The 72,089-nt window shown below is 40.8% G+C and overlaps 2 protein-coding genes, 1 long non-coding RNA gene and 1 pseudogene across 5 annotated transcripts; 1 reads left to right on the forward strand and 3 right to left on the reverse strand.

Annotated features, from left to right (window-relative positions):
• Nucleotides 1-4,157: 4,157 nt before the first annotated feature.
• On the reverse strand, nucleotides 4,158-41,661 carry LOC137944141 (uncharacterized). Of its 3 annotated transcripts, none has more exons than XR_011110790.1 (4): nucleotides 41,364-41,661; nucleotides 31,715-31,781; nucleotides 29,831-29,909; nucleotides 4,158-4,456 (listed from the first exon to the last, which is right to left on the reverse strand). It is a non-coding gene; the product is annotated as an uncharacterized lncRNA (long non-coding RNA). The 3 variants fall into 3 exon arrangements; XR_011110789.1 differs by lacking the exon at nucleotides 4,158-4,456 and adding an exon at nucleotides 29,673-29,753; XR_011110788.1 differs by lacking the exon at nucleotides 4,158-4,456 and having other exon boundaries at nucleotides 29,673-29,909.
• LOC137944443 (endochitinase A-like) lies at nucleotides 38,649-41,171 on the reverse strand (annotated as a pseudogene).
• A 3,543-nt stretch (nucleotides 41,662-45,204) lies between the features above and the next one.
• Nucleotides 45,205-45,651, reverse strand: LOC137943668 (uncharacterized mitochondrial protein AtMg00860-like). The gene has a single exon (XM_068789111.1). It carries the CDS (start codon nucleotides 45,649-45,651, stop codon nucleotides 45,205-45,207), a length of 447 nt encoding a protein of 148 aa, XP_068645212.1.
• A 12,585-nt stretch (nucleotides 45,652-58,236) lies between these two features.
• On the forward strand, nucleotides 58,237-60,276 carry LOC137943957 (endochitinase-like). The gene is made up of 4 exons (XM_068789408.1): nucleotides 58,237-58,583; nucleotides 58,931-59,211; nucleotides 59,309-59,459; nucleotides 59,771-60,276. Exons 1-4 carry the CDS (start codon nucleotides 58,297-58,299, stop codon nucleotides 60,129-60,131), a joined length of 1,080 nt encoding a protein of 359 aa, XP_068645509.1. The 5' UTR covers nucleotides 58,237-58,296; the 3' UTR covers nucleotides 60,132-60,276.
• The last annotated feature ends 11,813 nt before the right edge of the window (nucleotides 60,277-72,089 follow it).

Below are 72,089 nucleotides of genomic sequence, written 5' to 3' on the forward strand. Positions count from 1 at the left end.
CGGCCAACGACGACGGCGGGCAACGACGATGGCGACAGGGACGGGCTAGTAGGCAACGGTGACGGCCGGCGACGAAACGAGAGAGGGATGCGGCAACACCGAGAGAGGGTTGCGGCAACACCGAGAGAGGGCTCCGGAACAAGAGAGGGTTGCGGCAACACCGAGAGAGGGTTGTGGACCGAGAGAGGGTTGTGGAAATGAAATGGCAGAGAGGGTGTGCGGCAGAGAGCACTCCGAGAGACAGCCCCGCTCGCCGAGAGAGAGCCCGCGCGAGAGTCATGTAGATGATTCTCAAAATCGGGCTGAAAGCACTTTTCGCCCGTAACTCTTGAGACATGAACTCTTGAGTCATGTATCTTCATGTACATTACATGAATTTCGACGCTCCCTAACGACATCAGGACATGAACTGCATAATGCGCATGAAGATCATGTCCTGAGTCATGTGCACTAACCCCCCCTAAAGGGAGTTAGTCAACTTGAAGTCCGAGATGAAGATCAACCGTATTATACCCTCGACGTCTCTGCTCCCTCTCTTCTCTCGGACTCTCCTCTCCGGCCTCTATCTCTGCTCCCTCTCTTCTCTGGCTTCCGTCTCTCGGTCTTCTCTCGAACTCGCCCACTCTCGGTCTTCCGATTTTCTTCGATTTTGACATTTGGGCATCAATTGCATAATTTCTACTTCGACTGGGCATCGATTTCCCCATTCAGCAAGAGCTCTATTGGCATCGTTGCCGAAGAAGACGATAGCCACTTTTCTCCGTGATCTCCTGTCGAGTTGCCGTTCGGAGAAGACTGCCCTGTGCTGTTCGAAGATGACGACATCTTGCGAAAAAAAACTTTTCTACTCGAGCGCCTCAACCTAGTCCGAGTTAGCTCGGAATACTGCTTAGGCGAGGGGGAGAAGAAGAAGTTGATCTCCCGAACTGTTCGGTGCCGGGAAGAGGAAGACGAAGCACCGTTCACCAATTTTTCCTAAGTTAGGGAAAATTTAATTGAGCACCGAGTTTAATTAACTCATGTTTATAATTAATAAAATAAATGGTTTTAAATTTAATGGAAAAATATTTTTAATTAATAATATGTTAAAATATATAGTGTGTTAAAGTTAGTATTTGATAGAATTTTCCTGTTTGATCATGACTTTTTTATGTTAAAGAATACTATATATTATCAATAAGTTAATAACTTAAATGTATTATATTCGTTTATGTTATTTTTAACGTTATTTATTTATTTTTTATGATTAATCATGTGCACAGTTAATTGACTCGCGTAATTACTATATTAATGTACAATAAACAGTGATCTTTAACTAATATAATATATAATTAAATTAATTAGTACATTAATATATTTTAGTTATACATTAAATTAGTTATTCGTGTAGTAATAATGTTTATTTTACCTAATTTAATGTTTAAGTATTATATTTTAATTAAGTATACTTGATAAACTACTAATTCTCTTATTTTTTGTGTTTTCCTCATTTGGGGGCACTAATACTGGAAATTATTTTCTAGTGGACATAGAACTTGTCCACACTAACACCCATTTTGAAGATGAAGATCATGTAGATGCATGAGATGAAGATGAAGATGAAGATCAAATTTTTGTTTTGTTGACTAACCCCCCTAACACCAAGTCCAAAGATAAAGTTCATGTAGTTGACTAACATGAAGTTCATGTTGGAGATGAAGTAATGTTACCTATTTCATGAGTATATCCGTTATTTGTCCTTGAGATGAAACATGTTTAAGAGAAATAATGCCAACTTGAAAATTTTCTCATATGAAGTGATAATCTACCTCAATATGTTTTGTTCTCTCGTGGAAGACTGGATTTGAAGTTATGTGAATAGCCTGCCTGGCTGTCAGAATAGAGTTCCATAGGGGTTTTTTTGTGGAACCCTAAATCAATGAGAAGAGATTTGATCCATAAAAGTTCACTAACTGCATGGGCCATAGTTCTGTATTTGCTTCAGTACTGGATCTAGAAACCACATTCTATTTTTTCCTCCTCCATGTAACTAAGTTCCCTCCAACTAAGGTACAATACCCAAAGGTAGATTTTTTGTCATCAGGTGATCCAACCCAAGTAGCATCCGCAAATCCTTCAATGTTGAGGTGCACGTGACATTTATATAGAAGGTCCCTTGCCAGGAGTACCCTTGAAGTATTAGAGGATTCTCTCCAGAGTTTTCCAGTGAATAACTTGTAGCTTATGCATGTACTGACTAACCAAACTTATGGCATATGCTAAATCTAGTTTAGTTCATGTATGATATATGATTTTTCCAACAAGTCTCTGATATTTTTCAGCATTCACATCTTCGTTGGAGCTTACACACAACTTGGTGTTAGCATCCACAGGAATATCTATTGGTCAACATCCCATCATCTTTGTGTCTTCAAGTAGATCAAGAACATATTTCCTCTTAGATAAGATGATCTCATGTTTTTCCTAGAAGACCTCCATACCCAAAAAATATTTCAGAAGTCCAAAGTCTTCTATTTTGAATTCCTTGCATATATTAGTTTTTTCTTGTATTCCTTTCGCATCGTTGCCAATTAAGACTATAATATATAATTCACTTCCCTTCGAGGTGTCCTAGACAAATTCAGAATGATTAACTGAGCATCTATGGAACCCAAACCGCAACATAGCTTGGTTAAATTTATCGAACCAAGCCCGAGGAGACTGTTTTAAGCCGTATAGTTATATCTTCAGTTTGCATATCAACTCCCCCTCAACCACAAAACTAGGTGGTTGATGCATATGGATCTCCTCCTTAATATCACCATTTAAAAAGGCATTTTTCACATCGAGTTGATATACTAGCCCAGAAGAATTTATAGCAAGTGATCATAGAATTCATACCAAATTTAACTTGGCCACCGGGGAGAAGGTTTTCTCATAATCAACTCCATAGCACTGAGTGTAGATTTTGGCAACAAGACGGGTTTTAAGATGAGCCATGAAACTTTATCAAAAAATAAAAAATAAAATAAAAAAGATGAGCCATGAAACCATCGGGATTGTGCTTGATGGTAAAAACCCATTTACAGTTAACGAGTTTCTTCGCAGAAGGAAGGGAAACCAAAGTCCATGTTTGATTCTCATATAAAGCATTCATTTCTTCTTCCATTGATGTCTTCCATCCTGAATGTTTCAAAGTCTCCTGATATGACTGTGGGATAGATAAAGAGGCGATGGATGCAAGAAATTGACAAAAAGAAGAAGATAACTGATGGCGAGAAACAAAATTTTATATAGGATGAGAAGTGGAGGGCCTAGTGCAAGTCCTAGCCTCTTTTCGTAGAGCTATGATCAAATTGTGGCCAAAGATGATAGGTGAAGGTGGGCTTACCTAAGAGGGATCCATAAACTCCATAGGTGTGGCATCGTTCGTTGCTTTAGGGGGTTGAAGAAGATCTGCATCAAGTGTCACAACAAGTCTTGGAGTTGTGTGAACCATAGAGAGTCGCGGAGGAACATCTTTGTAAGAAGTGTATCCTAAAAAAGTAATATCCCTAGAGATAAGTAACTTCTGAATAGAGGGATTATAGATGGCATAACATTTTTGGGTATGAGAGTAACCCAAGAAGATACACTTAAGAGATTTAGGATCAAGCTTACTCTTCTCGAGGGATGTGACATGAACAAAATATATGCATCCAAACACTTTCAAGGGAAGAGAGACAATGTCTTCTTCAGGAAATAATAATGAATAAGGGGATTTATGTTTAAGCATTGAGGAAGACAACCAATTAATAAGGAAGCATGCCGTAAGTATAGTATGAGGCCAATAAAAATAAGGCACATTCATAGAATAGAACAAGCCACAGGCTACCTCTAGCATATGTCTATTTTTTCTTTCGGCTACACCATTTTGTTGAGGGGTGTAGACACATGATGTCTGTTGGATAATGCCCTGATCTTGACAAAAGGATAGAAATTCACCAGAGAGGTACTCTTTGGCATTATTGGAACGAAAAACTTGGATGTTTTTACCAAACTAAGTTTTTACCATGGCATGAAAAAAAAAAGGAAAAAATCTTAGATTTGTCCTTAAACAAAAACAACCATGTGACTCGAGTAAAATCATCCACAAAAGTGTCAAAATACTTAACTAATAAAATATTCGAGACACTCAATGGTCCTCCTACATCAGGGTGAATTAAAGAAAAGGGAGCAACACTTTTAATTTCAGCTTGAGGAGAGTATGTGGTCATCTAGTATTTGATTAATTGACATACTTCACAATTTAAATCAGATAATTTTTTAAAAAAGGAAATAATTGTTGAAGTGATTCAACTGACACATATCCGAACCGGTTGTGTCATAATGTTGCCTCTGTTTGAGAAGTGGAAACTACAGTCATCGGAGACAAGTCCAAGTAATAAAGGCTCACATGTTCTTGGCCTCCACCAATCACTTGCTTCGTTGTTAGATTCTGAAAAACACAAGAAGAAGGTGAGTGTTATGGACTCCATAGCATCACGAGTTATCCATAGGCATAGGAATTAAATTATGTCAATTTACTTTTCATGTAATTTCAATTCGGTTTGCTTTACTTTATTTGGTTTGGTTTACTTTGGGTTGGTTCAGTGTAATGTAGCGTGAACCACTTGACCTAATGGGTCATCTTTGTATTTTCATCCTCAACCCTATTTAGGGGGACGTGAAGGAAAAGAGAGGCAAATATTGAGAAAATTATATTTTACAGGTCTGATTCTCCCTGAGAGGTCAAGGTCAGATTCTCCCTTTGAGGTCCAAGGTTGAGCTTCCTCCAAAGCTCCTTCATTCTAAATTGACTTCCACCATTACTCGTTCAAGAAACAAGGTTTCTCTTCCAACGTCAAGATCATCCATGGAGGGAAGAGAGGAAAGAAGGGTGACTCGATCCATGGCAAGGGAAGAACCTAACATCTTGGTATCAGACAGGTCCACCCTTGGGGATTCCTCTTCCCCTGACGATTTGAGACAGTTAGTGGAAGATAATAGGCAAAGGACAGATAACCAGGCTCATGCCCTGGAAGAGGTGCATCAAACAACCTCTGATTTGCGTGAGGCAATAAAATCAATGGATGTTGTCATCCAAGCTCTCCTCCGGCGACAAGAAGATCATGATACACGAGCCCACCCTCCAGCTGCCTACTCTCCACCGGCCGAAAACCATCCATTCCACCCACCACCTCCCCCACAACCACCAATGCGTCCACACCATTCCCATTTGGGGCCTGCCGTTCAAGGACCAAACACTGTGCCCAGGTATTTAAAACTTGACTTTCCTACGTATGATGGGTCTAAGGACCCTTTGATTTGGTTAGCCAAGTGTGATCAGTTCTTTGACCATCAAAAAACACCTGCGGATGAGAAAGTGTATTTAGCCGCCTACCACATGCTCGATGAAGCGCTTCTATGGTACCACTAATTCCGAAATGACCAAGTGGTTCAGGATTGGGCAACTTTTAAACAGTCTTGCATGATGAGATTTGGTCCTCCTGCTAGTAGCAATCCATTGGGCGAATTAATCAATTACAAACAAACTGGAACACTAGAGGTGTACCAAAAGACCTTCCAGGAAAGGTTAGCACGTGCACACCAGTTTGTTAGCCACACACAGTATGTTCATATTTTTACTACTGGTTTGACAGAAGCTCTACGTTTAGAAGTTGAATTACATGCTCCTACAGATTTAGACCACGCTATGAATTTAGCAAGGGCAATTTAGCACAAGCAGCGTGTTCTAAAAGAGTCACTGGTCCGAAAACCAGCTTGGCCAGGGAGGCACAATGCCTCTGCGCCAAACCTATCCTATGGACCAACAAGATTTAGAGACAGTGCAGCCCCACGCCCAGACGTCTCTAATTCGGCTCCACCTGCTCCTTACTTCAAAAAACTTACTAGACAGGAAATGGACAAAAGAAAGGCCAAAGACCTCTGTTTTAACTGTGATGAATAATATGTCTTTGGGCACCACTGCAAACGATTATTCAGTATATGTCTGTGGGAGGATGGAGAAGAAATACCACCAGAGGAAGAAATTTTGGAAACTGACCAAGAAGGTCCAGAGATTTCCCTTCATGCTATGACAGGTCTACGCAGTGCAAGCACAATGCAGGTTAAAGCCCAATTACATCATTTACAATTACTGGCTTTAGTTGACTCGGGTAGTACACATAATTTCATCAGTCAACAAGCGGCAGAACAACTTGGGTTAGTAGTACAGCAACAGAATGGTATTTCTGTATCAGTAGCAAATGGGGCTAAAATTACTAGTGTAGGCATATCACCAGCCACACACTTTGATATTGAGGGATATGAATTTGTTGCAGATTTTCTGGTGATTCCACTATCAGGATTCGCTTTGGTGCTAGGAATTAAATGGCTACAATTGTTGGGACCAATATTATGGGATTTCCAAGCTTTGACCATGTCTTTTATAGAGGACCAACATCAGATTATATTGCATGGCACACAAGCACCCCTCACCTGTGCACTACAGGTTGCCCAGGTCCAGTCCACCAACACATGTCAGTTATCTCACTTACTTACAGAATTTGAGGATATCTTTCAAGACCCTACTGCCTTACCGCCACTGAGGCACTATGATCACCGTATCCGTTTGAAAACGGGTACCGAGCCGGTAGTGGTACGTCCATATCGTTATCCTCACTTACAGAAGGAAGAGATTGAAAGGCAGTGCCAGCAGATGTTAGCACAGGGTATTATTCAGCCCAGCATGTCTCCTTTTTCTTCACCGGTATTACTAGTCCGCAAGCATGATAAGTCATGGAAGTTCTGTGTGGATTACCGACAACTCAATGCCCATACAATTAAAGATAAATTTTCTATTCCAGTGGTGGACGAGCTGTTAGACGAGCTACATGGAGCTACAATTTTTACTAAACTCGATTTGAAATCTGGCTATCATTAAATCCGAGTTCATCCATCAGATGTGGAGAAAACAGCGTTCCGCACGCATCACAGCCATTTTGAATTCCTCGTAATACCATTTGGTCTGTCAAATGCGCCTTCCACCTTCCAGGCCCTCATGAATGAGGTATTTTCTCCTCTCTTGAGAAAATATGTATTGGTCTTTTTCGACGATATTTTGGTCTATAGCAACAACTGGGAAGAACATCTTTAGCACCTTCACCAGGTATTTTCTCTTATACGTTCACATCATTTGGTTTTAAATTGGTCAAAATGTTCTATGGGCACATCAGAAGTGGCATATTTGGGCCACGTTATTTCAGCATCAGGGGTGAAGGTAGACCAGAGTAAGATACAAGCGGTCACAGATTGGCCTATTCCTACATCTATTACAGCCTTACAAGGATTTTTGGGCCTAGCTGGATATTATAGAAAATTTATTCGTAGCTATGGCCAGCTTGCAGCTCCACTCAACAATCTCCTCAAGAAAAATGCTTTTACCTGGTCAGAGACAGCAGCTCATTCCTTTCAGCAATTGCAAGACACCTTATCATCAACCCCAGTTTTGCAGCTCCCCGACTTTGAGGAGTCCTTTGTAGTGGAATGTGATGCTTCGGGGGGCGGTATTGGCGCAGTGTTGCACCAACAGGGCCACCTGATTGCTTATTTTAGCCATCAACTGGGCCAACACCACCACAAGTTGGCAGCTTATGAGAGGGAATTGATTGGATTGGCGAAAGCTATACAGCATTGGCGCCCTTGTCTTTGGGGACGTTCTTTTTTTATTCGCACTGATCATTGCAGCCTCAAGTATCTTCTTGAGCAACGTCTCACTACTTCACCACAACAACATTGGTTAAGTAAGTTTATGGGGTTTGACTTTTCTATCGAGTATAAACCGGGAAGTTTGAATGTAGGGGCTGATGCCTTATCTCGTCGGGACGTTCCAGAGCCGCAATTAAACGCCATCAGCCAGCCCAGAGCTCTCTTGTTGGATTCTATACAGGACGAGGCACAACAGTACCCGAATATTATCTCCTTATGCCAGGATATCCAGCAGGGCACATCGGCACCACATTGGACGATTCAGGACAATCTCGTCCTCTACAAAAACAGAATTTTTCTCCACCACACATCCCCTCTGATTAACAGCATTTTAGCCTCCTTCCATGACAGTACACATGAGGGCCGACAGAAAACATATTTCCGGATCAGTAGGGAATTTTATTGGAAGGACGTGTACTTTCTACCCCGGCACAGGTATTACAAACTCGTCGTATTAAGGGTGATTGGGATATCTTAGTGCAATGGGCAGATGTTGACCCCAGTGACACGACATGGGAGCCATTAGCGGCGTTTCGCACCCTCTCCCCATACTTTGAGCTTGAGGACAAGCTCTTTCTCCAGGGGGGGGGGGGGGGAGGGGGTGGGCGGGGGGACTCCATAGCATCACGAGTTATCCATAGGCATAGGAATTAAATTATGTCAATTTACTTTTCATGTAATTTCAATTCGGTTTGGTTTACTTTATTTGGTTTGGTTTACTTTGGGTTGGTTCAGTGTAATGTGGCATGAACCACTTGACCTAATGGGTCATCTTTGTATTTTCGTCCTCAACCCTATTTAGGGGGACGTGAAGGAAAAGAAAGGCAAGTATTGAGAAAATTATATTTTACAGGTCTGATTCTCCCTCAGAGGTCAAGGTCGGATTCTCCCTTTGAGGTCCAAGGTTGAGTTTCCTTCAAAGCTCCTTCATTCTAAATTGACTTCCACCATTACTCGTTCAAGAAACAAGGTTTCTCTTCCAACATCAAGATCATCCATGGAGGGAAGAGAGGAAAGAAGGGTGACTCGATTCATGGCAAGGGAAGAACCTAACAGTGAGAAGGTGATGGAACGATTGAAGTGTTTGGTAAGCTAGCTAACAGATAACCAATTTAAATAAAACTTGGTGTAGAATTTAAGATCTCATGAAAGGAACTTTAGATCAACAAGAAAGAAGAAGATGAAGAAGAAGAAGAAGAAGAGAGAAGGAGAAGAGAAGAAGAAGAACATGGAAGAAGAGAGTTTGGATTAAGGGAGAAGAGGGTTGCGTCAAAAAGAAAAATGAGGGTTGGACGAATTTGTGGAAAGAAAGGAGAGTGCTTTAATGCCCTACCTCTTAACCAATATCTTTATTTATAGTTTTACAATACCCTTAGGGCTACAACTTGATAAAATAAAAGACATAAAAGGAACACATTTACACTTCTATGTCATCTTTATGGAAAGTACCATATTTTACACATATGCCACTCCTTTGACGTGTGAGCTTCTTGTCTTGAGCTCGTGGGCTTGAGCCCATCTTCCAACAATCCCCCTCAAGCTGGAGGAGAAAAGACATCATAAATACCCAGCTTGCCACATATAAACAATAGGATTTTAGATGTAACGGGTTAAGTGAGAATATCAGCTACTTGCTCTTGAGATGACACATGTTTGAGAGAGATTATTCCTGCTTGAAACTTCTCCCGTATAAAATGACAATCTACCTCAATATGTTTAGTTCTTTCATGAAAAACTGGATTTGAAGTGATATGAATGGCTGCTTGATTATCACAATGCAGATTCATGGACCCCTTTTTATAAAAACCTAGTTCGGTAAGAAGGGTCCTAATCCATAAAAGTTCACTAACAGTATGGGCCATAGCTCTGTATTTTGCTTCGGCACTAGATCTTGGAACCACATTTTACTTCTTACTTTTCCATGTAACCAAGTTTCCCCCAACTAGAGTACAATATCCTGATGTAAATCTTCTATCATCAGGAGCTCCAGCCCAATCTGCATCTGAGAAGCCTTCTATGTTGAAGTGCCCATGTTTTTTATATAGCAATCCTCTTCCTGGAGCTCCTTTTAGATAACGTAATATTCTCTCTAAAGCCTACCAGTGGGTAATTTGTGGTTTGTGCATGAATTGACTCACCACACATACAACATATGATATGTCTGGCCTAGTTACCGTGAGATAAATCGGTTTTTCCACGAGTCTTTGATATTTGCCAATATCAATATATTCTTCATTTGTGGCACATAATTTTATATTTGTATCCATAGGTGTGTCAACTGGTCTACAACCCTTCATTCCTGTTTCTTCAAGGAAATCCAAGACATATTTCCTTTGAGACAATATTATCCCATGTTTGGATTGAAGAACTTCTATACCCAAAAAATATTAAGCATACCAAGGTCTTTAGTCTTGAATTTCTGACATATCATCTGTTTCACCTCTTGTATGCTCAAAGCATCATCACCGATTAAGATAATATCATCCACGTATACGGCCAATAATATTTTCCCTTTGACCGTATCTTTATAATATACGAAATGATCAACTGAGCACCGATGAAAACCAAACCGTAAGAGTGTTTGACTAAATTTATCAAACCAAGCCCGAGGGGACTGCTTAAGCCCATATAAAGATTTTTTTAACCGGCATACTGACTCCCCCTCAACCACATAACCAGGTGGTTGAACCATATAAATTTCCTCACTGATATCACCATTTAAAAAAGCATTTTTAACATCCAACTGATAGACAGGCCATGAGGAGTTAGCAGCAATAGATAAGATGATGTGTACTGAATTCAATTTTGCAACAGGAGAGAAGATCTCCTCATAATCTATCCCATAGCACTGTGTATAGCCCTTAGCAACCAGTCGAGCTTTAAGACGAGCAACTGATCCATCCGGATTATGTTTCATCGAAAAAACCTATCGACAACCAACCAGTCTTTTACCTTTCGAGAGAGATGTTAAAAACCAAGTTTGGTTTTCGTATAAGGCGTGCATTTCTTCATCCATAGCCGCCTTCCATCCTGGATGTCTCAGGGCCTCCTGATACGACTGCAGAATGGAAGTAGAAGAAAGGGACGCAATAAACTGAAAACATTCGGAAGACAAGCGATAGTAAGACATAAAATTTGAGATAGGATGCAAAATAGTATAGGAGCGATGTTCTTTTCTTAAAAAAATAGGTCGAGTATCAAATTCAGGCCCATACATAGGAGGAGAAGGACTTACCTCGGGTGGATCCAACAACTCCATAGGTGAAGGTAAGACCGGTGCATCAGGGGATGGATCCACTTCAAGATTGAACGTCACAAATAGACAAGGAGTAGTAGAAGGACAAGTCCATCCTGGAGGAGCATCATGGGAGGAGTAAAAGGGAGTGTCCTCAAAGAAAGTCACATCCCTAGAGATAAACATCCTCCGAAGGGTAGGATTGTAATAGACATAAACTTTTTGGGTGCGAGAGTATCACAAAAAAATGCACTTCATAGACCGAGGATCAAGTTTATTTTTATGTAGAGATGTAACATGAACAAAACACTTACATCCAAACACTTTCAAAGGAAGAGAAAAAGGATCTTCACCATTAAATAACACAGAGTAAGGAGTTTTATGATGAAGGACTGATGAAGGTAACCTATTAATGAGAAAACATGTTGTAAGTATAGCATGAGGCCAATAGAAAAAGGGTACCTTCATGGAGTAGAGGAGGCCCCGATCAACTTCAAGAAGATGACGATTCTTCCTTTCAGCAACACCATTTTGTTGAGGAGTATAGGCACATGATGTTTGATGAATAAGCCCATTACTCTCACAAAATGATTTGAAGTCATGAGACATGTATTCCTTAGCATTATCAGATCTAAGGGTTTGAATTTTCTTCCCAAATTGTGTCAAGACCATAGCATGAAATTTTTTAAACAAAGGAAGAATTTCGGAACGCTCTTTAAATAGATATAACCAAGTCACTCGAGTAAAATCATCAACAAAAATGACAAAATATTTAACTTAGGAAATATTTGAGACACATAAAGGGCCCCATACATCAGAATGTATTAGCTCAAACAGAGCAGTACTTGTAGTTGTAAGACGAGGAGAATATGTACTCCTGACATATTTACTTAATTGACAAACCTCACAACTGATATTAGAAAGTCCTTTTAAAGATGGAACCAAAGAACGAAATGAAGGGGTAGACGGATGACCAAGTCGGTTGTGCCAAAGTTGGGCCTCAGATGTAGTGGGCGATAATGCAGCTAATGGTGGAAGAGTGAAGTAGTACAAACCCCCCTTTTCATGGCCGCCACCAATCACCCGCTTCGTAGTGAGATCTTGAAAGACACAAACAAACGGTGAGAAAGTGATAGAACAATTTAATTGTTTGGTAAATTGGCTAACTAAGAGCAAATTTAAAGGAAATTGAGGAACAAACAAAACATCTTGAAGGGGAATAGAAGAAGTAAGAGAGGAGAAACATTTGCCAAGGACCTTGGTTTGGGTACCATTAGCAATAGTAACGAATTTATGAGGATAACAAGGAAATAAGGACTACAACAAGTGTTTGTTACCTGATAGATGTTCGGAGGCCCCGGAGTCGATGATCCAAGAGGAAGAGGAAGAAGAAAAAAGCATACCCGAGGCAATAGTAGTGGCAACAGTAGATGGTGAGGGAATAGATGATTCCATGAAGGACTTCATTTTCTGAAATGCAGTATAGTCCTCAGCCGTAAGAGACATATTCGAATGATGATTCAACCTTATCTTCATTTTTCTCAACATTAACTGAGACTGGGTTAGCTATGGCCCAATCAGACTTGCCATGAAGTTTCTAGTATGATGCCACAAGGTGGTTCTGACGGGCACAATAAGTGCAAAGTTGAGGCTCAGTACAGAAAGAATTATGACCCGTTCTACCACTTTTATTTTCAGCCCCTCTCATAGTTCAACCCGCTCTCATATTTTTGCCCCGTCCTCGGGATGAGGAAGATGTTCCCCGATTGCCAAAGAACATCGCCGATGGAGCATCAATAGGAGAAGGAGGGGATGGATCCGGTATCCTCAGAAATGTAGCACTAATATCATCGAAGGATGGAAGAGCAGAAGAACTTAGAAGTTGAATTTTGGCCACCTCAAGGTATGGTTTAATATTCGATAAGCAAATGGCTGCTGCCAAAGATTCTCTTTGTCATTCTTGAACGGCAATATCAATGGAATATGGCTGAGCTAGTTTCCATTCTTGAAGAAGACCGCGAAACCGTGCCAAAAATTCGTGAATATTATCTCCATGTTTCGTATGCAACATATTTTGTAAGACATCATATATTTTTTGTAATGAAGCAGTGCTTGAGTAAAGCTTGGCACAAGTGTCCCATATGTTCTTGGCGGTTTCCAAGTGGACCACATTGTTAGCTACCTGCTCTTCCATGCTATTAATGAACCAACTTATCACCATGTTATCATCCTTAACCCATTTGTGGTAGGACGCATCTTCTTCATCAATCGGAGGAGGAAAGTTAACAACGTGGCTCAAGAGGTCATGAGTAATAAGAACCCTCCGAATCGATTGTGACCAGCTCATGTAATTGGGGAGACCTCTAAGTGGAATTGTAGTAATATGGAGTGTATCACTCTTATTACTATTGTATCCAATCTCCATGATGAGGCAAGTAAAATATGGAGGTCAAGGGAAAAGGCCTTCTTCAAAGAAAAATTATTCTTATGTAATTTGAAGAACCCGTAGACCAAATCAATCACCAACAAAAGAGAACAAGAACCAATTTATTTCACAAGGGCAATCACCAAATTATCAAAAAATTTGTGCCTTTAGAAAGTAATAATAACATCCAGCCATCACTCAACTTCTCTTGTATTCATAAGAACAAAGAGAAGAAAGTAGATGCAACCGATTAGGCCTTAATCCAAACTCCAACACAAGCGAGCAATAGACAAAAATTTAGAGAAGATTTAACGACAAACCAAGACACTTAGAAGAGATTTATCTTCATCTCATGGGAGAAAATTCAATTGTTGAAGTTAAAAAAAAAAGAACTACAAAGGGTAAATGGCTGTTGGCATTTCATCAAACATATAATGGGCATCCAACAACATAACACAAAGCCATGAGCAACCTAAAGTAGGAGAAGATATAGCAACATGTGCTAGAATTTTACCTTAAATGAGATGGATCCAAATTACATAAAGGTAATTGAATTTCACCCATCAATCTTAATAAGATGCAAACAGCAAATGATTTTGATCACTCTTGTAATTGATTTACAAGGAGTCAAGATTATAACATCAATTTAGTCATAGAAATAAATCTTTACAACATATAAAGATTTATCTTGACTTGATGTGACTCAAAATTCAAGAAGTAAAAAAAAAACAGTAAAAAGGAGTATGTAAATAAGAAAAGGAAACAAAAAAAAAAACGTAAATAAGAAGATGATGAACTTATCTTTATGACTGAACTCCTTTTACAACTTCTTGAACAGATTTCATAATAACTCTATGAAGAGATCCTAAACTCCTTGCTCTGATACCATGTAGAATTTAGGATCTCATGAAAGGAACTTTAGATCAACAAGAAATAAGAAGAAGAAGAGAGAAGGAGAAGAGAAGAAGAAGAACGTAGAAGAAAAGAGTTTGGATTAAGGGAGAAGAGGGTTGCGTCAAAAAGAAAAATGAGGGTTAGACAAATTTGTGGAAAGAGAGGAGAGTGCTTCAATGCCCTACCTCTTAGCCAATGCCTTTATTTATAGTTTTACAATACCCTTAGGGCTACAACTTGATAAAACAAAAGACATAAAAGGAACAAATATTTACACTTTTATGCCATCTTTATGGAAAGTACCATATTTTACACATATGTCACTCCTTTGACGTGTGGGCTTCTTGTCTTGAGCTCATGGGCTTGAGCCCATCTTCCAACACTTGGGAAAAAATAGGACATCAGTAAACGAAAGTGAAGGTGTAGCAGAGGGGTATCCCTTCCCAAGAACTTTGGTTTGGGATCCATCAGCTATGGTAACAAACTTGTATGATAAATACGGAGACATGGAATGTAATAGATTTTTGTTACCTATCAAATGCTCGGAGGCTCCTGAGTCAATGATCCAAGTTGATAAGGAGGAAGTGGCAAAGAGCATACCTAAAGCGATAGTGGCAACAATAGTGGAAAAAGATGCAAGAGAAGATACCATCGTAATCTTCAATCTTTGCAAGAATTCATAATCTATATCGATTATATTGGTTTTGCTTTTGGGTGACTCAAGTTTGTCTTCATTTCCATGAGTATGAACCAAGGCCTGGTTAGCAGTGGCCCAATTTGGCTTTCCATGGAACTTCCAACAGGTTTTCACTAAATGATTTTGTCCTCCACAATGAGTGCAGACCCAATTATCAACCTCGAATAACCAGAGCTATTCCTACTACCTCTTGTTGGGCCTTCTCTGTAATTTCTATCATGCCCTCTGGTGGTAGAGGGTGTACCCCTGTTACCTGAGTACATGGCCAAAGATACCTCAGTGTGAGTGGTAGAAGAATTAGCCACCTCAAGGTATGGTTTGATATTTGATAAAAGGATAGCGGCAACTAAGGTTTCCCATTGCTTTTCTTGAGCTGATATATCTATGGAGTATGGCTAAACAATTTTCTATTCTTGAATCAGCCCTGGACACCATACCAAGAACTCATGTAAGTTATCCTCTTGTTTGGTATTAAACATGTTCTGAATAACATCATACAATTTATAGAGATTCTTTGTGCTATTGTATAACTTCACACAAGTATCCCATATATGTTTAGCTGTCTTAAGGTGGACCACATTTTTAGCTATATGCTCCTCCATGCTATTGATCAACCAGTTGATTACCAATGTATCATTCTTTAACTGCATAATAGAGAAGTTGTCCTCCTCGTCATTAGGTGAAGCAAGTTTGGTGAGATGGCCTAAGAGGTCCCGTGTAATGAGAAACTTTTTAACCAATTGTGACTTGCTCAAGTAATTTGATAACCCTTTCAAGGGTATAGTAGTAATCTTGACAAGGTCACTCTTACCCCCAATATGTTCTTCAACCATTAGAGATGAACCAAAAAAACTTTACTTAGAGGAGAGTTGGGATCCCGAGAGGGAACCACTAAAGAAGACTTGTAAAAAGAACTTATAAGCCTAATTATGAGTAATGGAAGCACCTTGAATTAAGTCAATAAGGCAACCTCAAAGAGAATGAACCAATCAAGAGGAAGGAGAACAATGCCAACTCGGATTGGAACCAACTTGGGAAGAAAGAGTTAACCAACTCGGGTTGAAACCAAGTTGGAAAAAGAGGAAGATCTTTCCAAAAACAAGGAAATCTCTGCAACAACTAATCATGCACTAAATAAGGAGAGTGCATGCTGGCCCATAGCGAAAAATAAAGAGGGCATGTGATGTTTGTTAACTTAGGAAAAAATATTTACCAAGAAATAAAATCAAGGGAGATCTTCCTTCAATCGGCCACTTTCCAAAAATAAATTAGGAAACCTTCCTTTAGTGTCATAGTTGCCACTTCAACAAATCAATCTCAATCTTTTACTTGCCTTAACTATTTTAGACAATGACATAATTAAGGAAGTGAATCGGTAATCATACCAAAAAAAAAAAAAAAAAAAAAATCTTAGATATGTTGGAGATCTTCGAAAGAATGAACTTTTCCTTCTAGTTGTTTGGCGCCAACCACTTACAAAGAAATCTAGCTTTTGTTGCCTTTTCCTTAAAAAGAAATTTTGGTAAGGCTTTCGAATCTTGTCTCACGTGGGACATACTCAAAATGTATCAAAGGTATGTAAAATTATACCAAAAACCAAGAGATCTCAATCAAGCTTGTGGATCTTCTAAAGAAAGAATTTTCCTTCTATAAATCATGTGCCAACTAATCATGTAATTCCAGCCTTTTCTTACCTTTTTTTTTCTTTTTAAACTTCTAGGAAAGAGGATCAAAAGTAAATCTTAATAACTTAATCCATTCCAACGTGAGAGAATAGCATGTAATTTTTCAAAAAATAATCTTGCACCAATGCAAGCACCTTCACAAGTTCAAGAAAAAACCAATTGAACTATGATATCAATCTTCAACATATGTAAATATAACTTTTTAATTATGAAACACTATGGAACCATCAATGAAATAGCAAGGCTTCTTTCATCAAACAAAGAACCAAAAATCCACAAGATGTATTAGTCAAAAAATGATCTCACCGATATTAACCAAGTTGAAGTTAATATATAACATGTACTAACTCAATATTTTCTTATCAAAATATACTTAATAAACCTTCATCTTTCTGAGATATATGTTATGCACGCAATAACATTGTTAAGATATTTAGAGTCTAATTAATTATTTTTCTTTACTTTACTTTATTATATTTTAGTTAAAGAATTAATAGGCCATAGGGGCATTTTTGTAATATTTTATCTTAAACCTTGTAAGGGTAAACCCTATTTAAGGGGTAAGAGTAATGAGAAAAAACAAATATTGATTCAGAGTAAACAAGGGTTTTGAGTTCTCCTCAACGAGCTCAGGGTGTGCGTTCTCCTTAACGAACCTAGGGTTTTCAAGCTTCCCTTCGGCTTGATTTTCTTCTTTCTCTTCTTCTTCCCTACGAGTCACTATGTTAGATCTAGGATCGTAACAACTGGTATCAGAGCTCCAAATGTTAAGCACCTAACCAATACTACCAAAAAGACCGGCCTATTAGGAGCGGAAGGCATAGGTACTTAACCCCAGGACCATAACAGTACACCCACCTTCACGAGCCGACTACCACGGCAGCCGGGATTAACACACGCAGCTGCCGGCTGGGATTAATCACATGCAACTGCCGGCTGGGATTAATCACACACAGACGCCCTGCGGGGAAGTCAAACTCGGGACGTAGCGCCAGCTCTGATACCAAATGTTATGAACCTAGGCAATACTACCAAATGTTATGAACCTAGGCAATACTAACCAAAGGACCGACCTCGTTTAATCTACTTTGATCAATGCTTAATTTCATTCAAGCCTTTGTTACCCTTATAAGAGAGGACTAGGGTTCACAGCAAAGGCCAATAACAAGGCCCATGAAAAGAAGGAAAATTACATCTAAACCATCCAAGTGCTTAAACCCGAAAATTACATGATTTACCCACGACGTCTATTAATCACTCGACCTGCTCTCGGATTCTCTCTCTGACGAGGTCCAAGGGTTGAGCTTCTTCGAAGACTCATTCTCTCACAGCAATTGGTCGCTCTAAGAATTCTAAACCAGCATCTTCTTCGCCATTCAATCTGGAATCTATAGATGAATCCATGGCAAGGGAACCAAACAACGTGGTATCACACAGGACCACCATTGGCGATTCCTCTTCTCTTGCTAATTTGCATAATCTTATTGGGGAAAATCGAATCGAAGCTCAGAATCGGGATGACGCACTCCAAACTGATGTTTTGGCGATGAAAGACGCTCTTCAGCAAATGAATCTTCGAATGGAGGAATGGTTTACACGGATTGTTGCTCTGCCAGGAAGTTCCACACGGCCTTCCGAACACCAACCTCTGCATCCATCTCCACCTCCAATGCATATGCGTCAACCATATCCACCTGCAGGGGTTGTCCAGCAACCCCTTCACCCACCACCACCTCCACCTCCTATGCATCCAGCTTCTCAAGCAGGGGCTGTCCATGGCACAAACCACAAGACGAAAACTTTCAGATCTGACTCAGCCTCAGAAAAAATCAACACGACGAAGCCCCATATGGATGATGCTTGCCATCGGGAACAGGTACGTCTCTCGCTCTCACTACCACTCTTGACCTCCGCACAGCAAGCCGACTTGAGCACAACCTCCCTTCTTCCGGCATACTGGAGCAACTTGGGAATGGGCTCTCTTATTCCAACAGCCTGCAAAGCGAACCGAAAATTGAACATTGTCTGTATATTATCGAGAGGACAGGCATCTGGCAGCCACAATGTTCATTCCGGCACTTATGATTATTTGCAGGATCATGCCATGGGTAGCAAACTTTTTGGATTCAAGGGAGGTACCGCCGAAGTGATGAAGTGCAAATCCAGAGAGTTGTCATCCAAATTGACCTACCCTTACCCAAATCAGGGTGGGTTTGGAAGGGGCAAGATTGACCAATTTATCAACTCTGCACAGTTTATCAAATCCCTAGAGAAGGTGTTTGCAAGAATGGCGGAAAGGAGTATTTCCTCTGGGAACTCTAGGTTCTCTGTTTTTATGCGGAAATGGTATGCAAAATTTCATGCCTTCAAATCCATAGACCTGTGTATACCAGGAACCAGCACTACACGTCTTGGATTTGAATCTGAAGCTTTTGTGTCCAATACATTGATTCATAGTTATACAACGTTGGGTGGGGCAGGAGAGGCCTACCAAGTATGTGATGATAGGGCATGCAGAGATCTGGTAACAGGGGAACTATATGCTCCCTGCATATGAATCTATTTTTCCATGCTCCAATGGGGCTCCTAATGCTGGGGAGTTGTTCGAATTAAAGACTCAACGTGATGTTGGTCACTGGTCGGCAAGGCCAACGGGATTAATTAATCTTTCTGGAATCATGGTCATCTTACAATTCAAGCAGCAGACGGCCTTAGTTATGTCTCCCGTCAACAAATTTTTTGCACAAGGGCAGGGGACATATTCTATTCTGGGGAATGACTACAGCAACAGGGTGGTTGTTTTGGGTCATTTTGCCAACAGTAACAGTCTATTTCAACAAGTTGTGTTATATTTTTTGGATGATATGGATGTTGCTTGTATAGATTCGGAGGTGAATTTACTTGCAATTGATCATGATAAACACAATACCCAGAAGACAGCAAATTTCCTCAAACAAAAGTCCACCAAAGACTCTAAACTACCTGTAGCTGCTTCACCCAACTCATCACCTCAAGATGTTGATGACCATTTCAGGACAATGACAGAAATGGGGCTCATTTCCAATGTCGTTGCAGTGGTAGAGGGTCGATGCAACGACGGTCTGATTCAAGGAACTATGAATCTATTTGGGTTAATGCCTCACCAAGGTACAATCTCTGAAATTGTAATCTATATGGCTGTGGTGGACAACTACTGCATGGCACTAAAATTTGAAGATGAAAAAGGAGTTTTCAGGAAACTGAAGAAATTTGTTGTATCTTCCAATGCTTTCAGCAATACTATTTTTGTTCAAGGATTGTGTAAAGGGTAACAGCCAGAAGAGGTGATTCGGTTTTTCCTTGAGATGTTGGAGGGTGGGCATTCACAACTTGTTGCTGCTCATATTGGGTTGGTTGAACATCGATCAGAAGAAGCTCCATGTGTCATCCAACATATGAGCAAGAAATGGCAGAGGACAGGGGCTCAAGTTCATAGATTGGTCGGAGTATCAGCCTGGACTTTAGTTGTTGCTGCTGTGACATTGCAGCAATGGGTTCAACACTTTCAAAATTATGCTGTTGTAGCATTCTTGGGGTGGGCAGGAGAGCCACTTCCAATTTTTCAACTTTCTGCTGTGGAGGCAATGCAGCAATGGACTCCACAGAAAAAATTAACATCGGTTCGAAGTGATGAAGATGAGCAGTACCTACAATATATAGAACATGTCAATGTATCACAAGTTGCATCTATAGCTCATAGGAATCAAGGACATGCTGCAATGCTTACTGCTGTTCAGATCTGTGCAAACAAGTTGACCACCAGAACACTGATAGGTCCCTCTTTAGGCCAGCAACATTGCAGTGTTTATTGGAAGAATAGTTGTTCTACCTTTTGTTCCAACTCCATCCAATGCATAAAGGGAGTGTATGGCGTTGTGTTGACACGGCAGAAAACAGTGCTGCCAACAGTGCCACTGCTGCGACCAATGCAGACAATTCTGGGAGTACTTGCAGCAATAACGTCTTCTGCACAATTATATGTTGTGGTGCGCACCACAGATACTCCTCTACAGGAGGTAGCTGATTCGAGCCAGACAGGGACAGCAACACAATTAATTTTTATGATGGTTGCATGTCCCATTAGTAGAGCTCGTAAGCCCAAGAGGGTGCTGATATTTAACATTGTTGTTGATATTATAGTAAAGATCATGCAGCTGAGCACCACCTAGGAAATTCTGACTTTGACCCAATCATTAGTGGCAGAGGGGTTGTCCTTGCTACAGATTGTCTTCATCCCATCGATTTTGAGACGTTGTTGGCAGATAGGGCATCTATCACTTATGAAAGTTCTCTTGACCAGCATTTGCATGTTATGCTATGGGGTATGACTTTTTTGGTTGTTGACGGCAAAAATATTACAGTTAGAGCAGCGTCTACCCAGAGTTTCAGTGATGCTGTTGTGGCACTGCTACAACGAGCACTGCCAACAACGGCCTGCTACAAACAGTGCTCATAGTTCATGTTGCAGTCAGCATCATGGTCTCCTTTCATCACCTCCCTCTGAAGTTGGAACTTAATCACCAATCTCATCCGACATGGATTCCAACAGCAGCGGTAGCGATCACCAATAACATGGAATGTACGTGTGGTGAGGTGTTTACTGTACTTCCGGACAGTGAGTAGCAGCTTATGCTGTCTGGAATGTTGAGAATGCACAGCTTGGTGGATTCCTAGAAAGATGGGTTTTATGTTGATGATGGTGTTGACGAACAAGTATTCAGTGGGCTTCCTCGTGTAGTTCAGTTACCTCAATGATCGTCTGAATTACACAACACCTGTGGCCCGAATAGTTCTACGGGGGAAGCAATCTTGCAATTGAGGTTGTTGCTACCTTGATGGTAGAGTATGGCCTATGCACCCTTGCCAATTGGGGGGCCGCCATGAAAGGTTGTGTCACACCAGTCCATGCTTGAGGAAGGGCCGACATGCTGCTTGGGGAGATGTAGAGACGTTCGGCACGCATCCCTCCATTCAAACCAAAAAAAAAAAAAAAAACTCAGCGAAATCGAGCTCTTTCCATCGTATGTTGCCATCTCCAGCTTTTGTGTTGTAGGCTCGTAGTGTACCCGGTGCGTGGGAGATTTTCGTCTAGTGGGCGGAGACTGAAATTGTTGAAGCCTCATGGGAACTGTTACAGCCTTTCGTGTTGTCTATCACAACTTTGAGCTTGAGGACAAGCTCTTTCTCCAGGAGGGGGGTGATGTTATGGACCCCATAGCAGGTCGAGTGATTAATAGACGTCGTGGGTAAATCATGTAATTTTCAGGTTTAAGCACTTGGATGGTTTAGATGTAATTTTCCTTCTTTTCACGGGCCTTGTTATTGGCCTTTGTTGTGTACTCGAACCCTAGTCCTCTCTTATAAGGGGAACAAAGGCTTGAATGAAATTAAGCATTGATCAAAGTAGATTAAACGAGGCCGGTCTTTTGGGTAGTATTGGCTAGGTGTTTAACATATCAGAGCTGGAACACAATGATCGATTCGTCAATCCTAGAAGAAATGCTTGCCATACTCCAGGAGATACAGAAATCAATAGGTGAGTTGGATCAGGTATGCGTGACATACGCCAGTCATGTGATACCATATCGGAGAAACTCGTTGCCGCAGAAAAGAAGGTCATACGGCCTAAACTCACCGAGCAGATGCTGTCTCGAACGGGAAGAAAGGCCATGGCCAGAAAAATTCAAAACATTACACTACCACCACCATGGGACAGAAGCTGTCCCCACACACGCCACAATTCCAATTTCTTCCGACGAAACTTCAAATGCTTTGTCCTCAATTTTGGAACCCCAAAATAGCTACCCCGAGAAGCCCAAGAAGCTTCTTCCCCAACTCTTTAGATAGCCACCGGTTTCCCTTATTCCGGAGGCTAGCAAGGCGAGGAGAACATGGGGAGAAGGGGAACCACAATGGAAGACATGGCATCGACAGCAAGAGGAGAAATCAAGACTTGTGAGAGTCAACAGGAAGAAATTTGGGGGTAAGTTTCTGAAACACCCTCGATTTTTATGTCAACACGCATCTCCCAATGGGTTGATGGGGCTCAAATGGGTTGAGCAACAGCAACGCTGCTCAAAGTTTGGGGACGGGGGTTTTTTGTTCAAAGAAGCAGAGCAACAAAGCGATTACTCCAATTTTGACGGAATTCAGGCTTTATTGTCTGAAATGCGAGATGGGAATTTTTTGGGGATTCCGGGAATGGTAGAGTAATTTCGAAGGGTGATGATTTTTCTTGCTATTGATGAGAACAAAACCAGTTCGTCTGTTTATTGTCATCTATCCAGCAGTAACAGTCATTTTGAAAACTTTGGGCTTAATTTTTTGGGTCCCAGTGGTCGGACACTATTCATTGCAATTCTTCAAACAAGTGTGAGTTCTGGAAATTATAGGGTGGCCAAAGTGAGCAAGAATGGGAGACTGATGGGTTCAACAGACTGACGAAATTTAACTTTGCTGAGGTTGTTGCAGTGAAGAAAGGTGCACAACAACAGGAAATGAAAAATGACAGTAAAGATTTTGAAGAAGCTGAGTAGAATGAAGCAGTTGCCCTTCTTCTTTTTGAAAAGACTGACTTTATTTCAGCGGTGGAAAAAATGGGTGCTACCAGTGGACCATTAGATGCTGCCAACCAGAATAATGGGGCAATGTTAGTGGATATATATACAACGTGTGGGATGGCTACAGTCAAAAAAAAATTCAGCACTGCACACTGTTCCAACAGTATTGAAGGTAACTCTGCCCGAAAACTACATTTTCTGATTCTGACCCTTAGCGGTGATGTGTCCCTTACACAGCCTAAGAAATTTAGAGCTACCTCACATCTAGTGGCATTACATGCCCAAAAAGAAATTTTCTTGCAGTGGGTGGATCTTATACTACATAAAATGCCTACAAAAGAGGGGGAGTACTGGATGTCTATGCTAAGAGGTTTTGTTGAAATGGGTGGTGATGTTGCTGCGGGCAAGGATTACAATCCTGTACAATATGTTGCTGATTCTTGCAAAACAAGGACAGCAACATATATCATCTTTGTTCTTGCTGCATGTGCCATTCTTGGAGCTCTTGACGCTGACAAATGGGTTCAATTCTATATAACAAGGAACAGGTTGGAACTTCCTGTTAATCTAGGAACTACCTTTATGAATTTATATGCAAAATGTGAATTGTTAGACTTGGTGGTAATTGAACAGATGCTCCACAAATTTTTTTTGTCTTTGATAGCCTTCGTTCTGGATTTGGATAGTAATGGATCCATAGAGGAAGCTGTTAGTTTTTCAGCACATGGGTTTTGCAGAGATTCGCTAGAAATGTTTGGTCAAATGAAAACTCATGCCGTTGGACTAGATGAGGTCACTTACCTGCTTCTGTTCAGTGCTTACACTCATGGTTTTTTAGTAAAGACTGTTGGGAAATTTGTTGAACAAGAACTGGTTCCAAAGACGAAAACCGATGCCTGCTAGGTGGTTGTTCTCAATCGAGCAGGTCAATCCCAGCATATGCCAACTGAAGAGGCTATTGAGTACTTCAAAAAATATGAGGTCTGCAGGTGTTAATCTAGAGGGTGTTGTTGTTCTTTTAGTCCTCTCTCTTGAAGGACTTCGATAGTGATCTGTGGATTCTTGACCTGGTTCATAGAAACTATATTCCTATACGTAGCAATTTAATAGTGACAGTGGTTGCCAGGTATGTCAAATATACAACAATCAATGATGCTCATTCTGTTTTTGATAGCAGGGACCAGCAAGTTCTACCAGCATCGAATGCACTCTTTGCTGGTTACTGCCAATTGGGAAACCTTACCAATGCTCGCTCAATCTTTTCTCAAAGGGACAAGAAGAAAAATCTGATCTCTGCCTTGTGTTGGAATTTTTTGTGGAGCTATAACAACAATGTTTGCACAGACAAGTGAAGGGCCACTCGATGAACTTGATCAGCCAGTCGTAATTAGGAATCAACTCAATCCGATTACTGAGGTTACCAGGGGCATGTTGCATTTTGCCAATGAGCCAGTCATTAGGGCAGCTCGCACAAGGGCTGTTAATGTAAAAGCAGAAGTTGCCAGAATGGAGCAAGTGATAGTTCAACTTGTTGTTTGGTTGCTTAATCGTATTGGGGTGTGCTACAGCAAGTGATGCTAGCAAGGATGGATTATCAAAAAAAAAAAAAAATTGTTTCTCGGGTGGAATGCTCCAGTTTTATCGTCCAGAGAGCTGACACAGATACCGCGGATGTTACTTGGGAACAAATGGAGACGTTGACAAGCAGACCCTACCTTCAAGCTTGAGGACAAACTCTTTCTCCAAGGGGGTGTAATGTTATGCATGCTACATTGCTAAGTTATTTAGAATCTAATTAATTGTTTTTCTTTACTTTACTTTATTTTATTTCAGTTAAAGAATTAATATGCTACAGGGGCATTTTTGTAATATTTTATCTTGAACCTTGTAAGGGTTTAAGGGGTAAGAGTAATGAGATAAACAAGTATTGATTTAGAGTAAACAAGGGTTTTGAATTCTCCTCAACAAGCTCAGGGGTATGCATTCTCCTTAATGAACCTAGGGCTTTTAAGCTTCCCTTGGGCTTGATTTTCTTCTTGCTCTTCTTCTTCCCTATGAATCGTTGTATTAGATCCAAGATCGTAACAATATACAACAACTTTCATCTCAAGGAAAAGAAGAGAAGAAAAAACTTATGTGAGCCAAAAGAGGTTTAAAACCGAACCTTGATCAATACCTCACTTTCTACCGAGACAGTTGATAAGAATTTGGTTAACCAACATCATAATTTCAGGATCCCAAACCTAATGCTTTAATACCATGTTAGATTTAGGATCCCATGATAGGTACTCGGCCAAGAAAGTGAGAGAGGAGAGACAAAAGAATAAGGTAAGAACAAAAGAAGAAGAAGAATGAGATGAAGAGAGGGACGGCTAGAGAGATGGAGAAAGAGAGAGAAAAAGTTTGAGAGAAAAGAGTAAGGATGAATTTGAGAGAGAAGAGGGGATACTTAATGATCTACCACTTGCCTTGAGTCTCTATTTATAGTTTATAAAGGAAGGTTACATGACTACATTGCCTTTAAGGCTACAAACTTTCAAAAAGAAAAGACATAAGTAAACATACATCAGTTTCTCTAATTACACCTCTGTGTCATCGTAAAGAGAAGAACACTAATTTACACCTTTTGACATCTCTTTGACTCGAGGCTGTTATTTATCTTAATGCCCCCTTGAGATGTCTTCCAACATAAGTTTAACAGACCTTGGAGAGTTGGTTTATCTTGTGGGGGACCCTATTAAACAAAACATGAACAACCAAATACTCTTGGAGAACAAGAAAACAAATGGTCTACATGCTTGAAGGACTTAAATTAGAATTTTTAAGCTTGGTGATGATATTCTTAATAAATATAGCATGTTGTAAGAACAACATCATCCCAACACCACTTCGTTTTGCTTAATTAGGTGAATAAGTGCATGAGGTTTGATGGTTATATCTTTTGAAGAGAAATATTAAGTCAATTGGTTACACATATGTTCAAGAGTATTATCAAAGCACAAAGTTTTAATAGACACCAAATTGACATTGAATTTCATTGCCAAAGCATTGAAACACAAAACACATCAAAATAATCCTCGAGTAAATATTCATGTGAGCTCTATTAAAATCTTCAATTAAGGTTTTAAAAAAGTAATCCTACATGGATCAGCTTGGGTCTATTAAAAGAGAAATAGGCTTCGAAAATATCTAGTTATTTTGGCATGAGCTTCAAACCCAACTTTCACATGATACCAAAGTAGGAGCTCTTATGTGGAACTCCACCCAAATTGTCCATGATAAGAGCCCAAAAATGGGTTGAACATAAGGTTGAGTTATAAAGAATAGTCTCACATAAATTAGTGGGTAAAAAAAATCTGAAATTTTGTAGTTGGGAAAATAGTTTCCTAACTTGGCTAGTCATTTTGGGATGAGCCTTGGACCCAATTTTAACAAAGAATTACTTCAACCTAATTCCCACCCCCTTAGATGGGTTGGACTACAATCCACATGCAACAAAGGTAAGGCTAGGTAATAGGATCCAAGTATTATGGCAACAAAGGTAAGGCTAGGTAATAGGATCCAAGTATTATAGCAACAAAAGAACATCTTTTTCACTTGCAATCAGCCTTGGCTTTGACCAAACTTAGCACTGACAAAGAGAGCCTAGGGTGCCAACTAGCTTTGTTTTGACCTACACCCAAGAATAAGCTCCTTGCATGTAGGTGAGGAAGATTTGAGTATAGTAAGAAGGTTCATACGTAAGGGAGAAATTTGAGACTTTCTACATCAGTGATCTATATATATAGAAGCTTGATCTAATACGAAACCCAGTTCTCTGCAAAAAATATGAAATGACTATTACAGCCGTTGGATTTTGATCAACAACAAAGATGAATCTCCGCCCATTCCCTCTCATTTCACCTTCACCTTCACCTAACTCATTGCCTTGCTCCATCGCCCCTCCTTCGCTTAAGCTATCCATCTACATCGGCTTGCTTCTTCCCGCTGTCGTCATCGTCGTTACTCGTTAGATGTTCACGGAGAGCATCTTCCTAGCCTTCACTGCCCTCTCCTCTTATTAAAAAATTCTTCTCGTTTGCCTTTCATTCCCTCCCACACAATGTCTCCATCGTCATCCCCATTTACCAGGCCTCACCTCAAATCTTATTCGTATCCATCTTTCGCCCGCTCGATTGTTCACCATTCATTCCCCTTGTGCTCTCGCTTGACCATTCACCATCGCCTTTCATTCCCTCTCTCTCACTCTCATTGTTCGTCATTCATTACCTCTTCCTCAAAAAGCCCTCTTAGTTACCTCTAATTCCCTCCCGCCCAACATTCTTCATCGCCATTTTCCGTTCACTACTCCTAATCCCCACAGCCATATCATTTGCCCTTTTTCTTATCCCAGGCCCCATGGCCCCCCATCTCCTCCACCGTTTCCTTAAATCCCGAGCCCTCCTCGTACCACTTGCGATCCAGTCCAATGACATCTTCTCATTGGTGTGATATCGCCTCTACTACAATCTCTACGATACTACTCACATATGGTTGAGGAAGGTGTTAGAAGATAAATTCATACAAGGGAAGAGACATGCATCTATCAAAATTTGTGTTTTTGCTTCATTTTTCCTAGCAAGTTTTATATTTTTTGTGGTTGGTCACGTCCTTCAACAAATGCCATATTTATCCTCTATTCAGCTCTCTACCTTTCTATTTTATACCCAGTGTTGTGTTTTAGGATGTGAGTTAATTTGTTAAGCAATTTTTCAAGCTTTATTTCATATTTTCTCTTTCATTCAACTATGTATTCTTGCATGTGGTTGTCAAAACTAAACTTTTATTCACTCCAGAAATGCCCTATTCATCATCTAGATATGTTGGTATGGTATGCCAAGCTAGATTACGGACTATCCCTTTCCCCTTTTCAACCAGTAAATGTTACTTTTGCTAGTTTATTTCTATTGACTAGTGAGTAAAATGACTAACAAAAATTGGACTTGCTCAAAATAATTAACAAAAATTGGACTTGCTCAAAATAATGTTGCTATTTACCAAATTGTTGATTCTAGGCAGCATAGCAATAGGTTCTCTATTTTGAAAACTCTTTTTAACTTATTATTTAAATTTTAGTTTATCTAGGATATTGTGGTGAAGTTAAGTTTGAAATCTTTCTTTGCACTATACTTCAAGGCATAGGACTACCCTAATGTAGTGTAAATGACAAATGATAATGTTGAATCTAATTGATTGATGCCGATTTTTTTATGAGGAATAAATATTAAAAATCTTATTTGAAGAGCCTTCTTTGATAAGACAAAATATCTTCTAATTTATTCTTCATTTGATTCCGCTAGCAAGCATGAGGACTATCAGTTTCCAATTTTCTCAAGTTGACTGTTAGTGCATTGCCCTCTAGTAATGATTCTTTTGGAGGTTATAGTGCATTTTCTCAAGATAATAACAAGTCTGGCCACTTTGAAAGCATCACTCCCATATCATTTAGAAGTCAAAATTTTGAAGGGTTTGATACAAACATAGAAACCAATGATTACGAGAAATACTTGGGAATTGGCTATTTTTTGTTCATAGTATTATTGTTCTAAGTGTATGCATTGAAAACAAATTATTGAAACTTAAGATTCCATTAAAAGATGATTAAGAGGTGAGAAGAAGAAAAATTGTAGAGAGAAGGGGAAGAGTGACGAATTTGGAGAAAAGAAAAGGAAGATTAGAGTAATGGACTTATCCAAACCCTCCCCCATAAGTTGTATTTATAGATATAAAAAATACTAATATTAAAAAAAATACCCTTCACCCTAGTAAGAGCAAATAAGAGACATAAATCATAAACTAATTACGTTAGTACCATCTTTATGAGATGACTCTTTATTTACCATCATACCACCACTTTGTGGGCTTGTGGGTTTTCTCCTTGGTCTGTAGACTTGAGCCCATCTTCTACACACTTGAACGTGTGGGTCTTCCTTGGTCATGTAGGCATTCATTGGACATGTGAACTTGGGCCCATTTTCCAACACAAATGTATGTTGCATAACTTTGCTTGCTAAGGTGCAGAAATGTTTTTGCCCATGCAAGGTAGTCCAAGATGGAAGATATTATATATGATAACATCATACTTTTGATGGCCACCTCATCTACCATTATAGCAAAAAAACAACTTAACAACTTAAGAGAGCAAGGGGAAGCTAACAGTTGGGGGATGAGATGACTCCAAATTCATTGCAATAGAAGATGCAACAAATAGCTCCAAATTAGTCTCATCCTCATAGGCTCTTGTGTGCCTGACTATCATGCAGAAAAGGACTTCTCCATTCTATAAGTTAAAGAAGATGTTTCATCACATCTAGTAGGATGGTAATCCTCATAGACAAAACTAGTAGCCTTAGCCTTCATGGCAGAAAAGCAGTGATCCAAACGAAGCTACACATGAGTGTTTGGCTCTTGCCTGATAATTTGCATAAGAAAAAAAGGACAAAATATTAAAAAGGTAAAAAATAATACACAACATGTAGCTGAACTTACCAACACACATTCACGTTGTAAATTCACATGCAATTCCAGTATCACTTGATTTACAACCTCCATTGTCTTCGTTGATTACCTGTTAATCATGGATAAGTTTGTCATTTATTTAAATCTCAAGACACTTTCTCATGTAGTAATATATTTTGTAAGAAACCTTAAACATACAGATAGACACAAATAGGCCTTTTGTACAGTAGAGGAAAGAAAGCAAATGACTTTGCTAGGAACCAAACCTAGATTCTCTAGTTAACTGATGCCTTATCCATTAGGCCACAAAGTTTTCAATGACTCTTTAACTCTTCCATTACAAAATTCTTAGACTGTCCAATAGATAAACAAAATGCAAAAAGAAGGATTAGGTTGAAACGGTCTTATATTTTAAGGCATACAAATAATTGTACTTTGGCGGTGATATCTGACTAATAATTTATAGACATTCAACCACACAATCTGGTTTTGGATCCATAAAGAATGCCACATACAAATTTTGTTTTCAATCATGGTTGGAAATCTCAACCGCATCTATGGTCATGTTGTAAAATCATGTTTTTGTATATCTGATGTTTATCTTACCCCCATCTTAAGCTAGAATTCAGATAAAGCATGAACCATTCTCATAGCTCACTAGCATTTGCAACTGTTGTTAACAAGTACATGTGCAACAAGTAAACATAACAGTTATATGAGTAAGCACAATATCTCCCTTTGTATTACTCTTCAAACCTAAAACATGCAATTTCTACTGATAAAAAATGTGGAGTCTAACAGAAACCAAAATGTTAAGTCTCAAAATTTATTTTTTCCAAAAAACATATATACTAACAAGTTGTCGTTTTGTATTTTTATTCAAAATTATAATAATTTTTCTTCCAGCTTGGCTGGTAGAAGCTCCCCAAGATATTTTCTCGAGGCAATATGGTACCACTTCAAATGCAAAGTTCTCTGAGACCATTTACAAAATGGCTACAAATGAAAATTCCCAGGCACTTAGACATTGGAGACACCATACTTTCATGGATCAAGGCATAACACAAAACAGTGCTCCCCCAACCAATAAGCCACATAAAATTCATTCAGAATAATAGAAAATAAAGTTGCATGTTTTTAAATATAAAAGAGATAGACATACAATGACAGAAGCAGTCATCGATGGTGCAATTTCTGCAATGATAGTATTTTGAAATTGGGAATCCTTTCCAACTGTACTAAAGGAAATAGCATGTTGAAAACCTATATCATAAACAATTGATGTAACGAAAGCAATCATAAGTAGATGCAAGAATATGGGGAGAGACTGCCCTCTGTTTTTAGTGAAAAAAAAAAAAAAATCTAACCATTGGAGGGGTCCTTCAGTAGAATGTTGAAGAAAAAGGATAAAACAAAACAGGTGTAAGGGACAGAATTGCATAATGTCTCTCTTTCATTAAGAAAGAGCTTAGCAACCTCAATACCAGCCTACAAGATGAGTCAAATCAAACTCTAAACCCATTAAGAAAACATTTAAATTGAACCCAAAAGAAGACTATACACAAGTGGCAGACTAAAATATTCAAAAGACTGGGAGAGCTCACCAAGATTCTCTCATTTGGAAATTTCAACATCCAGAACCAAGAAGCAAAAATAAAGACATTACTAGTTGAACCCAATGAAAAGCAACCTCTATTCAGAAGTTAATAAAATTTAACTACATCAATCATTTATCATATAATACCGAAGTGAATGATGTAAAAGAGTATTTCCAACACATAGCACCATACACAGGCTTACTTTAGCAGATAGATGAGTTCCTACATTGTTGGCATTAAATAAGAGCAACACAACATGGCCTTTAACTTTTTGTCTAACAGTAGAGCTTTAAATATATCTACATACACAACCTACCTTGCGGCATGGCCACCTTATAACTCCATTACACAACATATCTTCTTTAAGACACTGCTACAGACACCTGCAAAGATCAATACTAACATGAGACCTTAAAATTCTTCAGGTTACAATATACCTCATATATAGAGATAAATCATGTTAGAAAATAATGATCAGTATTCTTGACCTTCAAAGAGCATGATATTTATTATAAAATTGCTACATTTAATAGAAGAGATGATTTCAGTAGCTCATTCACATGTAATTTTACAAAAAAATCATCATGATAACATGGCCTACTTTAGTTTTTAAATTTTCAAGTGAACTTATTTTCATCCACTTAGACCTCTCCTGCATACCACCATTAGAAAAGGAGATAAAGGCAAATAAATCAACCCTTTTAGTTAATAAATTTGGTGTCAATGCTTGAATATTAGAAATATTTGTTCCAAATGAATATTGTATTTTACCTTCAAAGCAAACATCCTGAACAAGGAAGAACCCTTGAGTGCACGATCCATATTAGTAGGGACATCATGTGAAACATTACACATAAAAGTCGATAATAGTCCATACCAAATATTAACATGATAGTGCAAACAAGATAGACATCTGCATCAAACATCCCGAACAAGGAATAACCCTTGAGTGCATGATCTGTATTGGGAGGGACATTAGGGGAAACATTACGGATAAAAAGTTCATAAAGGCCCATACTAAATATTAACATGACAGTGCCAACAAGATAGACATTTGCATGTGAAAATTAAAATCAATTAATGAATGAATGTCCAAATTGCAGATATTTTAGATTTTTAGTACTCTTGATCCCGTGTTCTGCATATCATGATTGGAACATTTATCTCATTATTGATGTTTAAGGTGTAAGGATCTCCTTGTCTACTATGTTTTTGCACCAGCCTACTAGCCTCTGCCCTAATGTTGCCATCTCTTTTAATTTGGATGTCTTTAACCTTCTCCTATTCCACTTGGATGTACATCTTTCAAATGCACATAGTAGAATATCCTAAAGGAACATGCATGACCAGAAAACCACAAGAAACTAATCTTACCTATAAAGCATAATTATCAACAAATTATTGTTCAAGAAAACCCATATGGATTATACTTTAAAAAACATCAAATATCCATTTTACTAAAATATGAAAACAAACTATGAATGCTAACTTGGAAACTGAGTTGCTCAAATTCTTGTGCCTAAATCTCGCTCTGCTTAAGTGTTTTTTAGACAAATAAGAATAAAAGGTAGTTGTTGTCCAATTCAAATATGGCCTCCATAGAGATCCACACGCATTCACAAGAATAATAAACAAGATAAAACCAAAACAAAAAATAGGGAAATAATGAATTCTCATTGATGGCCTCTTCTAATCGTAGAACCATTTGCCCTATGTGGACACCCTTGACACAACTGGACCGGTAAACTTTGTATGCCTCATAAATGTTAAAAACAACCCTGCTCAAGACATGTCTTTGAGAATCTACTAGAGAAAAACCAAGTAGCTTTAGCATGAATCTGTATGGGACTAGAGATGAACAATCACCTGAAGATTCACAATACCTGCTTCCCTTGCAATGATAAACAGCGATAAGGAAGAGCTTGAGGTGAATGACGAATGGGGTTGGCAATGACAGTGTAAAGCAGCACTGGATCAAAGGGAATGACAAACAAGAGATGGCAAGTGAACGGCAGAGGCAAGTGGGGGCAAGAGGAAGAAAATAAACCAAAAAATGATGGTGGGTAAGGGATAATAGAATGGAACACTTCGGGAACAATCTAAACTTTTATTATACGAAAGAAAAAAGAAATCGTGTTGTTTGAGCAAAAATGGTTGTCCCTTAATCAGTTTGTAAAGCGCTTCTGATTCTAACAGTCCAAGTTGTCCCGATAAGACACTCCCATGATATCATAGTATCTCTTGTATGTTATCACGTAATAACATTATTATTTTAATTTTTTTCTTTAATTTACTTTATTTTTTAGTTAAAGAATTAATAGGCCATAGGGGTATTTTTGGAATATTTTATTTATAGGGGTATTTTTATAATATTTTATCTTAAACCTTGTAAGGGTGAACCCTATTTAAGGGGTAAGAGTAATGAAAAAGACAAACATTGATTTAGGTTAAAGGGTTTTGAGTTCTCCTCAACGAGCTCAGGGGTGTGCGTTCTCCTCAAAGAACCTAGGGTTTTCAAGCTTCCCTTTGGCTTGATTTTCGTCTTTCTCTTCTTCTTCCCTACAAATCCATGTGTCAGATCCGGGACCGTAACAATTGGTATCAGAGTGGGAACACAATGAGTGATTCTACATCCCAAGAAAAATGGATTGCCATGCGCGATCAATTGGAAAAAATACGTGCATGGTGTAAAGCATTCGATGCAAGATGGCATGCATCTTCCATTAAAATTTTTGAAATGGAGAAATCCGCTGCCGTAGAAAAGGTCACACGACCTAAACTCATTTCTGCAATAGAGAAACTCGCTGCCGCAGTCGCTCGAGATGCTGTCTCAAACGGCTAGGAGATGCAAGAAATTCAAGTGCCATTTGTCTCTCTGCAGCAGGGACATCCGAAATTGGGGACACAAATCCGAAATCGGACTCAGAACTTCCGAAATTAGACGATGGAGACCCCGATTTTTGGAAATCGGAGGGGTATTCCACAACCCCTTCTCACGGGAAGCCATACGTCTTCCACAGGCGACGCAAAAAACGGAACTGGACGATTTGGTGACCTCAAATCCGAAGACCAACTCTGCTGTAGCAGAACCAAAAGACTTGTTCGTCGTTGAGCAGAAAGGTTATAAATTTCGGCCACGCCTTTCTGTTGTTTGTCGTCGGCAACAAGTCAAGCTCGACGTTGGCAAGGGGCATGAAAATTTTCTACACATCCGAAATCGGACACAAATTTGTCTCTCTGCAGCAGGGACATCCGAAATTGGGGACACAAATCCGAAATCGGACTCAGAACTTCCGAAATTAGACGATGGAGACCCCGATTTTTGGAAATCGGAGGGGTATTTCACAACCCCTTCTCACGGGAAGCCATACGTCTTCCACAGGCGACGCAAAAAACGGAACTGGACGATTTGGTGACCTCAAATCCGAAGACCAACTCTGCTGTAGCAGAACCAAAAGACTTGTTCGTCGTTGAGCAGAAAGGTTATAAATTTCGGCCACGCCTTCCTGTTGTTTGTCGTCGGCAACAAGTCAAGCTCGACGTTGGCAAGGGGCATGAAAATTTTCTACACAACAGTTTCATTTCTTCACCATTGATGGGTTATGCAAACCAACAAGCAAAAAAATCCAGAGATTTCGATTTCGAAGTAGAAATCGTGGCCCTAGCAGGAGAAGAGAGGTCTCGTCCAGAGGATTTCGAATTGAAACGGCTTCAACAAGATGAGGCCCCTGATAATGGTGCTGTAAACGGACTTCCATTCGTGGTTGTTGGACACATAATCAAGTATGAAATTGCCGTTCCACACTTTCTTACAGTGGAGTGTGCAACCCTCTCTATGTATGAACCTATTTCTCCATGCTCCAATGGGGCTCCTAATTCATGGGAGCTGTTCGAATTAAAGCCTCAATGTGATGTTGTTGATTGGTCGGCAACGCCAAAGAGAATAATTCCTCTTGCTGGAATCATGGCCATATTAAAATTCAAACAGCAGAGGCCTTAGCTATGTCTCCCGTCAAAAAAAAAAAAAAAATTGCACAAGGGCAGGGGACGTATTCTATTGTGGTGAATGAATACAGCAATAGTGTGGCTGTTTCGGGTCATTTTCCAGCAGTAACAGTCCATTTCAAAACGTTATGTTAATTTTTTTGGATGATATGTATGATGCTCAGGCCCTGTTCGTAGAAATTTTTCTATTCAGTGGGAGTTCTGAATATGAGAAGGGAGCCAACGCGGTAAGAAATGGAGATAAAAAAAATTTTGGGTGTACTGGGAATGGTCTATGGCTGGGTTGGACAGTAAGACGAATTGTCCACTGGCTGCTGCTTTACAGTGCAGAAAAGGGCTCCAGTAGTTAGCCGGGGTGGCACTAATCCAGAGGAGATATTTGATGAGTACAAAAAGACTTCGTGTGGTTATGCAAGATTTCTATCTAAACATTTTCTGGTTCATAACTTTCTGTATAGAAGTCCATTTCCATCACACCAACGAGGCTTGCCATGTATGGACTGGTTGGAAGAACGATCTGAAAGAATGTCACTTGGTCAAGGAATTCAATGCTTTTCCTCAGGACCTGGAATTACAACTTATTCTGTGGGAGAAAATTTTCAACTAGATGATGTAATTGAGGCTCAACAATTTGATAGAGATATTCTCAATGCAATAATTGAAGTGGCGTGGGAAATGGAAAAGCTAGAGAAAAAGTCTTCTGACTGTCAAATTTTGAGGGTTTATCTCATGGCCACTCTCTTTTATGAGCCTTCAACTAGGACCAGATTGTCCTTTGAGTCGGCCATGAAATGGTTGGGTGGAGAAGTTTTGAAGACAGAAAATGCACGGGAATTTTCTTCAGCAGCAAAAGGAGAAACACTTGAAGATACCATAAGAACTGTCGAAGGATACTCTGATATAATTGTCATGAGGCACTTTGAAAGTGGTGCTGCCAGAAGAGTTGCATCAACAGCAGGAATTCCTATTATTAATGCTGGGGATGGTCTGGGCCAGCTCCCTACACAGGCTCTGTTGGATGTGTATACAATCAGAAGAGACATAGGCAAATTGGATGGCATTAGTGTTGCCTTAATGGGAGATCTGGCAAATGGCAGGACTGTTCGCTCATTAGCTTATCTGCTCGGGAAGTACCAAGATGTGAAATTCTACTTTGTGGCTCCTGATGTAGTGAAGATGAAGGATGATATCAAGGAATACCTGACATTTAAGGGGATAGAGTGGGAAGAAAGCACAGATCTGATGGAAGTGGCGGCTAAATGCTATGTAGTCTATCAAACACGTATGCAACGTGAGAGATTTGGTGAGAGGATTGATCTTTACGAAGAAGCTCGTGGGAAGTACATTCTGGACTGTAAAATGTTGAATGTATTGCTGAAACATGCTGCTCGTGGTGTATTTAATGGATTACCAGCCATTGATCTCGTCTCAATTGCAATCATAGGTGGCAGAGGGGTTGTCTTTGGTAAAGATTGTCTTAATACCATTGATTTTGAGAAGTTGTTGGCAGATAGGGAGACTCTCAATGATGAAGGTTCTCTTGGCCATATTTTGAATGATATGCTGTGGGGAAAAAATTTTATGGCTGTTGACAGGAAAACTATTAAATTCGGGGCGGCGTCTGAACAGAATATCTGTGCTGCTGCTGTTTTGACACTGCAGAACACAGTGCTGCCAACAGTGGCACTGATGAAAACAGTGCTGATAGTTCTGAGAGTAGAACCAGCAGTGCCTTATGAAGTCCATGATGTTTCCTATTTGGGAGAGGCTCATGGGTTCTTCCACCAAACAACAGGGCTGTTGTGCCAAGGACCCATTGCTGCTAGACAACCAAGGACACAGGCTGCTGCAGTGCAAAAAACTATTGCTGCTAGCCAGCCAGCAACCAGTGCTGAAAACGGTGGCAGTGCAACAAAACTTGCCGCTAGACAGCCAGAAACCACTGCTGAAAACAGTGATTTTTTTGCTTTGCAGTTGGGTTTTTCTAGAAATGGTGGAGAATATATTGTGGATAATGATTTTTCATACTGAGGATAGAACACAAATCAATTTCTGGACAGTCTCATGGACAGTAATGCTGTTGGGCTCTACACAGGTTTTCAGAGGCTTATTCATTGTCTTCAACAAAGGGAGCTGATGGTCATCGCCTTGGGGCAGCTGGGACAGTTGCAGCAATCCTTGTTGTCCTTTTGACAGCAATAGTGATGCCATACATGGCAAGTACTGCCAACTTCCACGCTGCTGCTACAGAAATTCCCCAGAGTGCACTACTTGCTCTTTGTGACTCCTTTAAGCAGAATTCCCGCAATGCTGCTGCTGCCAACACAGGCATCCACCATATTGGTCTACGGCTGCAGCAAAGACTTCAACAGCGGAAGTATGTTGTTGTTTGTGCGAACTTCATCAGTAAGGGATCCATAGATAAAGCAGCTGGTTTGACAACACAGGGGTTAAGCACAGCTTCGCTAGAACTCTTTGGTTCAATGAAAACTCATGCCGTTGGACTAGGTGAGGTGACTTACCTACGTCTGTTCAGTGCTTACACTCATGGTACTTTAGTCAAGAATGCTGAGAACTTTGCTGAACATGGACTGGGTCCAAAGACTGATGTTACCGAGGACATGCTGCATTTTGCCAATGAGGCAGCTGTTGGGGCAGATCACACAAGGGTTGTTCATATCAAAGCAGAAATTGCCAGTTTGGAGTAGGTGATAGTTCAACTTGTTGTTCGGTTGCTTATCCGTATTGGGGTATGCTACAGCAAGTGATGCTAGCAGAGTCGGCAAAAAAAAAAAAAAAAAAAAAAAAAAAGAAATTTGCTTCTCTGGTTGGATGCTCCAATTTTGTAGTCCAGACGGACTGACATAGCTACCGCGGATGCTACTTGAGAACAGGTGGAGACGTCGGCACGGGCAAGCAGACACTACCGTCGAGCTTGAGGACAAACTCTTTCTCCCAGGGGGGTGTAATGTTATGCCCGCAATAATATTATTATTTTATTTGTTTTTCTTTAATTTACTTTATTTTTCAGTTAAAGAATTAATAGGCCACAGGGGTATTTTTGGAATATTTTATTTACAGGGGTATTTTTGTAATATTTTATCTTCAACCTTGTAAGGGTGAACCCTATTTAAGGGGTAAGAATAATGATAAAGACAAGCATTGATTTAGGTTCAAGGGTTTTGAGTTCTCCTCAACGAGCTCAGAGGTGTAAGTTCTCCTCAAAGAACCTAAGGTTTTCAAGCTTCCCTTTGGCTTGATTTCCGTCTATCTATTCTTCTTCCCTACGAATCCATGTGTCAGATCCAGGACCGTAACATTGTAGAACTCAATTCGGCCATTAACCCTCTTATTGTCCCCATGCCCACATTCGCCACAATTGATGATGTTGGTGGTCACACCGTAGCTTGGGAGACGATTGGCCTCTAAGTCGTTCTATGAAGGTGACCAGTTTTCGATCATCACGTCATGGCACGAAGGTTTTGGAGGTCTAGGGTTCATCCACAACCATATGGCTGCTTTGAAGGAAATGATAGGGTCCGTTGCTATGAGGTCCAGATCACTGAGAAGGTCCAGCCCTAGAGCTGCACCGACCGGCCCATAGTTGAAGTTGCTGTAATCCAGGCATTAGTCAATCAATAGTGCATGAGATAAGCCAAGGAACAACGAGTGAGGTCAGTCATATTTTTAATGTTTTTTTTCTGGCATTGTTTAGCATAGGAAAGTAATCAGAGTCAACGATTCATTCATAACCCATCCAGGCATTAGTCAATCAATAATGCATGAAATAAGCCAAGGAACAAGAAGTAAGGTCAGTCACATTTTTTAAGTTTTTCTGGCATTGTTTGGCATAGGAAAGTAATCAGAGTCATCGATTCATTCATGACCCATCCAGGCACTAGTCAATCAATAATGCATGACATAAGCCATGGAACAAGAAGGTCAGACATATTTTTTAAGTTTTTCTGGCATTGTTTGGCATAGGAAAGTAATCAGACTCATCGATTCATTCATAACCCATCCAGGCATTAGTTAATCAATAATGCATGAAATAAGCCAAGGAACAAGGAGTAAGGTCAGTCATATTTTATTTTATTTTCTGACATTGTTTGGCATAGGAAGTAATCAAGAGTCATCAATTCATTCATGACCCGTCCAGGCATTAGTCAATCACTAATGCATGAAATAAGCCAAGGAACAAGGAGTAAAGTCAGTCATATTTTTTAAGTTTTTCTGGCATTGTTTGGCATAGGAAAGTAATCAGAGTCATCGATTCATTCATGACCCATCCAGGCATTAGTCAATCAACAATGTATGAAATAAGCTAAGGAACAAGGAGTAAGGTCAGTCATATTTTTAAGTTTTTCTGGCATTGTTTGGCATAGGAAAGTAATCAGAGTCATCGATTCATTCATGACCCAACCAGGCATTAGTCAATCAATAATGCATGAAATAAGCAACAGAACAAGGAGTAAGGTCAGTCATATTTTTAAGTTTTTCTGGCATTGTTTGGCATAGGAAAGTAAGCAGACTCACCGATTCATTCATGACCCACAGGAATGAATACACCTGATTCTGCCCTAGGGTGAGACATGGCTTAGAATACCCGAGTCATACTGAAATTGGATGTAACAAATTTTTGCTATTAGTCGATTTGATTATAGAAATTTTGATATCACTGGTAGGTGAACTCTTCAAAGTTTTCACTTGAGCTCCTAATAGCAAAACAATCTAAATTATTTGCAATGACTTTTGGAAGTTTTTATTAAAACATGTTGCAAATCTTTTGGTACGAAAATTATCTGCAACAAGTATTATGAAAGGATCATAGGTTAGAGCTCAAACTACCTCCTAGCAACAACTTTGGGTCAGTAATACTATGCAACTTTTTAGACTTTCACCAACAGTACACAAGTTTCTTTCTAATGCTACCTTTTAGCAATGACTTTGGGTTCATTGATAATACTTTCATTGCTAAAAGAACTTTTTATTTTAGAGAGTAAATGTGTGTTTTTCATCCTAAATGGGTTTCATCCACTCTCTCTATGTACGGTTTACTTACAAGGTGAGTTGGACTGGGTAGTATTTTTGACCAGCTACTCATGGCCATTCTGCACATGACTGACAATACTCTGATGGATTTCCCTGTTCTGTGATCCAGCAATAACCGGAGGAACAGCGGCTCCAATGCTCTGCATGAACATATTTGGTGAATCCTTGAACAAATTTCCAGTACTTTCAGTAGCCCAGATAAGGTTCAGGTGAGTAAGCAGTGAAAATGCCTGCGGTCTCCCAGGATGTCTGGCCAAAAAAAGCCGCAAGCTCCCTCTTTCGAGTTTCTTCATCACCGACTGTTCCAAACTGCGGAAACGACTTAGCAGCGATGATGAAAGAGCCATATGTATAGAACGCTCCTTCGCATGGAGAGGTGGCTCTGTGCGGCAGCATTTCATCATACAGCTCAGGGCTGATGATAGAGCCCACACCAGTACCAGGTGGAGATGGTGACGATGAAAGAGGAAGAGGATGAGATGGATCGAGGCATCGGCTTTGGCGATTCCCCGGTTGATCAAAACAAGCAAGCCTATGGTTAAACCAAAATATTAAACTAACAGTAGAATCTACGGAGCTGAGAACGTACAAGTGTCTATTCCCCTAATTATGCTAATATGAGTAGACAAAAAAAGCTTCCAAGGAGACTATAAATTCGAGAGTAAAGTTCCAACGAAGGTACGTTCAGCATCAACAAATTACTGGGTCTACCACATTTTGCAGCTCCAATAGGAATCATTTTGATTATGAAAGCATAAATTAAACGGATTGCAAGAGATAATTTCATTAAAATACTTGCGGTAGATATTCAATCATCTCTATGAATGGAATTGGGAGAAAAGGGTTGTCAGTGGTCAAAATAAGAGAAAGCAAAACAGTATAATAGATGAAAGACTTCCCAATCGTACCCCTGTTCCGGAATGTGTTTCTTCTCAGCAATCATAGCGCGAAAAGACCGAGAGAGTTTCCTACTCAAGCCCGGAGCTGAAGTCGCCTTCGTCGACGGGACTGGATTGGCTCCAGACAGTCCATCGAAAGTACGACGAGACCGTCCTTCGACGGGATTAAGGAGAGGACTGTAGTTTTTGCCAGTAGATGTGATTGCTACCCTTAAGATGTTGATAGAAGGCTCCCGGGGCTCCCGGGGCTCCCGGAAACGCGAGTACAGCGGATGGTAGGGTCGTAGCGGAAGTTACACGGAGAAGAATGGCTTTCTTGTCGGAGCCAAACTCTACACAGTAAAGCAACTGTTGGGAAGATTAGGCAGAATGTCGGTGGTGGTTTGTCTAAATTATTATTATTATTATTATTATTATTATTATTATTATTATTATTATTATTATTATTATTATTATTATTATTATTATTATTATTATTATTATTATTATTATTATTATTATTATTATTATTATTATTATTATTATTATTTTATTATTCAAAAAGTAAGAATTTCTTTAAGGAGTGGATATACGATAGGATCATAGGCCAAAAGACCCTAGACAAAAAACATCATAGTTGATTTTTAATCTACACTCATTTAGAGAGGACTATGGAATCACTAATAGAGCTCTTGTGAAAGATAAAGCAACAATATCTTTTCAATTTTTTCTCTTGCACTCTCGTAATCCAAATTTTGTGTGAAATGAATTGCCCTCAAAATAGCACCTCCCTACATGTCATCTTTTATTTCAAAAGTCTTATATATGAGGCTCTTCCGACATAGCCCAACTAGTAGAAAAACTTCCTCAGGTATGGTTTAGATCTTTTATAAAATTGAGTAACACATCACAAGAGTGGTTGAAATACAAAAGTAAAAATAAATTTTTCGTGACACAAAACACTAAGTAGGATAAGCAAAAGAACAATGCATAAAAAGATGATCTACGGTTTCTACATTTGAATTACTAAACTTGACACCGTACTACCAATTATCTGACTTCTATAGATCTGATGGGAGACCTTTAGTCTCAAAATTACCATAAGTCTAGTTTTGATGATAATAAACACTTGATTGCTAATTTTGTGTATCGAGAAACTTTGGTCAGATTTTGAAATCAAATACAAGTTTCTACTAATCGTAGTGTTCTAATGATCATATAATGTGTTTCAACAATCGAAAGAAAAAGAATGAAGAAGCAAAATAGCACAATGAATTATCATTCAAACAATCCAAGGGAGTTCACATGAAATGAGATAGAAGACTAAGAGCGAGAAAGGCACATTTGAATAATTAGTTCAAATCGACAGAAAAATTTACTATCTAGATTCGTTCAACTAGAAGTTCTAATGACAAAACAAGGGAAGGGCCAAAAGGCTAGAGAACTTTTGGACAATGCCAACAAGTGTTTGAACAATGTGCAAGAATTAGAAGATGAAAGTGTTCAAAACACTAGAGTTGTCCAAACAAGCGTTCAAACAAAGACAAGGAGTGAAAAGGCAAGAAACACACTAGGAGAAATTGTTAGAACAACCATTCGAAGAGCATGACTAACAAGTGATGTACAAGGAATTAGAAACTCTATTCAGTCAAAATAAGCTTCAAATGCCATAAATGATCTATCCTTCAAGGAGAAGATTTTAAGTGTTCCCTTCTAATTTTTAATTGAGTTTTCATCAAGTTTTTCAAAAGGATGAAGCATCCATTTATGAGCTCAATGATTTAATTTTGAATATTGAAAAATCATGTATTTAAGTTGTTTTCGACCAAAACAACACAAATATTGATTCTTATGGGGTTAGTGTACCACGGGCTCAAGTTCAAGTTCATGTGATTACATACTTTATTGATTTAAACCCATTATTAGTAGTAGGGGTGGCATCAAGCCGAGTCGAGCCCGAACTTGCCTATGTTCGAGCCGACCTTTATTTAAATATTTCGAACTCGAGCTCGAGCCCAACCCAGCCTTGAGCCTAAAATTGTTATCGAGCTTGAGCCCAATAATTTTAATGGAGTTCAAGTCAAGCTCAAACTTCAACATTCATTTAAAACTTTTCAAAAAAAATACATGTCTCGTGTTCGAGCTCCAACATACATTTAAAATTTTTCAAAAAATACATGTCATATAAATTGTATATAAAATTATGCATACAGTTTACATAAAATTGGGCATGCATAACCTCTACTTAAAATTGGGCATAAGGGTGGCATCAAATCCAGCTGAGTCTGAACCTTCCTATGGTCTAGCCAAGCTTGATTTAAATATTTTGAACTCGAGCTCAAACTGACCCTAGCCTCGAGCCTAAAATTGTAATTGAGGCTCGAGCCTAATAATTTTAATCCAGTTCAAACTTGAGCTTTAGCCGAGTTCGACCTTAACCTACATTTAATACTCTACATAAAATATATGTCAAATAAATTATATATAAAATTATGCATACATTTTAAAAAAAGAATGATAGGGGAGGTTCGGCATTGAATCTCGATAATGGATTAGAATGCACCAATATTAATCTTTTTTACCCCAAATGTTGTCTAACTTATTTTTTAATTTTTGAATCTAGCCATAAATTTACTATAGCCTCCTTAGTTCCCTTGGTTGAAAATTTATATTCTAGGAAAAACTAGAAATATTTTTCCTATGATACATATTTCCAAAAAAACCTTTAAATAAAATCCTATTACTATTACTGACTTACTAGAAAATTACAAAAAATATTTTAAAATTTTCTTAGAAGAGTTAAATGGACCTCTTATTGCCTCTTCTATGAAAATAAATAAAAATTAATAATCAATCTAATATATTACTATACTTATCGATAAATTTTTAATCAAATAAAATGTCAAACACAAAATTGCTATGAAAATTGACTCATGCTAAAAGTATTACAACATCAAATGTCAAATACTTATTAAACAATTTTCTATACGGTTTTCTAGCCCATCTTATCAGAAAAATTTTACTTAGAAAAATATATGATTTTTTTAATAAGAATTTCCAGTTAGGAAAATATTTCCAAAAAACATGAGGCACTAATAGTCCCTAGAAACGTATTTCTACTAAAAATGTCTTTTCAATATTTCTTGAAAAAACCACTAAGAGTCCCTAGAAACGTATTCCTACTAAAAATGTCTTTTCAACATTTCTTGAAAAAACCACTAAGAGTCCCTAGAAACATATTTCTACTAAAAATGTCTTTTCAACATTTCTTTAAAAAACCACTAATAGTCCCTAGAAACGTATTTCTACTAAAATGTTTTTTCAATTTTTTCAAGAGCCATGAGGAAGGGACAGCCGGAGTTTAAGAAAGAGTTTTTTTTTTACTTTCTTATGATCTCGTGCAAAATCGTCTTCGCACGAGTGCTCTAGAAATATTTGATTACTTTCTTGTAGTTGTAAACCAAGACTTGAGTGATTGATATTGCTTCTAGTTGGTTTATGAATGTTGTTAGTTTGAGGTATTTTTTTATGGCATATTGCTATTACATATTTAAGCTTTTATTGGCTTAAAAATACATCCTGAATCTTTGGGTTTTATGTTCTTTTATCAGGTTCATGGACCGTGGTTGCCACCTTGGTTGGTAGTCCATTTGATTCAATCTCAGGTGATCTTTTGAAAAATATTTACAAAATTTATTTTTTCTCTTGGTAAAGTTTTTTGCGTCACATTTTGATGTGAACCGTCGGAAGGAAATCCCTTCGAACCCACGAATCAATAGAAATGATGCCCAGGAGAGCCACGAAAACCAGGGACTGAAAGGGGAGACACCACAAGAGAAATAAAAAATCAAAATCCCTGATTAGTCTGCATTTAATCATTGATAAACGAGAGGAAGAAGGGCTTCTTCGTCTCCAATGGAGGCTCTGCCTCAACCACCAAAATCCAGTTCCAATGGAGGCTCTGTAACATTACAGATCCAATCCCTATTTCTGTGGCATCACATTCAATATCAAATTTTTTGTTAAAGTCAGATAAGGCTAACATAGGTGCAGAACATAACCGTTCTTTAATAGTAGCGAATGCATTTGCTTGTTCAATGCCCCAATGAAACCCAACATTCTTTTTAATTATTTCAGTGAGTGGTGCAACAAGGGTGCTAAAATCCTTAACAAAACGCCTATAGAAACCAACCAACCCATAAAGACTTCTCACCTCAGTGACGCCTCTTGGTCCATCCTTAATGGCCTTGACCTTCTTTTCATCAACCTCTATACCTTTTGTACTCACAACATAACCAAGAAAAATAACTTTTTCCATGCAAAAGGTACATTTCTTAAGATTTGCATACAATGTTTCACAACGCAATTGATACGAACCATGTCAACTCGTGATGAAACCCGATATCAAATTTGGAAACCATCCCCAAGACCTTTTAAGTTTGATAGAAAACCGCGACCCGTTGCTTAACAAAGCAAAAACTTTGGTATGGTGAAGGCGCCACAAACGGGGATGGAAAATCCGTTTGATAAGTCGTTTGAACACCACAAGGAAAAACCCTGATAAGTTTGAAAAGTTTCTTCAAGAACTCAAGAAGAATATACTCTCAATATGAATAAAAATCAAAAATCCCTAATCCGTGTACCAGTCTTCTATTTATAGTGGAGGACGTGGTAGAATCCCCGGAGAAGTAAATTCATTCCCCTAATTACATTCAATTAAAGGAAAGTTTAAGGTAACTTGGCATAAATTGAAGTCTAATATAATTCCAACGTGATCTTCTAGGATAAGTTGCCAAACTCGTGGATATCCTTGTGGGTCCCACGAGATCCTCTAACCACATGCCCTTCTAGGATAAGTTGCCAACTTGTGGCTATCCTTGTGGGTCCCTCAAAATCATCTAACCACATGCCCTTGCTCAATTCACGTGTATGGCTGCTGGGCTCTCTTCCAGATCAACTTTGATGAGTAAAACCAACCTTTGTTCACCCTCCGTAGTGACCACACTCTCTTCTTGTTGTAAAACTCTCCGGACTAAGTTATTCAACATTTCTTTGAATCTTTTAGTTTGTGCCCTCGTCACTAGACCAACTGAAACTTGAATTGGTTCATGAGTATTCCGTACAGCCTCGATGTCCTCATCATTAACACATAAAAAACACACCTCAAATGCCCAATATGCTCATCTAGGTTTTGACTGTGGATATCATCAATGTACACAACTACAAATTTGCCTATGAATGCATGTAATACTTGGTTCATTAATCTCATGAAAGTACTAGTGTCACGCGGTTAGAGTTAGGCTAGGTCCGTCTAGCCAAGCGGAATATCTACCCCGTGCGGCCTAGCTCTTCCAAAGAACTAGTCAGCCTCCTTGAGCCTCGGATCCTCCAACCAATACTTCACACAAGAAGTTGCAAGACAAATGGGACAATGAAAAGACCAAGATATAGCAGAGAAAAGCCTACTTTGTATTAAGAATACAAGATTACAAAGGATGACCAAACACTCATGAAGGCCAAGGCTAAAAACTCTCTCTATACACTTGAAGAACAAAAAATACTAAGGATTTTTCGACTTCTTTACAATGGGAGAGGCCCCTCTATTTATAGTCTCTCCTTTGGGCTTTAGAAATCTCTAAAAACGCCAAGAAATCCACTAGATCCGAAAAATCAAAATTCTGGCGTCAGAGGCGCCCTGGGCGCGCGGGCGTCTGGAGTCATGGAAACCCCATTTCGCCCCGCCAAGACTCTCTTGGCGCGCGCGCGCCTGGAGTCCTCCTGGCACCGGACTCCTGGAAACCCCATTTCGCCTCGCCAGGACTCTCTGTTGGTGCGCGCAACCCCATTTCGCCCTGCCAGGACTCTATTGGCGCCAACAACCCCATTTCGCCCTGCCAGGACTCTGTTGGCGTGCGCCTGGCGCCGGACTCCTGGAAACCCCATTTCGCCCCGCTAGGACTTTGTTGGCGCCAACAACCCCATTTCGCCCCGCCAGGACTCTATTGGTGCCAGCAACCCCATTTCGCCCCTCCAGGACTCTGTTGGCGCCAGCAACCCCATTTCTCCCCGCCAGGACTCTGTTGGCGCCAGCAACCCCATTTCGCCCCGCCAGGACTGTCTATTGGCGTGTTGCCTTGTGTTTGGGCTGGCTGCTGGGGTTATTGTGCACCTTGTTGCTTGGCCATCCGTTTGGCAAGCTCATGTGTGTCTTCCCTTGCTACAGCTGATGCCGGGCCAGCCATATGTGTGCACCCCTCTGGGCCGTGCCTTTGCACTTGGCCTTGGCCGTTGCTGCTATTGCTATGCACTGGACTTGCACAGTCTTTTGCCTTGGTGTCTGGCCACACCATGGCTTCATCCTCCGTCTCATACTCCCACCGCCATAAGGCAGACGCCCTCGTCTGCAACCCCTGGCGATAGTCGGCTACCTCCTTTTCGAACTGCCATACCTCGGCAACATCTTGCCATGTTGCCTTGCTTTCCGGTTGACCCAGCCACTTAACCAAGTATTGCGTCCTTCGGGGTTTGCCCCTTTGGCGTTCCTCTCGGTTTGCAATAATATACTCTACCCTATTGTCAAAGGTAGTAGATATATCCATGGGAGCTCTTGGGTCAACTATTCTCTCCGGGTTCGGGTCTTCAAAATAAGGTTTAAGGTTTGATACATGAAAAACGTTGTGGAACTTAAACCTTTTTGGTAGCTGCAATTTGTAGGCGAGGTTGCCCACACGTTCAATGATAGGAAAGGGTCCTTCATATTTCTTCAAAAGACCTTTGTTCTTGCTTCTTAGGTGACGAAATTGCTCAGGTCTAAGTTTGAGAAGGACCTGGTCACCGATATTGAAAGAAGACTCCCTCCTCTTCAAATCAGCATGTTTCTTCATCTTTTTAGCTGCCTTATGCAATAAGACCCGTGCCAGCTCCGTTTTCTCTTTCCACCTCTTCGCCAGCTAATGAGCTGCTAGACTTTTCCGTGAAGTGTCTGGAAAGAGACCCATGAGAGCCAAAGGTTGTCGTCCTGTTGCCAACTCGAAAGGACTGTGCCCGGTTGATTCCGATTTCTACAAATTGTATGAAAATTGGGCTACATCTAACAAGTTTGGCCAGTTTTTCTGATTTGCTGCAACAAAATGGCTTAAGTACAGTTCTAACAAAGCATTTACCCGGTCCGTTTGGCCGTCACTTTGAGGATGAAAACTAGTGGAAAAACTGAGAGATGTTCCCATTAGTTTGAATAACTCGGTCCAGAATTTTCCAGTGAATCTGGGGTCACGATCACTAATGATCGTTGTGGGCAAACCCCAATGCTTCACCATATGTGCCATGAAAGCTCTAGCTGCTCCGTCTGCTGTACAATCACTTGGCACCGCTACGAATGTACCATACTTCGTAAATCTGTCTACCACCACCATGATAGACGCTAGCCCATCTTTCTTACGTAATCCAGAGATGAAGTCCATTGAAACAGACTCCCACGACAGCTTTGGAATAGGTAAGGGCTGTAGCAAACCCCTAGGCTTGCGTTGTTCGATCTTATCTTGTTGACAAATAAGACACGTGCGCACAAACTCCTCCACATCATTCTCCATGTCTGGCCAATAATACTGGCTAGACAACAAGGCCAACGTCCTTCTTTGACCTGGATGTCCTGCCCACAAGGTATCATGGCATTCCCTCAAGAGGTCACGCCGTAGGTTATCGTACTTAGCCACATAAAGTCGATTACCTTTGGTCTTAAGCAATCCGTCGTCAAGCCAAAATCTTCTCGTCTCGCCCAAGGCACCAGTTTGTACAATGCTGTAAACCTGGGCATCTTGGCGAATTCCAATGCTAATCTTGTCTAGCAACGCCGTACCAACTTGTGTAATTGCTGCTAAGGCTTGTAATCGCAAAGTTCCCTTTTCTGTTTCTACGCCAAGATGGTCCTCCCTGCGCGCGCGCTTGCCTTGCACAAAACACATATCTCTTGCGCCTACGCTCGCACCGCGCGCCTCTTCCTGTTTAGCTGCTACCGCACCGTGCGTGGTGCGCGTGAAGCAAGTGCCGGCTGCTGCGGTATGCTGGGATTCAGATGCACGTGTCTTCTCCTCTGCCGCATCCGTGCATGATGCTGGTGCTTGCTGCACCATGTGCGCTAAGCTCTGGCTGGTCTCTTCCTCATAAGAGTTAGGTGCGTCCACCTTCCTGCTCAGTGCGTCGGCAGCACCATTGGCCTTCCCCGCCTTGTACATCATCTCAAAGTCAAACTCGGCCAAGAAATCTTGCCACCGGGCCTGCTTTGGACTGAGCTTTTTCTGCGTAAGAAAGTAACTAGAAGCGACGTTGTCAGTTCTTACAATAAATTTGGAGCCTAAAAGATAGTGCCTCCAAAGACGTAAACAATGCACTACCGCCGTCATTTCTCTTTCTTGTACCTTGTACCGTTGCTCAGTTTCATTGAGCTTCCTACTCTCATAAGCGACTAGGAGTCCGTCCTATTCTAGAATACCCCCAATGGCATAGTTTGAGGCATCAGTATGTACCTCAAATGGCTTGCTGAAATCAGCAAGGTGTAGCACTGGTTCAGCCATCATGGTATCCTTCAGCCGCTGGAATGCTCCTTGGCATGAGTCCATCCATTGCCACTTTTGGTCCTTCTTGAGGAGGTCAGTCAAGGGGGCTGCTATAGCTGAGAAGCCCTTGATAAACCTCCTATAGTAATTTGCTAGACCAAGGAAACTCCTAAGCTCACGCACCTTGGTAGGGACTGACCAGTCACGCACAGCCTCCACCTTCTTGCTGTCCATCCGTATGCGTCTGTCCCCTATCCAATGTCCAAGAAAGGACACCTCTTGCAACCCAAAGGAGCACTTCTCTTTCTTGACATATAGCTAATTGTGTCTCAATTTCGTGAATACTTTTCGAAGATGTTCCTTATGCTCTTCCATACTTTTGCGATATACCACAATATCATCCAAATACACAACGACAAACTTGTCCAAGTACTCGGAAAGTACCTCGTTCATGAGAGTGCAGAATGTTGCTGGTACGTTGGTTAGGCCAAAGGGCATAACCATGAACTCGTAAGCCCCATATCTCGTTACACAAGTAGTCTTCCCCTCGTCTCCTTCAGCAATCCGAACTTGGTAATAACCACTTCGTAAATCCAGCTTGGAGAAAACTCTAGCCTCCTTCAATTGATCAAAGAGATCAGCAATAAGGGGAATAGGGTACTTGTTCTTGATGGTTACCTTGTTGAGCGCCCTATAATCGATGCATAGTCTCATACTTCCATCCTTTTTAGTCTGAAATAGTATAGGGGCTCCATAAGGTGCTTTGCTTGGCTTTATGAACCCAAAATCCAGCAGCTCGCTGAGTTGTCTTCGCAATTCGTCCAACTCTTTGGGCGCCATTCGGTATGGTGCTTGTGCTGGCTTTCTTGCTCCGGGTTCCAGCTCTATGCGATGGTCCACCCCTCGCCTAGGTGGTAACCTCGCTGGGAGTTGTTCCGGCATGACGTCTCTATACTCATGCAAAACGGTTTGTATCTCCTTAGGGGTAGGCATGGCCTCATCCTGTACTATAGCACAAATAGAAGCAATGTAAGTAGAACAACCCTACTTAAGACCTTTCTTAAGCTGGAGGGCTGATAGCATTAAATCTTTATTTTTTTCATCTTCAACTTCAGAAACAGTACAAGGACTTCGCTCGTCCATAATTCCCACTACCCCAACATGTGGCATTACAAAAGCCCTACAAACCGTGAAAAACTCCATTCCCAAAATTACCTTGAAATCATCCATGCTAACAATGGTAAAATTCAGAAATCCTACCCACTTGCCTATCACCACCGAGACATTCTTGGCAATGCCTTGGACTTCACAAGTAGCAGAATTTATGGCTTTCATTTTGGTCCCGTCTTTCTCTCCTCGTATCCTTAGGCGCCTAGCCTCCTCCTCCGAAAGGAAGTTGTGGGTGGCGCCAGTGTCCACCATTGCTTTAATAGTATGTCCAGCAAGTGTTAGTGATATAAAAAGAAGTTCTCTTGAGGGTCTTACCGGAAGTGGAGTAGCCTTCTCCTCCTTGGAACGGATAGCAGCATTGAGAAGGGTTAGAGAACCCATCCTAGGCTCAATTCCTTCATTGTCAATTTCTGTTTGAGCAGCATTGAGAGTCGCTTTTTAGGACAATCCCTCGTATATAAAACAATGGACCTTCTTCCTCTGTTTGTCCCCTCTCTTCTTCTCTTCCGGCCTAGCCTTGGTATCCTTCACCCATGGCTTCTTCTCCCCTTTCTCCTTCTTCTTAAAATTTGTTTTACCATTATTTTCTTGGGACACCTTGTTAACCGAATCATTCCTCCTCTCGTATTCGGTTAACTTTTCAGCCGTAGATAATGCTGAAACTAATGTCTTTACCTCTCGACTTCTCAATTCTTCCTCAGCCCATGGACGAAGGCCAGCAAGAAAGGAGAAGAGACGGTCCTCATCCGTCATGTTGGAAATACAGAGCATAAGGGAAGTGAAGGATTGTACATACTCTTTAATTGTACCTTTCTGCGTCAATGCACAAAATTCCTTCCTTGCTTGGTACTCGACATCCTCCCGAAAGAACTGCCTCCGCAGCTCCCTCTTGAAATCTTCCCAAGTGTGGACGAGGTCCTCTCCCTCTTGCTCATCTCCCATGCATCTTCTCCACCAAAGAACAGCATCATCGGACAAGAACATGGCAGCCGTACTAACCTTGGCTTGCTCGTCAGTGAGCTTGCTCGCATGGAAGTATTGCTCCACTTGCCATAGAAAATTATCTATGACCTTCGCGTCTTTCTTTCCGCTGAAAGACTTTGGCTCAGGCACCTTTATCTTTGCTTGTGTGTGACCAGCCCCTCCATTGGCTAAGGCTAGTTCGCACAAAGAGAATCTTGCCTGCAACTCTCCAGTGAGGTCTTTGACGTCCTTCCCCAATCATTCCATCTCCACCCTCATGACAGCCATGGCAGAATGGACGTCCTCCTCAAATCCTCTCAGCCAATTCGGAGTTGGCTAATGCTCCTCAATCGTCCTTTGAACGAACTCCTCCCAGTTCGTACAAAGGTTTTCAACACTGTCCAAACGATGTTCAAGAGTAGAAAAACGAAAGTTAACATCACTTACTTGTTCTTTGCCTCTTGAAGCATCCTCTCCACTTGTAGAAGCCATTGATTGCAACGTACGCTCTGATACCAGTTGTCACACGATTAGATTTAGGCTAGGTCCGTCTAGCCAAGCGGAATATCTACCCCGTGCGGCCTAGCTCTTCCAAGCCTCGGATCCTCCAACCAATACTTCACACAAGAAGTTGCAAGACAAATGGGACAATGAAAAGACCAAGATATAGCAGAGAAAAACCTACTTTGTATTAAGAATACAAGATTACAAAGCATGGCCAAACACTCATGAAGGCCAAGGCTAAAAACTCTCTCTATACACTTGAAGAACAAAGAATACTAAGGATTTTTCGACTTCTTTACAATGGGAGAGGCCCCTCTATTTATAGCCTCTCCTTTGGGCTTTAGAAATCTCTAAAAACGCCAAGAAATCTACCAGATCCGAAAAATCCGAATTCTGGCGTCAGAGGCGCCCTGGGCGCGCGGGCATCTGGAGTCCTGCTGGCACAGGACTCCTGGAAACCCCATTTCGCCCCGCCAGGACTCTGTTGGCGCGCGCATGGCACCTGGAGTCCTGCTGGCACCGGACTCCTGGAAACCCCATTTCGCCCCGCCAGGACTCTGTTGGCGCCAGCAACCCCATTTCGCCCCGCCAGGACTCTATTGGCGCCAGCAACCCCATTTCGCCCCGCCAGGACTCTGTTGGCGCCAGCAACCCCATTTCGCCCCGCCAGGACTGTCTGTTGGCGTGCTGCCTTGTGTCTGGGCTGGCTACTGGGGTTGTTGTGCACCTTGTTGCTTGGCCATCCGTTTGGCAAGCTCATGTGTGTCTTCCCTTGCTGCAGCTGATGCCGGGCCAGCCATATGTGTGCACCCCTCTAGGCCGTGCCTTTGCACTTGGCCTTGGCCGTTGCTGCTATTGCTGTGCACTGGACTTGCACAGTCTTTTGCCTTGGTGTCTGGCCACACCATGGCTTCATCCTCCGTCTCAACTAGGCACATTTGTAAGTCCAAAGGGCATAACTAGCCATTCATAAAGACTATATTTGGTCTTGAAGGCAGTTTTCCATTCATCGTCTCCTTTCATTCTAATCTAGTGGTATCCACTCTTAAGATATATTTTACTGAAAATACTGGAGTCGTGCAATTCATCGAGCATATCATCTAATCGAGGAATAGGGTGACAATACTTTATAGTGATATTGTTGACCGCTCGGCAATCGATACACAGTCTCCAAGTCCCATCCTTCTTGGGCACAAATAGCATTGGTACTGCACATGGACGCATGCTCTCTCTCACATACCCCTTACTCATCAAATCTTCAACTTGCCTCTGAAGCTTCTTTGTTTCCTCCGGATTACTCCTATAGGCTGGCCGGTTTGGAATAACAGACCTAGGTACAAAATCAATTTGGTGCTCAATGCCTCTAAGGGGCAGTAACCCACTTGGCATCTCTTCTGGGAATATATCTTCGAATTCCTGCAACAAGGAATGTTATGGTCCCTAGCCATGGATCTAGTAACTCGGCGAGTTGAATATGAATCCAACACTGTTAGAGGGTTTCTTAACACGTTTTTGTGAAAAGAAACTCTCTTTTTCTTCCCTCACACGTTATAATTGAAAAGGAGTTTCCTTTTCTCAATTATAGATGCAACCAGCAAGTTAAAGGACTGTTTAAGCACTCAGATATGAAACCCCTCTTTTATGATTCATGTGAAGAGGGTTTACTTGCTGTAATTACTCAAGAACAACCCCTTTCCCTTTACTGAATTCATTCCCCTTGAAAAGGAGTTTCCTTTTCTTAATTATGAATGCACCAATTCCAGCAAGAGACTGTTTTAAGGATCCAATTATGAAACCCCACTTTATACCTCACGTCAATGAGTAGGGTTTATGAATTCATGCAACTACCAATGCTGAATGTAAAGAGGGCAGTCTCTAGCTCTTCTAAATTCGGAAAAGATAGACAAAAATACCTCTTGAAGACCTCCTTCAATTCAGCAACTCGAAAATCCCTTTCTTGATGCTAATACTCAACCAAATCCTTCTTCCCTCACTGCTGGTTCGTGGAAGAGATGGATGACTATTGCAGCATGGAAGAGAAGGCTGATTCCTCCTCCTTTTCCTTCCAAGATCTCCTCAAAGACTCCCCAATGGATGCAGCAAACCCCCAAGAGAGTTCACACCAAGAACCCTAGAATAGAGAGCCTAGAAGGAACCTAAATTACCCTAGTTTATGCTAATTCCGAACTTGCTTTATTTCTCAATCCTTACCCCTTAAATAGGGTGATTAACATCAACATAGGTTAGGGTTATAAAACCCAATTCTACCCCTACCTTTAAGTCTTATTACAAATCAATAAAATTCGAAATTAAAAGCAACATAAATAATAAAAGTAAAGTAGATGACTCAGTCTTATTGAGTCCATAACAAGGAAACACCCACACTAGGAAGAGATAGGTTAGTTTCATCATGATTAAGATAAGATTCTTTGTAAACAAGAAGAATCATAGTCTGATTTGCGAAGAAAGCCTTTTTAACCTCACTCTCCCTTGCGTAAAGACTCAATTTTGTCTTCTCCTTTCCCTTTTCAGGTGCTCTCCCACTTTTCTCTCGTGGCTCCATTCTCCTTTCTGCATTCTCAGCCACCTCTATATTTTTCTCTTCTCTTGGTTGGTCTTCTCGTATTTCGATCATTCAGTTTGCTTAATCTCAGTTTTCAACTTTAATTGGTCTTCATAAACCTGTTTAGGGGTCAAAGGGGCAAGTTTGATTGTCTTTCCATCCTTTATAAAGTTGTACCAATTCTCAAATCCGTCATGAGTCACCTTCCAATCATACTGCCACGGCCTCCCCAATAGAATATGGCCAGCATGCATAGGGACTACGTCACAAAGCACCTCATCACTTTACTGACCAATAGTAAAGGCTACCAAAACTTGTTTAGTGACCTTGACCTCCCCACAATCATTCAACCACTGCAATTTATAACCAACCAGAGCTACATTTGCATAACTCCTCCTCTTCCATCCCCCCCCCCCCCCCCCCCCCCCCTCCCAACCACCACCAATCTATAATCATACTACACACCTTGTTACTCACAAAACATCTGGTATGAAATATGTTCTCTCTCTAGTGTTCCGAGTCATCAACCTTAATTTGCGTGTTGAAAGCACGCCTAGTAACAAGAGACTCGCCTTCAATAGGATATTCCACTCCATCATCATCCTCACTAGTATCAATCAAGGTGGGCTTCTCACCAACATCATGCTCACTCTTCGTCGACACCTCCCCATTGTCACGCATAACCATCACCCACTTGTTTGGACACAGGGACACGATGTTCCCCGAACCCAAAAATTTAATATCTCTATTCCTCGAGGGTTGGAAATCAACCTTGGGTTTGTTCTTACTAGTTCCCTCTTTCAGATCTAGGTGGTTTCGTCCACCACTGATGGGTTAGGTACTTGGCTTACCACACTTAACAGACCAGTCTTTTGGGTTGTATTGGCTAGGCGTTTGACACCCTCATCCTTTCCTGTAGGTAGTTTGGGTTTCCCTTTTACTGCAACCCTATCAGTTCTATCCCAATTTTGTTTACAGGGAGTACTAGGAGCTGCTGTATACCTTGTTGTTCCTTTTCTCTTCAACTGCCTCTCCACCTTCATATCCATGTGCACCATGTCTTCGATCTCCACATAATGTTGTAACTCAACTACATTGGCTATGTCTCTGTTCAAGCCACTTAAGAATCTAGCCATTGCGGCCTCCCAGTTCTCCCTCCACATTTGAATGAATCATAACTACCTCCATCTCTTTGTGGCAATCCTCTACATTCCTAGTCCCTTGAGTAAGGGTTTGTAATTTTTTGTAGAGGTTTATATTATAGTGGCTAGGTATAAATCTCCGCCAGATGAGAGCTTTCAACTCACCCCATGTCTCTACAGGCCTCTCACGGTTTCTCCTCTTACTAGTCACTAATTGATCTCACCAATTAATGGCATAATCAGTGAATTCAATTACTGCCAGCTTCACCTTCTTCTCCTCAGTGAATTCAATTACTGCCAGCTTCACCTTCTTCTCCTCTGAATAATTGTGACAAGCAAAAATCAACTTGATTTTCTTCTCCCATTCTAAGGAGGCTTCGAGGTCAGTCTTACATTTGAAAGAGGGTATGTTTATTTTAATGTTCCCAAGGCTCCTGTCTACCACATCTCAAACCCTAGGATTTCTCCCAGGTGCTCTTCCACGCCTACCTCCTCTAGGCCTGCCCATTCCACTTCGGATGCTATGTCCTCCTCGTCTGCATCATCCTCTACGTACTCATACTCATTTTTAATGCTAGGCTCATGCCTCCCCCATTCTCGCTCCACTTGCATATTTCTAATCATGACTTCTTGTTGATCCATTTTGTCCCTCAACTCCCCCAACACCAAATTCAAACGTGCGAACTGTTGTTGCATCACTTGCAATACAAAGGATGAGTTATCCGCTTCTTCCTTAGGTGCCGAGTCGCTCCGAAGAGACATTCTCAAGGCACAATGTTTTTTTAAATCAAAATCAGAAATCGACTGGAATGGGATACAAAAATGAAAACGAAACAAAAATGAAAATGAAAAAACGAGAATGAAACAATCGAAACATAAATGAAAAAGAAAAAAACGAAAGAAAAATAAACCTGATTCAAGACCTAAGCTCTGATTACCAGATGTGAACCCTCAAGAGGAAATCCCTTCGAACCCACGAATCAACGGAAATGATGCACAGGAGAGCCACAAAAACCAGGGACTAAAAGGCACTTAGATAGTGCTTCAAGGCAACAAGGTGTGACTGAAAAACTATCTTGTGGTATATTAGATTTTGAAAGGAAATGTATTGAATTAGAACAACAACTCAAAATTTCATCAATAAGAGCACACCTAGGAAGAAACATGGGAAGGGCAAAAAGAAGCAAAAACAAAAGTTCACTTCCATTCCTCATATCCGATGCCACTATTGCAAAAAATTAGGCTACTATGCCCACATTTGTGAAATTAAAATACAAATGGCATCAAACAAAAATGGGTACCAAATCAATCGAAAGGGTTGTGGTAAACCCTTGGGCAAATAAACTTGGATGCCCAAAACAACTAGTGGAACAAATGTTTTCCTAAAGGGACCCAACTTAAATAGGATTTCTAAGGGATGATCTTTTCTTTTTGTAGATTTATCTTCGAGCCAAAGCACAACGTAGGGATCTTGAATACTGGGTGCTCAAGGCACATGACTTAAAATCAAAAGATGGAGGTCATGTCATATTTGGAAACAATATTAAAGGTACCATTAATAGAATTGGAAAATAGGTACCCTCAATTCTTTCATATCATATGTCTATTATGTAGAAGGTATGATATATGATTTACTTAGCTTTAGTCAATTTTGTGATAAAGACAATATAGTATCATTTGAAAATGACAAATACTTAGTAAAAAATAAAAATAATTAGACAATCTTAGAGGTCCACAAAGTAAAAATATCTAATGTGGTATAATCGTTGACTTACCCGCTACAAGTACAATATGTTTGGTTACAAAGAGGCCATAGGACATATAAGAATAGCCTCCCTGAATAAATTGGTAAAGAAAAACATAGTGAGAAGACTACTAAATCAGAAATTTATAATGAAAAAACCTTCAATCCAAAAATATAGTCAACCTCTAGATTTCTTCAACTACTCCACCTGCATTTAGAGCCAGCAGCTACCATTAATCATCTTGGCCCCTCGGCGTTCGGACGGCTTCAGTCTCGTGAACCGACTTCTCCCTGCCTTTGTCTATTCGGAACCTACAAGAAGGCAATGGCCCTGAAAACTACTTCCTTTCTGATTCAAGCTTCCGGCGCTCTCCGATCTCCCAGATCAGCTTTCCCCAACCATGATCCCGGTGCAGAACTTTCATTTTCAGGCAGGAACAGCACTGCGTCTTCTAGATCCGTTTTGCGTTTTCAAGTGGATTATGGGAAGCGTGCCTCGCGGTGGAGTGCTCTGTCGGAATCCTGTCTGATCCCGTCGCAGAAAACGAGTTCGGGTCGGAGACGTTCTCGATTGCTGGTGATTGCTGGTGGGGAAGATGTTCCCGAAGAGAGGTACGATTTGGAAATTGGAAGTATGTCCTTCAAATTATACCATTTTAACTGTGATTGTCTACTGTCCACACAATGTTAACAGTTGACTACTTGTTTCTACTACTTTTACGCCTGCACAAACTTGAGTTACTGATAAAGCAGTTCAATCCATGGTATTATGCTGGAGCGAGCCCTTTTATTTGATACTTCCGTAATCAATATGATCCTCGCTAATCGAAACTGCAAAAAAGGGTAAAGCAAGGAATTATCCTGCGCAGTAGACAAGCAGAGATGCCCTAGCACCTCCATTTATCTCTTAATTTACTTTTCGGTTAATCTCTGGGTAATTTGATTGTCTTTAACCATAGGTTCGTCTCCGGGAATTACCAAAGCCAACGCCCAACTCTATCTTCTCCTCCTACACCAGCATCTCCACCTGCTACCGGAGTGACATCTATTATAACTCGTGAACTGTATGACAAAATGCTGCCACACAGAGGCAACCGCCTTTGCGAGGGAGCATTCTACACTTACGACGCTTTCATCACCGCTGCAAATTCGTTTCCAGAGTTCGGGACGGTGGGAGATGAAGAAACTCGTAAGAGGGAGCTCGCGGCCTTTTTTGGCCAGACTTCTCGCGAAACCACAGGTACATTAACCAGTTCTACTCATGAATCGGATGCTTATCTGGGAAACAGAAAATATTGCAAAATTTGTTAGCGGATTCACAGAATCTGTTCATGCAGGCGGTGGGAAGAATGCACCGGATCGATATTCGTGGGGTTATTACTGGATTAGACAAAGGAAACCTCCATCAGATTATTGTCGACCAAGTGAAAAGTGGCCTTGTGTACCTGGACGAGCATATTATGGCCGGGGACCAGTCCAGTTGACATTGTAAGTAATCCATAGTTTGTTCATGATTGGCCGAAATGGGATTTGCTATTCTTACAGCAGCATAGGTGATGTCACTGAGTTCTCCAGTGACTATGGTGACTATGGTGAAGGTGTTTGAATCTTATTTGCACAGGGAGACTGGTCCTGGACATTCATCCTCTACAAGTCATCCTAGGACTCACATGGTGCTCTGTGGGACTAGTAAATCCCAACTCATTGGCATATGAAAAATTTTCGATTGACTCCATTGAAATGATCGGAATAAGCTTCAATATGCCTGACTTTTGAACGACTACACTCTTGGATGACAGCAACTTCAACTACGGGCAAGCAGGGGAAGCTCTAGGAGTAGACCTCCTCAGTAACCCGGACCTTGTAGCTACAGATCCTGTCATTTGCTTCAAGGCATCCATCTGGTTCTGGATGACCCCTCAGCCACCAAAACCCTCATGTCATGATGTGATGATAGGAAAGTGGACTCCTTCAGAACAGGATTTAAGGAACAATCGTCTCCCTGGCTTTGGGTTACTTACCAACATTATCAATCCGGGCGAGTGTGGGCATGGGTATGATGAAAGGGTTCATGGCCGGATCGGGTTCTACAAGAAATACTGTGATATGTTGGGTGTGTTTTACGGTTGCAATTTGGATTGTTACACTCAGAAAAGATAGAGATAAAAGATAATGGATGAACTCAAATCAAATTGTATTCAGCTACGGCATGTAGCTGAAGAGTTGTAAACACTATGATATTTGTTGTAATCCTATAAAAACACGTCTCCTCATCAATGAAAATGTGGCTAATTATTTTCTTCTTCCTTCTGATTGTTCTATAATGTATCAGAGCAGGTTCAACCGTTTTCTCCCTTTGAAGACCCACCAGCATTTGTTTTTGTTCACCGCGTGGGACGTCGGGGAAGAGTCATGTGTACCTCGCTGGAACTCCTCAGGAGGTGAACCATGAAATTAACCAAAAATCAAGCTCCGATAGAGCCTTAGGTGCCATTGACGACCATAGCTCAGCCACTGGACAGAGCTTTCCTTGTATCGCGTTTGCAACTTGGCTCTTCACCATCTCCCCAAGAGCCACACTATTGAGGGCGTCCTGCCATCATTGTTGTCTCTCCTATCGCCGGTGCTTGGTATTTATCTTCCCTCTTCCTCTTCTTATTTTCATTTTGTGGATCTTTAGTTTAATCAGAATTTCGGATTAAAGAGGTCGGGAAGAAGAAGGTTGATCCACATGTGACTCTCACACGTGTGATAGTAAAAAAAAAGGTGTTATTCTTGCACGTGAGAAATAAAAGTGTGATTCTTGCAGGTGAGAAAGGAAAAAAAAAACGAGTCAGCTTGCCCTCAACTCTTCTTCGACAGTCTTCCATCTCGTCAACAAAAACTTATTCTTTCCTTGTCATCCAAATTTGTGCTCATTGTTGATGGTTGTCCTCAACCCCGAACCTTCTTCCGACATTGCTAGTGGTGTCATGCACAAAGACACATTGTTTCATAGTATCCTGTTTTTTGTCAGATGTGTCCACAATTGTCACCACCGCCAACTCCTCGCCCAAATCAATTGCAACCACGTCCTTTGATACAATGACAATTGTGATCATGTCTTGCAACCACCACACCATCTACTAATTCTTCTTTGCTCCTGGGTAGTGGTGCATTGCACCATGTTACATCTAACTTGAGTAATCTCTCTGATCACACTCTTTATGACATCGTTGACGACATTGTGATCGGTGATGACATGGGTTTCCATATTACACATACCAGTTCCAAATATCTCTCTATACCCTCTTGCACTTTTTCGTTAAATAATATTTTTTGTGTTCCTACCTTGCAAAAAAATCTTATTTCTATCTCTCAGTTTTGTCAATTTAATCATACTTCTATTAAAATTTACCTACTTATTTTCTTGTAAAGGATCTTTGCATACGGGCAATACTTTTTCAAGGTCGAACAAAAAATGGTGTGTACGAGTGGCCTTCCTCCTCACCGTAGTATTCACCTTGAGTAGCCTTTGTTCAGTGTCAAGACCACTTCGTCTACATAGCATCATCGCTTAGGTCATCTGTCCTCTCCAATTCTATGGCACATTGTCTCTACTTTTCAGTTAGATTTATCTCCTCATTTGAATTTTACTTTTAATTGCAATTCTTGTCAATGCAATAAGAATCACAAATTATCATTCTCCCACTCCTCTCTTGCCTCTTCTTCCCCTCTTGACATTATTTTCTCTGATGTCTAGACCTCTCCTATTTACTCTATTGATGATTTCAAATATTATGTTATTTTTATTGATCATTTTACAAAGTATATCTGGTTTTATCCTCTCAAACAAAAAATACATGTGTTTGATACATTTGTCCAATTCAAATCTCTTGTTGAAAAATTCTTTGGTAAATGGATTAAAACACTCTATTTTGATAATGGAGGGGAATATAAAGCAATGTTATCTTTTCTAACTACCAATGGCATTTCTCATCTTACATCTCCTCCACATACACCTTAACACAATGGGTATTCCGAACAACAATATCGTCATATTGTCGAAACAGGTCTGTCTCTTCTTTCTCCATCCTCCATAGTTCTATCTTACTAATCTTATGCTTTCTCCATTGATGTCTATCTCATCAACCGTCTACCTACTCTCACGCATAATTTTCTTTTATCATATGCCAAACTTTTTGGCACTCTTCCTAACTACTCTAAACTCCAAAGTTTTGATTGTCTCTATTATCCATGGCTCAAGCCATACTTTGCCCACAAACTCACTCCTCGTTCCTCTCCTTGTGTCTTTCTTGGGTACTTTACCACTCAAAGTGCTTATCTATGTTTTGAACCCACTACCTCTCGTCTTTATGCATCACATCATGTTAAATTCGTTGAGTCTATCTTCCCTTTCACTACACTTTTGTCTCACCTTGACCGTCCTTCATCTGACACACTTTCCTATTGGAGTTCCTCTGTGTCCTTCCTTTCGGCTACTGGCAAATCAACAACTACTTCAATCTATGCGCCTACTACAAGCTCCATTCAAGACCTCGCACCTAATCCCATTCAAACACAAAACCCCACTCCAACACCTAATCCTACTCTAACACCTCCCTCATTGGCCAACCCACACCCATCATCTCTACCTGCTTCGCTGTTGTGCACGCAATAGCTAACTGAGTCACCCAAAGGAGGCGTCAATGACTCACTGAGTTAATTACTTTTACTTTCATATTTTATATTACTTTTAAGTATAGTTTTTCATTAAGTATGTAAGGGTACATGTCGTAGGGGCAGAATTGTCATTTTAAGCCCTAAACTCAAATGACGTCAAACCCTATTTAGAGGGTAAAGGAATAGAAGAAAGGCAAACATTGAATTAGGTTACACAGGGTTTAAAGTTCTCTTTGACGAGCTCCAGGTACAGGTTCTCTCTTGAATCTGAGTTTATTCTTTCCCTCTTGAATTCTGTTTTATCTTGCTCTTACCGAGACCAAGGGGGAAGATTTATTCCCTTTTTCCAAGCTCAATCAGAGGCTATTGCCTCTCCTCCGTCCACATCAGCAAGAGGGGGCTTCTCTCCCTCTTTTCCAAGCAAGGGTAGGGGTTTTCCAGCCCTATACCGAGAGCAACCCATAAGAGAGGTGCTTCGACCTCTAATCTAGCGAGGGGCAGGGTTAGGGACACCTAACTCCTCTCAACCATGAGTAGTAGCAATAAGCCAGAAGGGTTCTCACCCCTCTCAGCAGTGAGCAACCAGGGTCCATCCATTCCTGTCCCAGAGCAACAATAAGCTAGCTATAAAAAGGAGACTCTTTTACTCCTTACCGAGAGCAACAACTCTCCTACAACGCTAGATTCATCAATCCCACACCGAGTTACTTGGTCCATGGCCAGGGACCATAACAACGTGGTATCAGAGTAGGGAGCCCACCAATGGTGACTTAAAATAATTGATGATCAGAGGGCAGCAAGCACAGGCAAAAACATAGGCAAAAAATGAAAGAAAGTTTGCCCTAATCGTGGAGAAGTTGGAACAACTTTCAAATATGAACCTCCATATTGATAAAATTTCTGGAATGATGGAAAATATTACGGTTGGAAGGAACTCAACCTCAGAACAAAGAGGAGAGGACAACTCGCACAACAGAGGGGGAGACCAATTTGCAGGGCGCACTGCCTTTCCTACCCAAATGGAAAATTTCAACCAAGGAGGAGGCACCATACCAAGGTATACAAAACTTAATTTCCCTACTTTTAATGGGTCAGACGACCCCTTGATTTGGTTATATAGGTACGAAATTCTTTTTACCCATCAAAGAACATAAAAAATTGATAAGGTGAAACTAGCCGCTTTCCACATGCTCGATGAAGCACAACTCTGGTTTCATCAAGTAGAGATAGATTGGTGCTAGATTGGGAATAGTTTAAGGAATTATGCACTATACGGTTCGGTCTTCCAGCCCACAGTAAAACCCTTGGGGGATTTGGTGCTGTTACGACAAACTGGCCTAGTGGAACTATATCAAAAATAATTTCAAGAAAAATTGGCACAAGCTAGTTGGATGGTTCACGTAGACCAGCATATCAATTTATTTATGGTACGCCTTAATGAGTCATTAAGGTTAGAGGTGGAGCTCCACACACCTATAGACTTAGCTCGAGCAATGAATCTAGCTCGCACACTGGAAACTTGATATAAAGTTCAAAACAAGAGGACAACTTGGCAAAAGGACGGAACACTTCCAATAGTTGGCAAGGGAGGTTCAACACTAACCCACAGATAACTTTCCACCAGGGCAACAGGTCAGAAATAATCCCATTACTACTCTTGCAGCAGATACACGACATATCAACCCACTTGCCCAATATATTCGAAAATTAATGTTGAAGAGTCAATAGCTAACTGAGTCATACAATGGAGGTGCACTGAGTCACAGAGTCAATAGTAGAGTTAATAGCTTTCTTTCCATATTGTTTTAAATTTGTTTTTATGTATTATTTCAGTTAAATTGCCATAGGGCAGAATTGTAATAATTAACCCTAAAACTATGGTCGGCATCAACCCTACTTAGAGGGCAAGGGAATGAGAAAAAGGCAAGCATTGAATTAGGTTAAACAAGTTTTGGAGTTCTCCTTGACGAGCTCTAGGGTTTGGAGGTTTCCTTGATGAGCTCTAGGACCAGGTTCCCTCTTGAATCTGAATTTCCTTTTTTCCTATTTTGATTTCTATTTACATTGATCCATACCAAAGAGGAGAGGGGAATTTTTGTCCCTTTTCTAAGTTCAATCAGAGGCTTCAGCCCCCCATCCATTCACAATAGCCATAAATGGTTTCTCCCTCTCTTGCCAAGCCTGGTTTGAGGTTTCTCCATCACCACCCCATGAGCAACCACAATTCAGAGGTTCTCACCCTCAAGACTAGCAAGAAGCAAGGTTAAGAACCCCTAACCTCAAGTCCAAGGATTTTCCAAGTTAGAGGCTTGCAGGCCCTAACCTGAGCAACAACAAAGAGGGTTCCAAACCCTCTTTTCCTTGAGCAAAAAAGGGACCCTTTCCCCTTTTGCCCGAGCAGCAGCAGCAAGGGCCCTCTGTCCTTACCGAGCAGCAACCTAGTCCCACAAAGGAGGCTGATTTCCTCCTATCCGAGATCAGACTAGAGAAATGAGACTCTTTTTCCATCCTTACCGAGAGCAACTGCTCTATTACAGTACTGGATTCACAAATCCCATGCTGAGTTACTCGATCCATAGCTAGGGACTATAACAACTTGGTATCAGAGCAGGGTAATGGGGGATAGATCTAACAATGAAGAACTTAAAAGCATGATCAAAGGGATGCAAGATGAACAGGCTGAAGCACAAGAAAAGTTGGTACAAAATCCTGGCATGAGCTTGTAAATCCAGCGACTCACTAGCATGATATCGAATCTCATGGAAAAGAGACTCTATCCCAGACCGAAGGGGGGAGAATCATTCGCACAGCCGAAGGGAGGAGCAGTTTGCTGGGCGCAGTGCTGCCCATGCACCGCAGAGTGGAGGTACAATACCTAGGGACACAAAATTGGATTTTCCTACATTTACTGGGTCAGTCGATCCATTAATTTGGTTGCATAGATGTGAGAATTTTTTTTTTAAATCAAGGGACTGTTGAGTTTGACAAGGTGGGACTTGCTGCCTTCCACATGTTAGATGAGGCATAGCTATGGTTTCACCAAGTGGAACTAGAAATATTAGTGATGGATTGGGATGAATTTAAATAGTTATGCACAATTAGATTTGGCCCTCCCGCCCACAACAATCCCTTGGGAGATTTGGTCCTGTTGAGACAAACAGGTTCTGTTGAACTGTATCAAAAATAGTTTCAAGAAAAATTGGCTCTCGCTGGCCGGTTAGTACGAGTCGACCAACATGTCTACTTATTTACAGTAAGCCTCACTAAATCTCCGGGGTTAGAGGTGGAGCTTCATTCACCTTCAGATTTGACTCGGGCAATGAATTTAGCTCAAACAATGGAACAATGACAACGACTTCAGCATCGTAAGCCAGTTTGACAAGGGGAACAGATCACGTCCTCCAATTGGAAAAGGGTGACAAAATACTTCTCTTCAGGTGCCACATCCAGCATTACCACTGCCCAGAAATAATCCGATTACTACTTTGGCAACCGACACACGCTCTAGTAACCCCCACCTTAGTATATAAAAAAATTAACCAGTTTTGAGATGGCGGAATGGAGATCCAAGAATCCGTGCTACAACAGTGATGAACCATACAGGGCAAGCCACCAATGTAAACGGTTGTTTTGGCTCGAAGTGGATGAAACAAAGGGTACAAAAAATAGTGATGATCTTATTGAGGAGTAACCACTAGCAATCTCTCTGCATGCCATTACTGGATAGAAATCTACCAAAACTATGCAAGTCAGAGCTCGAGTCCTCGACCAGGAACTTGTGGGACTAGTGGATTCGGGAAGTCCACACAATTTTCTTAGCTTGACAGTTGCTCAAAATCTTCAGTTATAGATCCATCCACACCCAACAACCACGATTTCAATGGCCAATGGGGAGAAAGTCCCTAGCTATGAGATCAACAAAGCGGTAAAATTTTCAATTGGTATGACTTATTTTCATTCAATTTTTTTTGTCATACCTTTGGCAGGATTTGATATGGTGTTAGGCATTAAATAGTTACAATCATTGGGACCCATACTATGGGACTTCTCTGCTTTAACTATGAGCTTTGACGCCAAGTGCTATTACAGGGCAGTCAGGTGGACAAAACCCACCACCTTCATACCATTCACACACAAGACCAACTGGACAACACTATCGAAAAACTTCTCGACGAGTTCTCAAACCACTTCCATGAGCCTTCCTGATTGCCTCCCTTAAGACACCATGACCATAGGATCTATTTGTTGGAAGATAGGGCTCAAGCCCGCACGACCAAGGAAGGGTCACATATAGAAGTGTATAAGAAGATGGGCCCAAGCCCATCGGATCAAGGAAGACCCATGGATATGAGAGATATAGAAGACAGGCTCAAGGCCCATATATCAACGAGAAAGCCCATAGACCCATATACATTGATGGCATGATGGTAAATAAAGGGTCATCTTATAGAGATGGCATTGATGTAATTATGTTAAAGTTCCAGGTTTAAAACTCTAAAACCCAAACCCTAAGTTCAAGGGTATTATTGTAATATTTTAGTTTTATAAATCTATAAATACAACTTCAGGAGGAGGGTTAGAAAGAATTAATTCTATAACCCTTATTCCTCCAGTTTTCTCTCAATGGGTTTCTTTCCCTTTTTCTACATGAGCTAAATTCACGGAGTCCTGAAAATCAACATGGTATCAGAGCTTTGAATTTCAGGACTCCGACTATGGTTTCTCAGGTTCATTCTCCCTTGTGTTCCTTTTTTTAGTTGATATTTGTTTTTTATGTTTGATTTTTTTCTTTTTCTACTGCTATTCTCTCTGTGAACAAGTGTTAGTTCCTTAATATTTTTTTTCCTTCCTGCTCGTCATTATTGCTGTCTTCGTCCTTGAAAACTTGTTTGAATTGCTCTACGGCCATGACTTCCGCCTTGGTGTAGATGCCCGCGACTTTCCAGTACGCCACACAATTCTTTGTGACTTTTTCGGAGTACTATTGACTAGTGAGAGGCAGGATCATTGTCACTCTCATAAATTTCTCAAATGGCCCAGTAACGATGTCTCGGAAGAAGTCGTTGATGGAGTTGAGGTCGTCCACCGTCTTCTTTTTCTTCTCCTTCGGCCATTTTCATCTGCGTGTTCTCTCTGCTTTTGCTTTCGGCTAGATACTTCGGCGTCAACGTACTATTAGAAGAAACGTTGGGGGATATATGATATGCACTCCTGCACCGTCTCCTTGGCGTCCTTGTATATCTTCGCGTTCGTCAGCAACGCCATCTTCTTGATCCGACTCACATTAGCGATCGGAAGGAACCTGTCCTGCTCCCTCGGCGAGAACTCGCTGTTAGCGTTGCTGTTATCCTGTCCCCCCGATTCGTTATTTGAGTCTGCCATTCGAAAATATTATGGTGGAAGAGTCTCTGTTGGATTTTCCAAGCCGTTTCTGTTGTCGTTGTGATCTCGTGCTGTTCGGGAGCGTATTGCGGGGAAGATGATATTTCTGGAAGGTCTATTCTGGAGTGAAGTTTTTTTTCGGAAAGTCCTCTCTGTCTGAAATTTTTGTTAGAAAGTTTCCTCCCGAGTCGAGCTCTGTTGCCGCCGAGCTTCCTGAGTGCTAGCTATGCGTTGCTATTTTTGGAAGTTGTCGTTGTCGATGTTCGGCTTAAGTCCTAATGATCTCTTATTTTTTAAAGGTTTCGTTTCGATTTCGTTGTCGAGATTTCTTTGCGGGATCCTCTGTCCGAACGCTGCTGCTTTTCGGAAAGGAAAGTTTCCTTGTTTTGAGTCGTTCGCGGGAGGAAGAAGATAATTAAATATTTCCTAAGTTAAGAAATATTATTTCGGCGCCTAAGTTCTGAAAGGTTAATTGAGCGCAATCCTGTTTCGCCCGAGTCAAGCCAGTGCCGTGTTAACCCAGCCAACCACTCTTCAGTTCTAGACCAAGTCAAGTCGGACCAACCCGGACCGGGTCAACTCGATTCGGGTCAACCTGACGCTGTCCACTTAATTTCTACCTCAGGATACATGCCCAAGATTTCAGTGCGACTCGATAAATTTTTCTTTTTCTCTGGCTGGATTATTATTTTTGAAGAATTGACAGATGATTCTTTGGTTAGCATATTATTTGGTGTAGATATGTGCATTAGGTTATTTCATGGGTGATATTACAAGTATTATTTTGGGTCGTGTTAAGTGGGCCAAAGCCAAGCCCATTTAAGATGCTGCTATTGTATCTCTTTTGATGAGAAAGTATTATTGAAGAAGAGGTAACCTCATACCATTATTTATTGTCAACCCCGCCAAAAATATCAAATTTTTTTTTGGTTGGGAGTCCATGACGGCGGAACTTCATCCCCATAAAAAACATAAAATTTATTTGTGGTTGGGAGTCCACAATGGAGGAATTTATTATTATTTTTATTGTCAACCCTGTCAAAAATATCAATTTTTTTTTGGTTGGGAGTCCATGATGGATGAACTTATTATTATATTTATTGTCAACCCCGTAAAAAATATCAAATTTATTTATGGTTGGGAGTCCATGACAGAGGAACTTTATCCCCGTCAAAAATATCAAATTTTTGTGGTTGGAAGTACATGACGGAGGAACTTCATCCCCGTAAAAAATATCAATTTTTTGTGGTTTGGAGGCCCTGACGTAGGAACTTCATCCCCGTCAAAAATATCAAATTTTTGTGGTTAGAAGTACATGACGGAAGAACTTCATCCCCGTAAAAAATATTAAATTTTTGTAGTTGGAAGTCCAAGACGGAGGAACTTATTGTTATATTTATGTTACCACCCCCTATTGATATCATATATTACTCTACCACTTGAGATTATGTTGTGGATTCAATAGCACACTGAGTCACACAATGAAGGAGGCAACAACAACTCATTCAATAAGATTTATTTCTTATATTACTTTGAGTAGGATTTATTTCTTATATTGTTTTAAGTAGGAGTTATTTCTAATTACTTTTATATGTAGGGGCATTATGGGGAATTATTGTAACCCTAACCCTAAAACTCCATGACGTGATCTATTTAAAGGAAAGAATGAATGAAATAGGTAAGCTTTGAGATTTTAGAATAACCTAGTGTAAACAGGCTGAGATCACCTCTTGATCTCGAGTTTAGGGCTTACTCAAAAAATCCAACTTATCCTTCACCCTCCATCCTCATCCAAATTTATCCATCTTCATTCTTCATCATCCATAATAGGAAGAGGAGCTTCTTGCCTCTTTTTCGAGCCCAAAGAGAGGGTCTTCTCTCCTTCTCAGCGTCAATAATCAGCAAGAGTTCTAACCCTCTTGACGAGCAGAAAAAGGAAGGATTTTCTGGTTCTTCCACGTGAAGATCTGATGCATCCCTTCCTAGCTTGGAAGCATCACTAAAACCTAGCATCAAAGTCTACCAAGGTGAGCCAAGGGCTACACATAAGCTAGGACTTCAATCCTAGCACGAGCATCAACCAAATCAGGGTTGAAACCCTAATTTACGTGAGCAAGAAAAGGTACTTCTTCCATTATCTCTCCACTTGAATTATTTCCATTCTAGCTATAACTTTAGCACTAGAGTGGGTTCATAAAAAGGGAGACTGATCACGGGTGGAAGATTAGCCAAAGAAGGGATCTTTAACCCTCCTTACCGAGTCCAGCAACTCAGTACCAATGCTGGATTCACAGATCCCACACCGTGTTACTAGATCCATGACCAGGGACCGTAACAACGTGGTATCAGAGTAGGGTAACATGGGGGATACTCTTAGCAATGAAGAAATCCAAATTAGGATACAAAAGATAGATGATAACCTTGAAACAGCACAACTAGTGTTGGGGAAGGTTTGTGGTTTGGAAGAAGAGATGAGCCGAGTCATCAGCATGCTAACGAAGTTGAGGGCAGAGAGACATCAGAGTCCAAAGGTGAGAGAGGTTGCTCAACCATATCACAAAAGAGGGGAGCAGTGGCCTGGGAGCATTGCTATCCAAGGACCCCAGCATGGAGGCACAGTTCCAAGGTACACCAAGTTAGAGTTTCCCTCTTTCAGTGGTTCAATTGATCCCTTAATTTGGTTGCATAGATGTGAATTTTTTTTTTTTTTTGAACCAAGGGACTTCTGAATGGGATAAGGTGCAACTAGCCTCTTTCCATATGACAGATGAAGCCATGTTATGGGTTAATCAAGTAGAGAAAGAGAGACCAGGGATGACTTGGGCAAAATTTAAAAATCTATGCACAATTAGATTTGGCCCTCCCGCCAACAGCAACCCCCTGGTGAGAGGGTATTGGTTGACCAACAAGTTTCCCTATTCACAGCGGGTCTCAATGAGTATCTACGGCTAGAGGTAGAACTCATTATGCCTACAGATTTAGCTCATGCAATGAATATGGCCCGAGCAATGGAACAACGACAACAGTTGCAGCAACGTAAGCCGGGTTGGTTGGGTGAGAGGAACACTTCCTCCACGTGGCAAGGGCGCCGCTATACTTCATCTCAGGGAGCATCTCCAACAGCCCCATCCAGACACACTCCGACTACGACTCGGGTAGCCGTTCCCCGTCCTGGTAATCTCCTACCAAACTTTATAAAAAAATTAACAAGTACGGAGATGGCAGAAAGGCGGTCCAAGAATTTATGTTATAACTGCGATGAGCAGTATTGGGTAGGGCACCAATGTAAACGATTGTTTTGGCTCGAGGTGAAGGATTCGAAAGATCCAGATGAGCCAGAGGATATTATCAAGGAGGAACCACTAGAGATATCTTTGCATGCTATTACTGGGCAGAAATCGCCTAATACAATGCAAGTCTGAGCTCATGTCATCGACCGAGAACTGGTGGGACTAATCAACTCGGGGAGTACACACAATTTTTTGAGTTTGACAGCCGCACAACATCTCCAGCTCCAGATACACACTCATTCGACAGCCACCGTCTCAGTGGCCAATGGCGAGAAGGTCCCTAGCTATGGGATTAGTAAGACGGTAACTTTTTCCATTGGCTCTACTTCGTTTAATGCTGAATTTTTTGTTATACCCGTGGCGGGATTTGATATGGTATTAGGCATTAAATGGTTACAAACGTTGGGGCCCATTCTGTGGGACTTTTCGGCTTTAACCATGAGCTTTGATTTGGCTAGGAGTCGGGTGCTCTTACAGAATTGTCAGGTGGATAGGGCCCACCACATGCACACTTTATAGCCACAAGAACAACCTGACAGTACTAGTGATGGTCTGGTTGAGGAGTTCTCTGACCTCTTCCAGGAGCCTTCGGTTTTGCCTCCCCTGAGGCACTGTGACCACAAGATCTGTCTGAAACTAGGATCTGAGGTAGTGGTCGTGCGACCGTACTATTACCCACACCTTCAGAAGGACGAGATAGAGCGTTAGTGTAAGGAGATGTTGAAACAGGGTCTTATTCGTCCCAGTCGCTCCCTGTTCTCTTCACCCGTCTTACTTGTGAAGA

This window comes from Aristolochia californica, unplaced genomic scaffold, assembly GCF_029961685.1.
Source record: "Aristolochia californica isolate CCGP_79_NKW_82.1479 unplaced genomic scaffold, dmAriCali1.0.hap1 SCAF_11, whole genome shotgun sequence".
NCBI lineage: Eukaryota > Viridiplantae > Streptophyta > Magnoliopsida > Piperales > Aristolochiaceae > Aristolochia > Aristolochia californica.

What these genes read in the sequence shown, in the direction of transcription:
- LOC137943668 (XM_068789111.1), bottom strand. Translation starts at nt 45,651, where the DNA reads ATGGAAAAAGTTATTTTTCTTGGTTATGTTGTGAGTACAAAAGGTATA.
- LOC137943957 (XM_068789408.1), top strand. Translation starts at nt 58,297, where the DNA reads ATGGCCCTGAAAACTACTTCCTTTCTGATTCAAGCTTCCGGCGCTCTC. An exon ending in GAAGATGTTCCCGAAGAGAG is followed by an intron (nt 58,584 to 58,930) that starts GTACGATTTGGA and finishes CTTTAACCATAG; the next exon opens with GTTCGTCTCCGGGAATTACC. An exon ending in GGACCAGTCCAGTTGACATT is followed by an intron (nt 59,460 to 59,770) that starts GTAAGTAATCCA and finishes CTTGGATGACAG; the next exon opens with CAACTTCAACTACGGGCAAG.